The sequence below is a fragment of the Emys orbicularis genome, chromosome 1, assembly GCF_028017835.1.
Source record: "Emys orbicularis isolate rEmyOrb1 chromosome 1, rEmyOrb1.hap1, whole genome shotgun sequence".
In the NCBI taxonomy this organism is placed as follows: Eukaryota; Metazoa; Chordata; order Testudines; family Emydidae; genus Emys; species Emys orbicularis.
In genome coordinates, this window is record NC_088683.1 from 153900000 (window position 1) to 153972088 (window position 72089).

General features: G+C 46.3%; 1 protein-coding gene across 1 annotated transcript; it reads left to right on the plus strand.

Annotated features, from left to right (window-relative positions):
- The first annotated feature begins 29658 nt into the window (after nt 1–29658).
- On the plus strand, nt 29659–47398 carry LOC135895441 (leukocyte cysteine proteinase inhibitor 1-like). The gene is made up of 3 exons (XM_065423552.1): nt 29659–29730; nt 41280–41381; nt 47264–47398. Exons 1-3 carry the CDS (start codon nt 29659–29661, stop codon nt 47396–47398), a joined length of 309 nt encoding a protein of 102 aa, XP_065279624.1.
- The last annotated feature ends 24691 nt before the right edge of the window (nt 47399–72089 follow it).

Consider the following 72089-nt stretch of genomic DNA (forward strand, 5'->3'; position numbering starts at 1 on the left):
GAGCGTGGCAAGAACAGGGCTAATATTGCAGAAACACACATTCCTAAGAAGCACTAGGCACAGAACACTCCTGCAAACACATTCCAGAAGGGCAGTACCAGAACACCCTGACACCAAGAATGGTACAAGCACGCTCCCCGAAGATAACAGGGACATGCTGACCCCTCTTACCGATAAGGTCAGAATGATGGATAGAGATGTTTTAATCGAACCAACATGTACAAGGTGATGGGTGTAGCTAGCCACCTCAGAGGGGCAATACATAACTTGTTTGTATCGAGGTATAAAGAGGTATCTCAGAGGGGGTGTCATTGTCTAGCTGACGGGACAGTGGAAAGTCCCACCACTGACTGAGCTGGTCCATTGTCACGGACATACATGTGTTAGTGTACTTGTAACAATTAAGCCAAGCCATTCTCACTGTGCTTTGTCGGCAATAAACCTGACCAAGTTCCTTCACTGAAAACCAAGTCTGTGGATTTATTAGGAAGTTCAGTCGGATCCTGTGGTACAGGCTGACTGGCCAGAGCCAATGCAGCGAGCAAGAGAGAACACACATGCAGCCAACATCTTACCACAACCACTAAAATTAGAGGCTTTTCTTGTAACCACACAGTGGTTGCTCTGACTCCTCAGAGAAAATTGCCTTTACCAATTTCAGTTAGACAAATTGCATCCTGAAGGCATTTGGTCTCCACTCCACATAGAGGGCCTGACCCTGAACAGAATTGGCAGCATTTAGTATCTTGAAGAACTGGCCCCTAGTCTTTTATGGGCCAAGCAATTACTCGGGTGTCTTTACATACAGAGCTAGAGTGTCTATAATGGAGACATAAATCCAGCCATAAACCAATGTTTTCAATATACAGTAAAAGCTGTTTTATCTTTCAAGTTGGGGAAATGGGGGAGTGCCAGTAAGTGAAAAATGCTGGTTAACTAAGAGGGAGGGAGTTTAGGTGCGGGAGGGAGCTCGGGGCAGCGGGTTGGGGAATGGAAGGGGATTCGGGGTGCCGGATCCGGGGGGGCTCATCTCGGGCAGCTCCCCACAAACGGCGACCTGTCCGAGCTGCTCCTAGGTGGAAGCGCACTTAGGTAGAAGCTGCTCCTAGGTGGAACACTAATGACAGGTCACCAACACCACCCAGCATCTGCACACTAAATCCAACAACTGAAATTAGACCAGAGGTGACCTGTGTGTGTGTGTGTGTGGGGGGGGAGGTATGCTAGGTCACACGACCCCCAGATTTCTGCCAGGATGGGAGTAAGGCCTACCGTGGCTGAAGGGATGTGCCTGGGAAAGTAATTCTTGTAATTTTTTTAAATCCTTGAGGTTGCCAGTTATTTCATATCAAAACTACGAAAGAGGAAGAAGGCAAAGTAAACACCAGAAAAGAAGAAGCCTCTTCATATGTTAAGTGAATGTTTTCGAGGCATAAGATGCTCTTATGACAGATCACATGGCCAGGTTTTCGATCAGCCCAGGAGAGTTTATTGACCTGTTGATCAGGCAGTGTGTTATGATGTACCATAGATCTCAGCTGCAACTAAAGGAACAAACTATAAAGGAGCCTAAAGTATTTTTTCATTAGGGAAATAGAAGCTGCAGCATTTGCATGTGGGAATAGAGCCACAGAGCTTAAGGCCAGAAAAGAAAATCACATTGTCTCATCTGCCCTCCTGTATATGACAGGTAGTGTTCCATGTTTTCAGTTTTTACCGATTTTTGCTGATAAATTACCATTTTTTTCATTGATGGAGTTCAGTTTTTACTGATTTACACCTGCTTCTCAATCCACTCAGTATTTTTTTTAGTACTTATTTTTGTTAAACACTAACGCTTTACGTGATTGTTGTGTCCTACAGCTCTGGGATTGAAGCAGTTCCACAGTGTCAAACACAGAACACACAGACGCGGTGGAGGTTGGAAAATCAAACAATGTTAATATTGCGCAATGATTGGCTCTCGAGGAGATGCTGTCCGCCTATTTATTTGCTTCCGTTTAATGTGGCGCTTATTTGAAACAATCAATCCTCCACAGATAAAGCTATGTAATGCCCTCTATCCACCCGGTTACCTCCTTTGTGCCAATCTCTTTACAAGTTTGGATGGACAGGCCTGGGTTCTTCTGGATCCCCACACAGCCAGGCCTGCCCTTTCTGTGGCTGGCTCCAGACTACCCCCAAAATGGCTTCTCCTCCCTCTAGGGCTCCCAGGGAAGGGCATCTCATTCCCTGTTGGTCAGACTTGCTCTTCTTCCCAGGCTTTCCCTTGTCAATCATTTCACTCTGCCCCTCCTCTGAGCAGGCACACCTGCAATCCTTCCCCAGACTAAGAGGGGCCCCTGTTGTTTTACATAGTGGCTCTCTTAGAATCATAGAATATTAGGCTTGGAAGAGACCTCAGGAGGTCATCTAGTCCAATCCCCTGCTCAAAGCAGGACCAACACCAACTAAATCATCCCAGCCAAGGCTTTGTCAAGCTGGGCCTTAAAAACCTCTAAGGATGGAGATTCCACCACCTCCCTAGGTAACCCATTCCAGTGCTTCACGACCCTCCTAGTGATATAGTGTTTCCTAATATCCAACCTAGATGTCCCCCACTGCAACTTGAGACCATTGCTCCTTGTTCTGTCATCTGCCACCACTGAGAATAGCCGAGCTCCGTCCTCTTTGGAACCCCCCTTCACGTAGTTGAAGGCTGCTATCATATCCCCCCTCACTATTCTCTTCTGCAGACTAAATAACCCAGGTTTCCTCAGCCTCTCCTCGTAAGTCATGTGCCCTAGCCCCCTAATCATTTTCGTTGCCCTCCGCTGGACTCTCTCCAATTTGTCCACATCCCTTCTGTAGTGGGGGAACCAAAACTGGATGCAGTACTCCAGGTGTGGCCTCACCAGTGCCGAATAGAGGAGAATAATCACTTTCCTTGATCTGCTGGCAATGCTCCTACTAATACAGCCCAATATGCTGTTGGCCTTCTTGGAAACAAGGGCCCACTGCTGACTCATATCCAGCTTCTTATCCACTGTAATCCCCAGGTCCTTTTCTGCAGAGCTGCTGCTTAGCCAGTCGGTCCCCAGCCTGTAGCCACGTATGGGATTCTTCCTTCCTTGCAAGACTCTGCACTTGTTCTTGTTGAACCTCATCAGATTTCTTTTGGCCCAATCCTCCAATTTGTGTTGGTCACTCTGGACCCTATCTCTACCCTCCAGCGTATCTACTTCTCCCCCCAGTGTATTGTCATCTGTGAACTTGCTGAGAGTGCAATTAATCCCATCATACAGATCATTGATATAGATGTTGAACAAAACCAGCCTGGGACCGACCCTTGGGGCACTCCACTTGATACCGGCTCCCAACTAGATATTGAGCCGTTGATCACTACCCGTTGAGCCTGACAATCTAGCCAGCTTTCTATCCACCTTATAGTCCATTCATCCAATCCATACTTTTTAAACTTGCTGGCAAGAATACTGTGGGAGACCATATTAAAAGCTTTGCTAAAGTCAAGATATATCACATCCACCGCTTTCCCCATATCCACAGAGCCAGTTATCTCATCATAGAAGGCAATCAGGCTGGTCAGGCATGACTTGCCCTTGGTGAATACATGAATCCATGTTGACTGTTCCTGATCACCTTCCTCTCCTCCAAGTGGTTCAAAATGGATTCTTTGGGGACCTGCTCCATTATTTTGCCGGGGACTGAAGTGAGGCTGTAGTTCTCTGGATTCTCTTTCTTCCCTTTTTAAAACATGGGCACTATATTTACCTTTTTCCAATTGTCCAGGACTCCCCCCTCTTCTTTCCCTCTTGGTTGCTGAGCAGACTCTGAGTCTGCCCTTGCCTTCCCCTTCCTACCAGGGACAGGGTGCCTCTCCCTGAGCTGCCAGCACAGAGTCCCAGGAACCTAGGAGGGTTACAGATAGATAAGGTAAAAAGGAAACATGGGGTAATCTATGCCTGGTAACCAACGAGAAAATCAGTGCATATAATTTTTCAAGGAAAGTAAAGAAGGGAATGAAGAGGATGCAAGTACTGCAGCACTGCGGTCAGTGCTCACGCTAGCAGAATAAAGGAGCATGTTGAAAGCAAGAGACAAAAGAAGCTTAAAGAACAAAGTGAGCTTCGGGATAAACATTCAATATCAGGAGCTTTCACCAGGGCTTTAATGAAAGAGAGGACACAGCACCATTGTGTCAATGAATTTGTGCATGCTCTTTGTCGCGCCGGACAACCACTGTTAATTGCAGAAGGGTGTATTGGTGACTTTATTTGACAACACTGTCCAGCAGCAAAAACCCTTCCTAGTGCAGACAATCTCATTCGTAAGTATCTGAAAGAAAATGACGATGCTTTAGTATCTAAATTGATGGAACAAATTGATGGAAATGTGGTGTCTAGTCAGATATTTGACGAGTCTCCTGTTACTTTGGACCGTCCAATTCTTGGACTTTTTGTTTTTTGATTTCAAAGCGAATAAACCCGCATTATTTTGTGCTGAAGTGACATTCTTCCCCACTGCTGACAGCTTCCTTCATGGCTAACTTTGCACTGGGAGATTAAACTCAATCAGAAACTGGAGCTGCTATGTATTCCCTGTCCTGCTCATCTGATTCACATTGCATTGTTAAAGATGTGAAATCTTGCATCATTCGTTTCGGGGCCATTTTCAAGCATGCAAACAAGTTGAAGGCTTTGTTTTACACAGTGTGAGACGAGTGCAGAGCTGACTGCCAATTACCTACCCCAAGGTTGTAAACTTGGAATCACTGTGTGACACACAGAAAACTCTGGAGTTTTCTCCGACTACTGCCAACATGTTTGCAAATACAGATGTTTACCAGATCCTGACAACTAAAATCTCAGCTGAACTGAGAACAAAAGCTGCAGGAGAAACATATGTCAAGAAAACTCACTGTTTCTGGAAATCCTTCTGACCATGAAAAACGAGAAAACCAAAAAAGTGTTCAAAACCTTCAACACAATGCTCGGTGACAAATGGGAGATGACCGTGGGGGTATGAAAAAAAATCTGTATGAGGAGAGATTAAAAAGACTGGGACTTTTTGCGTTATATCGAGGTAGCGGTGTACATCAGACACAGAAAAGTGGGGCTACTGGACAATCGAAGTGGTAAAGGAGCGCTCAATGAAGACAATGTCGTTGCAGAAAAACTAAATGAATTATTTCCTTCAGTATTCACTGCGGAGGATGTTCATGGAGAATAGGTCCATCAATGGCTATTAGCCAAGATGGTCCGAGATACAACCCCATGCTCTGAGTATGTCTAGCCTTTTTTTGCCAGAAGCTGGGAGTGGACGACAGGGGATGGATCACTTGATGATTTCCTGTTCTATTAGTTTTCTCTGAAGCACCTGGCATTGGCCACTGTCAGAAGACAGGATACTGGGCTTGATGGGCTATTGATCCTGACCCCCAGTATGGCCGTTCTTATCTTCTTAGGTCCTTAGTATGGGGTTGGTGGGTAACTTTCTCTCAGTGTGTTTTTGCTGCCAGTGAAGATTGCGCTACTTTTCTTGTAATTTTTTTTTAATCCTTGAGGTTACCAGTTACTTCATATCAAAACTACAAAAGAGGAAGAAGGCAAAGTGAACACCAGACAAGAAGAACCCTCTTCATATGTTAAGTGAATGTTTTCGAGGCATAAGATGTCTTATGATAAATCACATGGCCAGGTTTTCGATCAGCCCAGGACCTCCCACTCTGATGGTTAGAAACCTCTTTCAAATTTCTAACCTGAAATTGTTCATGGCCAGTTTATACCCATTTGTTTTTGTGCCAACATTATCTTTTCGCTTAAATAGCTCTTCACCCTCCCTGGTGTTTACTCCCTAAGGTATTTATAGAGAGCAATCATATCGCCTCTCAGCTTTCTTTTTGCCCAGACTGAACAAACCAACCTGTTTCAGTCATGTCTCACAGGATAGGCACTTCATTTCCCTGATCATCACTGTAGCTCTTCTCCGCACCTGCTCCAGTTTAAATTCATCTTTCTTGAACACGGGTGAACAAAACTGTACATTATTCAAAATGAGGTCTTACCAGCGCCTTGTACTTGTTCCAAGAATAAGCTTGACCAATGTATGGAGGGAATGGTATGATGATCTTGCCTACTATGGCATATGGCCCTTCTGCAACTGAGACAGGACGCTAAATGGGAAGGTCTCTGAGTTACTACAGAGAATTCTTTCCCACGTGTCTGGCTGATTGATCTCACCTATATGCTCAGGGTCTAACTGATCACCATATTTGGGGTCAGGAAGGAATCTTCCCCCTGGTCAGATTGACAGACACCTTAGGGGTTTTTCACCTTCCTCCGCACCATGGGGCTTGGGTCACTTGCTGGTTTGAACTAGAATAAGTGGTAGATTCTCTATAATTAGAAATCTTTATATGAAGATTTGAGGACTTCAATAGCTCAGCCAGAGGTTACCGCCCTGTTGCAGGAGTGGGTGGGTGAGGTTCTGTGGCCTGCAATGTGCCGGAGATCAGACTAGATAATTATGATGGTCCCTTTTGGACTTGAAATCTCTGAGTTGGGCTGCATTCAGACTGGTGACCTACATGTGAAAGACCTGGTTCAGAAGGCTGTCAAACAAAGAATAGGAAAATGAGTAAGTAGGACCTATCTACACTACAGTGCTACAGCGGCATAGCTACAGCAGTGTAGCTGCAGTATTGTAGTGCAGACATGCCCTCAGACTTGTTTAGGTGATCTCAATGAAGGTCAGGAGGCGTTGCCTAAATCCCTGATCTGGAGGGAGAAAAATATGGGTAGCACCATGTGAAAAGTGAGAGCTAAAGCCTGAGACCTTAGCAGGGTGCCCTGAGCCAGCCACAAAGGGGTCACAGGTGTAGTTACCTTGGGAACTGTGACCTGGTGGCCGTGTGCATTGGATCTGTGAGAGTGAAGAGGAATTGCCAATACGTGCCGACGGCAGTTAAAGCAAGTATAGTAGGAGGAAAACATACAGAGAAAAAGTGTCTCCCAGAAGTGGTTAGAGGCAAAAAGACATCCTTTAAAAATTGGAAGTTAAATCCTACCGAGGAAAATGGAAAGAAACGTAAACTCTCACAAGTCAAGTGTAAAAGTATATTTAGGCAGGCCAAAAAAGAATTTGAAGAGCAACTAGCCAAAGACCGAAAAGTTAACAGCAAATGTTTTAAAAGTACACCTCTACCTCGATATAACGCTGTCCTTGGGAGCCAAAAAATCTTACTGCGTTATAGGTGAAACCGCGTTCTATTGAACTTGCTTTGATCCACCGGAGTGCGCAGCCCCGCCTCCCCGGAGCACTGCTTTACCGCGTTATATCCGAATTCGTGTTACATCGGGTCACGTTATATCGAGGTAGCGGTGTACATCAGAAGCAGAAAAGTGGGGCTACTGGACAATCGAAGTGGTAAAGGAGCGCTCAAGGAAGACAATGTCGTTGCAGAGAAACTAAATGAATTATTTCCTTCAGTATTCACTGCAGAGGATGTGAGGGAGATTCCCACACCTGAACCATTCTTTTTAGGTGGTAAATCTGAGGAACTGTCCCAGACTGAGGTATCCCTAGAGGAGATTTTGAAATAAACCGATAACAAATCTGGATGACTGGGCAACAAAATGGCAGATGAAATTCAATGTTGATAACATTGGAAAACATAATTCCAACTATATTTACAAAATGATGGATAGGGTCTAAATAAGCTGTTACCACTCAAGGAAGTGATCTTGGAGTCTTTGTGGATAGTTCTCTGAAAACATCTTCTCAATGTTAGGAACCATTAGAAAAGGGCTCGATAATAAGACAGAAAATATCATAATGACACTATATAAATCCATGGTACATCCACACCTCCAGTACCGTGTGCAGTTCTGGTCACCCCATCTCAAAAAAGATATATTAGAATTGGAGAAGGTACAGAGAGGGGCAGCAAAAATGATTAGGGGTATGGAACAATTTATGTATGAGGAGAGATTAAAAAGACTGTGACTTTTCATCTTGGGAAAGAGATGACTATAAAATCTTGGTGTGGAGAAAATGAATAGAGAAGTATTATTTACCCCTTCACAAGAACCAGGGGGTCACCCAATGAAATTAATAGTCAGCAAGTTTAAAACAAAGACAAGGAAGGCTTTCTTCACACAACACGCAGTCAATCTGTGGAACTTCTTGCCAGGGGATGTTGTGGAGGCCAGAACTATAACAGGGTTCAAAAAAGAACTAGATAAGTTCATGGAGAAAAGGTCCATCAATGGCTATTAGCCAAGATGGTCAGAGATACAACCCCATGCTCTGAGTATGTCTAGCCTTTTTTTGCCAGAAGCTGGGAGTGGACGACAGGGGATTGATCACTCGATGATTTCCTGTTCTATTCGTTTTCTCTGAAGCACCTGTCATTGGCCACTGTCAGAAGACAGGATACTGGGCTAGATGGGCTATTGATCCTGACCCCCAGTATGGCCGTTCTTATCTTCTTAGGTCCTTAGTATGGGGTTGGTGGGTAACTTTCTCTCAGTGTGTTTTTGCTGCCAGTGAAGATTGCACTACTTTTCTTGTAATTTTTTTTTAATCCTTGAGGTTACCAGTTACTTCATATCAAAACTACAAAAGAGGAAGAAGGCAAAGTGAACACCAGACAAGAAGAACCCTCTTCATATGTTAAGTGAATGTTTTCGAGGCATAAGATGTCTTATGATAAATCACATGGCCAGGTTTTCGATCAGCTAGGGTGACCAGATCGCAAGAGTGAAATATCAGGAAACATTGGGTGAGGGGGGGCAGAGGGGGCACTAGGAAGCTGTAAGAGGGGTTGTACGGCCCCTGCTGCAGCCCACACCACAAGCCACAGGGCAAGGACACCTATTGAATTCAATGAGAATTTTGCATGTGAATTGATGTACCTAGTTCTGAGATTATAAAGCCAGAAGGGATCCGGTGATCACCTGGTCTCACCGCCTGTATAGCACAGACATAGAACTTTCCCAAAATAATTCCTAGAGGATAGCTTTTAGAAAAAGCTTTTAGAAAAACACCATGACCCTTAGTATATTGTTAATCGTTAATTACTCTCACCATTGAAAAGGTATGCCTTATATCCAGTCTGAATTTGTCTAGCTGCAACTTCCAACCATTGGCTCATTCTCTACCTTTCTCTGCTAGACTGAAGTGCCCATTATTAACTATTTGTTCCCCATGTAGATACTTACAGTCTATAACCCAAGTCACTTCTTAACCTTCTTTTTGTTAAGCTAAATAGATTGAGGTCCTTGAAGGCACTATAAGGCATGTTTTATAATCCTTTAATCAGTCTTGTGACTGTCCTCTGAACACTCTCCAATTTATCAATAAAAAGCAACAGAGAGTCCTGTGGCACCTTTAAGACTAACAGATGTATTGGATCATAAGCTTTCGTGGGTGAATGCCCACTTCATCGGATGCATCACCCACGAAAGCTTATGCTCCAATACATCTGTTAGTCTTAAAGGTGCCACAGGACTTTCTGTTGCTTTTTACAGATCCAGACTAACACGGCTACCCCTCTGATACTTGCAATTTATCAATATCCTTCTTAAATTGTGTACACCAGAACTGGACACAGTATTCCAGCAGTGGTTGCACCAGTGCCAAATACAGTGATAAAATAACCTCTCTACTCCTGCTTGAGATTTCCTTATTTAGGCATCTGGTCACCCTATTTCTGTGTGCATTTCCCCAGGTTTTTTTTGTAAAAAATCAAAACTGAACTGCCCCAGAAATTCTGTCATGTGGAATCATCGTGAAACTCGCATGGCTCCAACCCTGGTGATGAACCTTTAGATCCACTGCACAGACTTCTGCCACTTGAGCTAATGGAGTAAGTGATGGCAGAGGCAGTAGGTTGTCATCCTATATGTAATAGATCAGCTCTATAGGTGGATGAGACACTTTTTTTGCCACTGGGTTTCACAGATATCTGCTGACAGAAGAGGAACTGTGAAACTCAGGAATCCTGGGTCTATTCCAGGCTCCTGAACGGAGTGGTCTCTAGTAGTCAAAGACCCTTCTTCCCCGTCCCCTCCAGTCTATGTCTATCCTATTGCTGTCTAACCCGCCCCAGCTCCTCATCTGATTTCAACTGCCCCCCATTACTGCTCTGGATTCCTTGTCCCAGTTTCCTGGTCCTGTCTCACTCTCCTCTCTCCCCGCCCCCATCCCTCAGATGGGATGTTTGTTCCAGACTGGCAAAATTATAAGGCTTCCCAACATTTCAACACTTCCCATTCTAAATTTTTGGTTGCTTAACTATAGGCTAGCTCTGCCTACAACAAAGCATATTCAGAACCTCTTATTAAAGGGATTATAAGTGTAGCAACCTCCATCATAGCTAGTCACCAAAGATTGAACCCGAGCCATCCAAACTTAAAAGCATGAGCTTCTACTACTTGAGTTCAAGATATAACTCCCTTAGCTGGTAGCTATACAGTTATCCTCTAAAAATCCACCAGAGGAGGGCACAAAACACATGTTGGACAGTGAATTACAAAAGTGCCAAATATTATTATTAGACCTGCAATACTTTTCACAATGAACATCAGCGGAGGATAAACTGGGAATTTAAGAATATTTGGAAAACAATTTTAGAATAACATTCAGTGCTGTGGTTTAAAAGAAAAAAACCCTGTTAAAACTCATAACTTAGCAACATTCAGTGTTTGAAAAAAAAACAACTTCTAGGAGCTATGGGATACAAGTTAAGAATGTTGAAACAGGAAGATGTTATGCTTAGTTACCACTTGGGCAAGGCGGCGTGCTATGCAATACTTGCAAGATTTCACTGTAATGTTTTACAATATATAGCAGCGCAATGCTGATTCCATTGATACTGTTGAGCAATTCATGCTGATTTTATTTCAGCCCACATCTTAATAGTTTTGAAGTCTGTAGATCCCAATTTTCAGCTCAGTTGGTCTGAACACGCAGAGCTTTAAAATTGCTATGCTCTAAACTGTATATTAACTAAAATTTTATAAACCTGCATGTCAGAGAACTGTGTGCCACTACTACTAGACAGTGGCACAAGGCAATTCAGTGTGAATCACAGAAATGTAGGACTGGAAGGGACATCAACAGGTCATCTAGTCAAACCCCTGCACTGAGGCAGGACTGAGTAATAACAACTAGACCATCCTTGACTGCTATTCCATAACCTCTCTAGGTAATTTGTCCAGTGCTTAACTACCTTTACAGTTAGGAAGTTTTCCCTAATGTCTAACCTAAATCTCCCTTGCTACAATTTAAGCCCATTGCTTCTTTTTCCTGCATGTCCTGAGTGGGATGGAGTGGGTCCAGGCAGTGGGATTGGGGGGAGGGAGGTCGAGGGAGTCGGTGGGTGTGTGGGGATGGACTGGGGGAAGCAGGGTGGAGGAACTGAGGGGGACAGGACTGGGACTGGGGGAGTCGGGGGGCCTGAGGGGGATGGGACAGGACTGGGATGGGGGGAGTAGGGTAGGGGCTGAGGGGAGCATGAATGGGACAGGGTAGAGAGAGCTGTGTAGAGTGGGGCGGGGCAGGGGAGACAATGGGGCTGGGCTGGGGAGGGTCGGGGGGTTGGGGAGAGGGACAGGGTCTGGAGGGGATGAGACAGAGGGGAGCAGGACTGGAATGGGGGGAAGTTGAGGGGGAGCGATAGGGGTGGGATGATGGGGGAGGCTGAAGAAGAGATTTGGGGTAGGGCAAGGCTGAGGGCAGTGGGTTGGGGGGAGCAGGGGGACTGTGGGGGAGGCTATTGGAATGGGGGCAGGGACTGAGGGCAGTGGGTTCAGGGTGGGAGGTACAGGGGGGACTGCGGGGGAGGCTGAGGGAACAGGGTCAGGGTGGGGGCTGAGGGCAGTGGGTCGGGTCTACACTGGCACCTCTCAGCATTGCTGTGCTGGGCGGCAGACCTGCACCAGCGCTACCCTGGCGACGGAAGAGTCCTCGGTGGAAATGCAGACTTAATGACACAGACCCTCCTCGTCACTTCAAACCTGGCGCTGCTCTGGTCAGTCGCTAGGCTCTTGTCACTTTCAAACCCATGCAGGGTATCTGGCTCTTTTTCAGTTCTCAGGTTAAGAAAAGCCTCTGCATTTTGTGAGGGCTTCAGCATTCACTTTCCTACTTGACAAACTGTCTGCCTGACACATTGCTCCCAGGGCATTCATCTTTATTCATTATCGGCAGGTCCATCAGATTATCGAGCAACACAGGAGGAAGCAACACAATGGTGTCATGGATTTTTCATTTTTCAAACCACTTTGGCCTCAACAGGGATAACAGCAAATCTGGACAGAGCAGATGGGTGTCAGGATGGGTTTGGGTATTTATTTATTTATTTATTTATTTATTTAAGTGAAAATGTTTGGGTCTGAGCAAAGGCTGGAAACTTCCCTTTGGAAACCTCTGCTGATCTTTAGCCCCAGGGGCTAACAACAGCCTGGAATCCGGGACAGATTTCCACATCCATGCAGGGTGAGATGATCGGGGGAGGGGAGGGACTGTGAGGGAGGCAGAGGGAACAGGGTCGGGGGGCTGAGGGCAGTGGATTGAGGGTGGGGGTACAGGGGGGACACTGCGGGGGAGGCTGAGGGAACAGGGTCAGGGTGGGGGCTGAGGGCAGTGGGTCTGAGGGGAGCCCCCCCAGAGGGACCTGCCAGGGGGCCAGGTGAGCCCAGCAGTGCTTACCTGGAGCGGCTCCCAGGAAGCATCCAGCAGGCAGGTCCCTCCCAGTCCCTCTGGCTCCTTCCTAGGGTCGGGTAGGGTCGGATCGAGGGGAGGGGGGTGGAGGGCAGGGGTGGGGGGGGCTCTCTGCCCGGCGCCCGCTGCCTGCTGCCGGAGTCTACAAGCCCCGCCCCGCTGTAGCACGCAGAGGAGCGAGACCTCCTCGCTGCCTCTCTGTGTGCCCGGGGCAGGGGCAGGGCTGCGCTCTGCAGGCTCCTGCCGGCCGTGCAGGGGGACCAGTGGGCTAGCACCGCCGCGCCGGGAGCTCAGCTGCATGAATGAAAATTAATTAATTACCTGCCCTGTGGGCGGGTGGTGTATGTGTGCATTCGGTGCAAGGAACTCCTGGCCCTCAGAGACCGTGTACGGGCTTTGGAGGCCAGGATGGCGGAACAGGAGGAGCTAAGGGAGGCAGAGAAGAATGTTGATGAGGCTTTCCGGAACACTGTAGAATTGTCCCACCTCCGGTCAGACAGCCCCTGTGCTGTTGAGGAGGATGAAAGGCCCAGGGAAGCAGAGCAGTCAACGGGAGCAGACGGAAACCTTCCCATAGTTGGAACCCTCCTTCCAGATGGTGTTAGGGTATCCTCTCGCACTGAGGTTACCTCTCCGGGGGAGGGAACTCCAGTCACTAGGAAAAGGCAGGTGTTAGTAATGGGAGATTTGATCATTAGAAACATAGATAACTGGGTTTGTGATGACCGGGAGAACCGTATGGTGACTTGCCTGCCTGGTGCGAAGGTTGCGGATCTCTTGAGGCATCTGGATAAACTTATGTGTAGTGCTGGGGAGGAGCCGATGGTCGTGGTACATGTAGGTACCAATGACATAGGGAAGGGTAGGAGAGACGTCCTGGAGGCCAAATTTAGGCTGCTAGGGAAGAGACTGAAATCCAGGACCTCTATGGTGGCATTGAGGGAGGGAGGCATAGCTCAGTGGTTTGAGCATTGGCCTGCTAAACCCACGGTTGTAAGTTCAATCCTTGAGGGGGCCATTTAGGGAACTGGGGTAAAAATCTGTCTAGGGGTTGGTCCTGCTTTCAGCAGGGGGTTGGACTAGATGCCCTCCTGAGGTCCCTTCCAACCCTGGTATTCTATGATTCTCAGAAATGCTTCCCAGTTCCACATGCAGGGCCAAGTAAGCAGGCAGAGCTTCAGAGTCTCAATGCATGGATGAGATGATGGTGTAAAGTGGAGGGGTTTAGAGTCATTAGAAACTGGGGAAACTTTTGGGATGGGGGGAGCCTATACAGGAGAGATGGGCTCCACCTAAACCAAAGTGGAACCAGATTGCTGGCACTTAACATTAAAAAGGTTGCAGAGCAGTTTTTAAACTAGGAGATGGGGGAAAGCAGACTGCTGCAGAGGAGCATGTGGATCAGACAGAGACTTCTCTTAGAGGAGAGTCTATTGATAGAGATTCTCCAGGTTATAATCAGGAGCAGAGGATGGAAGAGGATAATGTAAGGGCCAGATCATACGAGAAACATTCACATAAAGAATCGGACACATCAGAAAAGGGCAGACAAATAAACAGTGACAAGTTTTTAAAATGCTTGTACACAAATGCTAGAAGTCTAAATAATAAGATGGGTGAACTAGAGTGCCTCGTGATAAAGGAGGATATTGATATAATAGGTGTCACAGAAACCTGGTGGACTGAGGACAATCAATGGGACACAGTCATTCCAGAGTACAAAATATATCGGAAGGACAGAACAGGTCGCGCAGGGTGGGGAGTGGCACTATATGTAAAAGAAAATGTAGAATCAAATGAAGTAAAAATCTTAAGTGAATCCACATGTTCCATAGAATCTCTATGGATAGTAATTTCATGCTCTAATAAGAATGTAACATTAGGGATCTATTATTGACCACCTGACCAGGACAGTGATAGTGATGATGAAATGCTAAGGGAAATTAGAGAGGCTATCAAAATTAAGAACTCAATAATAGTGGGGGATTTCAATTATCCTCATATTGACTGGGAACATGTCACCTAAGCACGAAATGCAGAGACAAAATTTCTCAATACTTTAAATGACTGCTTCTTGGAACAGCTGGTACGGGAACCCACAAGGGGAGAGGCAACTCTAGATTTAGTCCTGAGTGGAGCGCAGGAGCTGGTCCAAGAGGTAACTATAACAGGACCGCTTGGAAATAGTGACCATAATATAATAACATTTAACATCCCTGTGGTGGGAAGAACATCTCAACAGCCCAACACTGTGGCATTTAATTTAAAAAAGGGGAACTATGCAAAAATGAGGGGGTTAGTTAAACAGAAATTAAAAGGTACAGTGACTAAAGTGAAATCCCTGCAAGCTGCATGGGCGCTTTTTAAAGACACCAACTTAAACGAATACCCCAAATTAAGAAACACAGTAAAAGAACTAAAAAAGAGCCACTGTGGCTTAACAACCATGTAAAAGAAGCAGTGAGAGATAAAAAGACTTCCTTTAAAAAGTGGACGTCAAATCCTAGTGAGGTAAATAGAAAGGAGCATAAACACTGCCAAATAAAGTGTAAAAATGTAATAAGAAAAGCCAAAGAGGAGTTTGAAGAACGGCTAGCCAAAAACTCCAAAGGTAATAACAAAATGTTTTTTAAGTACATCACAAGCAGGAAGCCTACTAAACAACCAATGATCCTCGATCATCAAGACACAAAAGGAGCGCTTAAACACGATAAAGTCATTGCAGAGAAACTAAATGGATTCTTTGCTTCAGTCTTCACGGCTGAGGATGTTAGGGAGATTCCCAAACCTGAGCCGGCTTTTGTAGGTGACAAATCTGAGGAACTGTCACAGATTGAAGTGTCACTAGAGGAGGTTTTGTAATTAATTGATAAACTTAACATTAACAAGTCACCGGGACCAGATGGCATTCACCCAAGAGTTCTGAAAGAACTCAAATGTGAAGTTGTGGAACTATTAACTATGATTTGTAACCTGTCCTTTAAATCGGCTTCTGTACCCAATGACTGGAAGATAGCTAATGTTTACATTTAAAAAGGGCTCTAGAGGTGATCCCGGCAATTACAGACCGGTAAGTTTAACATCAGTACCAGGCAAATTAGTCGAAACAATAGTAAAGAATAAAATTGTCAGACACATAGAAGAACATAAATTGATGGGCAAAAGTCAACATGGTTTCTGTAAAGGGAAATCGTGTCTTACTAATCTATTAGAGTTCTTTGAAGGGGTCAACAAACATCTGGACAAGGGGGATCCCGTGGACATAGTGTACTTAGATTTCCAGAAAGCCTTTGACAAGGTCCCTCACCAAAGGCTCTGACGTAAATTAAGTTGTCATGGGATAAAAGGGAAGGTCCTTTCATGGACTGAGAACTGGTTAAAAGACAGGGAACAAAGGGTAGGAATTAATGGTAAATTCTCAGAATGGAGAGAGGTAACTAGTGGTGTTCCCCAAGGGTCAGTCCTAGGACCAATCCGATTCAACTTTTTAATAAATGATCTGGAGAAAGGGGTAAAAAGTGAGGTGGCAAAGTTTGCAGATGATACTAAACTGCTCAAGATAGTTAAGACCAAAGCAGACTGTGAAGAACTTCAAAAAGATCTCACAAAACTAAGTGATTGGGCAACAAAATGGCAAATGAAATTTATGTGGATAAATGTAAAGTAATGCACATTGGAAAAAATAACCCCAACTATACATACAATATGATGGGGGCTAATTTAGCTACAATGAATCAGGAAAAAGATCTTGGAGTCATCGTGAATAGTTCTCTGAAAACGTCCATACAGTGTGCAGAAGTGGTCAAAAAAGCAAACAGGATGTTAGGAATCATTAAAAAGGGGATAGAGAATAAGAAGGAGAATATATTATTGCCCTTATATAAATCGATGGTACGCCCACATCTCGAATACGGCGTACAGATGTGGTCTCCTCATCTCAAAAAAGATATACTGGCACTAGAAAAGGTTCAGAGAAGGGCAACTAAAATGATTAGGGGTTTGGAACAGGTCCCATATGAGGAGAGATTAAAGCGACTAGGACTTTTCAGCTTGGAAAAGAGGAGACTAAGGGGGGATATGATAGAAGTATATAAAATCATGAGTGATGTGGAGAAAGTAGAGAAGGAAAAGTTATTTACTTATTCCCATAATACAAGAACTAGGGGTCACCAAATGAAATTAATAGGCAGCAGGTTTAAAACAAATAAAATGAAGTTCTTCACACAGTGCACAATCAACTTGTGGAACTCCTTACCTGAGGAGGTTGTGAAGACTAGGACTATAACAGCGTTTAAAAGAGAACTGGATAAATTCATGGAGGTTAAGTCCATTAATGGCTATTAGCCAGGATTGGTAAGGAATGGTGTCCCTAGCCTCTGTTTCATGACTGATGTGCCTAGTGGTTAGAACACTAACACATCAATGAACTGGTTCAGTCTCCAGCTATGAGTTTGTCAGTTCTTAGCTAAAGCCTGCAGCTTTGTCTTTGTTTTATTTCCTTCATGCAGCTGCCAAGTCCATAGGAATGCCTTATATTGTGATGTTCCTTTATGGCCAAGCTGATTTCGGTAGTTCTGCTGGTAGACATCACAAGGAAACTGGCAAATCATTTGGTGGATAATTTGATAGAAAAGCTAACCAGGATGGAATGGAATTAGTGTGACAGTGTATGGAATATGTGAGACACTTTATATTATTATTAATACCAATAGTATAAAATTGCAATGAATCGTGCCAGATATGCTGTGTTAGGTGTTAGTGAAAATGTTATTTGCCAAGTATGATAAACTTGTTTATATGTTTGTATCACCTTTGGATTATGAGCTATAGATATGTAGGTATATCTGTATTTCCAAATTTGTGCTGTGTTTCTGTGTGACACCCCCAGACAGTTTGACATCAGCACTGCCTAGCCCAGGGGTGGGCAAACGAGGGTCACATCTAGATATAGAAATTGTATGGCGGGCCATGAATGCTCATGAAATTGGGGTTGGGATGTGGGAGGGGAGGAGGGCTCTGGCTGGAGTGCGGGCTCTGGAGTGTAGCTGGGGATGAAAGGTTTGGGGTGCAGGAGGGTGCTCTGGGCTGGGACCGAGGGCTTCTGTTATGGAGGGCAGGAGGGGGGCTGGGGCAGGGGGCTGGGGCGTGGGGGGGTGGCTCAAAGGTGCAGGCTCTGGACGGTGCTTACCTCAAGCGGCTTCCAGAAGCAGTGGCATGTCCCCCCTCTGGCTTCTAGGCAGAGGCGTGGCCAGGCGCCTCTGCTGCATGCTGCCCTGTCTGCAGGCACTGCCCCACAGCTCCCATTGGCCGCGGTTCCGGGCCAATGGGAGCTGCGGGGGCGGCGCTTGGGGCAGGGGCAACGTGCGGAGCAGAGCCCTCTGACTGCCCCTACATGTAGGAGCCGGAGGGGGAACATACCTCTGCTTCCGGGAGTCGCGCAGAGCGGCCCCCAACCCTGCTCCCCGGCTGGAGCACCAGAGCGGGGCAAGCTCCAGACCCCACTCCCCAGCGGGAGCTCAAGGGCTGGATTAAAATGGTGGGTGGGCCGGATCCGGCCCACGGGCCATAGTTTGCCCACTCCTGCTCTAGAAACTGGAGATCTCACACTGTCTTTAGATTGTGGTGATCAATGTTTGCTCACAATCTGTTTGGTTGATTCCTTCTGTTTCATCTATGATGACATTCCTTTCAATCTGTCTTTGGGTGCCACAGTGTCTTGGCAGTGATAATGGGGCAGCTAGTTCCAATGTCAGTTCTAGCACTTCTGAGGCCCCCTATGTGACACCATAAATCATAGAAATGTAGAGTTTGTAGGGACCTCCAGAGATCGTCTAATCCAGGAAGAAGAGATTGATAGGAAAAGAAAGGGCAGACCGAGGCCAGCAGATCCCCGAATAAGGCTCCTAGTTAGAGCTGTGTGAAGGGTCTGGGAGGGAAGGGAACACCCCAGAGGAAGCTGCCAATCAGGGAGAGCATGAAGGAGACTGGGAGGGTGAGGTCTGGGAGGAAGTTCTGGCACGGTCTTCGGGGACAAAGAGCAGGACACAAGACTATAAAGCACTGCACACGATGAGCTGCGCTTTCCCAAATTCACGAATCTATGGTGTGTGGAGCAATGAAGTGCAAGCATGGGCAGAGCTCTACCTCTGCACCTCCCCGTGAGGGTGCCCCCGATCCATGGGACCTCAAGATGGCAAGGTCTGCAGCTCATCAGATCTAATGCCAGATGGGTCTCAGGGGACACAGCAATGCAAGCTTGTTGTTGGGACAGTTCAGAAGCCATTCAGTTTTCTGGGCAACATAACAGAAGCCACTTCCATCACCATGCCAGCCCACACAAAAGCCAGGCACTGCTCTGCCAATAAAATCTCCATTGTTCAGCTTCATTGCTTCTCTGAGAACAGGGGGCAGCAAACAGGGGTGTATGGGAGGGAGAGCCCTACTGAAGAAGGAGCCAGCACTAATGTTTGGGGTGAGTGGCCAGCTTGTTTGTCTGTTTGGCTTTTCTTTTAGCTTGTGGAAAGTTCACAGTGTGGTCAGTTGGGGATTGTGGCAGAAGGCAGCTTGGGTGAAAGTGATCATGAAATGAGAGAGGGAATGGTCGGAGGGGAAGCAGCAGAATAAAGACAATGGATTTCAAGAAGGCAGACTTCAGCAAACTCAGAGAACTGGTAGGTAAGATCCCGTGGGAAGCAAGTCTAAGCCCTGGTCTACACTACGAGTTTAGGTCGAATTTAGCAGCGTTAGATCGATTTAACCCTGCACCCGTCCACATGACGAAGCCATTTTTGTCGACTTAAAGGGGTCTTAACATCGATTTCTGTACTCCTTCCCGACAAGGGGATTAGCGCTGAAATTGACATCGCCGGGTCGAATTTGGGGGCAGTGTTGACGCAATTCGACGGTATTGGCCTCCGGGAGCTGTCCCAGAGTGCTCCATTGTGACCGCTCTGGACGGCACTCTCAACTCAGATGCACTGGCCAGGTAGACAGGAAAAGCCCCGCGAACTTTTGAATTTTATTTCCTGTTTGGCCAGCGTGGTGAGCTGATCAGCACAGGTGACCAAGCAGAGCTCATCAGCAGAGTCCCAGAATTGCATGGAGTCCCAGACCACGGAGTCCCAGAATCGCAAAAGAGCTCCAGCATGGACCGAACGGGAGGTACTGGATCTGATCGCTGTATGGGGAGACGAATCCGTGCTATCAGAACTCCATTCCAAAAGACGAAATGCCAAAATATTTGAAAAAATCTCCAAGGGCATGAAGGACAGAGGCTATAACAGGGACTTGCAGCAGTGCCATGTGAAACTTAAGGAGCTCAGGCAAGCCTACCAAAAAACCAAAGAGGCAAACGGCCGCTCCGGGTCAGACCCCCAGACATGCCGCTTCTATCATGAGCTGCATGCAATTCTAGGGGTGCCCCTACAACTACCCCACCCCCTGTACGTGGACTCCTGCAAGGGAGTCTCACGCAACAGGGATGAGGATTTTGGGGACAAGGAAGAGGAGGTTGCACAGCAGGCAAGCAGAGAAACCGTTCTCCCCAACAGCCAGGAACTATTTATCACCCTGGAGACATTACCCTCCCAACCCGGGCTCCCGGACCTTGAAGGCGGAGAAGGCCCCTCTGGTGAGTGTACCTTTGTAAATACAATACATGGTTTAAAAGCAAGCGTGTTTAATGATTAATTTGTCCTGAAGACTTGGCATGTATTCGTGGCCAGTAAAGCTACTGGAATGCAGTCAAGCAACATCCGTTCTTTATCTCTCTGTGTTATCCTCAGGAGAGTGATATCATTCATGGTCACCTGGTTAAAATAGGGTAATTTTATTAAGGGGACATTTAGAGGTGGCCGTTCCTGCTGGGCTGTGTGGAGGATTAGTTGGGGATTTGGTCCTGCTTTGAGCAGGGGGTTGGACTAGATGCCCTTCTGAGATCCCTTCCAACATTCTATGATTCTATTCTATGAAACTGATTATTTTGGTTTTTCTTCAAAAAACTAAAAACTAAAAAACGTAACATCAATATGGGTTGAACAAACCACTTTGTTCGATCTGAAACAAAAGAAACCAGTGTTTTGTTTCATCTTTTCTGTGTCTTTTTAAAAATATGGTTATAGTTGAAACAAATCATTGTTTCAAAATGTTTTGAAATGAAAAGTCAAAACAATTCATTTCACAAATGTCAGAATGAACCATTTTGACTTCTTTCAAACATTTTTCCTCATTTTATATTTGGATGAAACTATTCATCAGATTTTACCCAAGTTAATGAATAGTTCCAGCTCCCCCAAAACTGCATTTTTTGAAGAAGTTCTATTGAACTGGAACATTGCACTCGGCTTTACTTACAGATTTATGAATTTGGAGCAGTTGTAGAAACTCTGCTCCCCTGACCGAAAATAGATAAAATAAATAATAGATACCAATCCTAGAGAAGTGTACATCACAGGGATATACACCTTCCCTTCCCTTCTTCGCTGGACCCAAATAATGAGCCATTTATGACTGTTTGTCTCCAACCTCAACCCGCAGCCCCTCCAGTCTGGCTTCCACCCTCTCCACTCCACCGAAACAGCTCTCACTAAGGGTACGTCTACACTGCAACGTAGGAACTGGAGCTAGGGGTGCCGGGAGTGCTGCAGCACCCCCTGGCTTGAAGTGGTTTCCATTATATACAGGGCTTACAGTTTGGTTCAATGACTCTCAGCACCCCCACTTATAAAATTTGTTCCAGCTCCCCTGCACTGCAACTGGGGGCTGTGATTGTGGTATGTGTAAACAGACCGCAGCTCGCTTTGAGCTAGCTAGATCAAAGCTAATGCAAGTAACAACAGCAGTGAGGTCTCAGCGGGACAGGCCAGCTCTGCCCACCCAGGGCCCTAGATACATATGATCAGGCTGGTCCCGTCTGGCCTTAAAGTCTCCAAGTCAGGCTGGATACAGACTGGTGACCTACATGTGAAAACCCTGGTTCAAGAGACTGTCAAACAAAGACCTGAAAAGTATCAGAGGGGTAGCTGTGTTAGTCTGGATCTGTAAAAAGCAACAGAGAGTCCTGTGGCACCTTTAAGACTAACAGATGTATTGGAGCATAAGCTTTCGTGGGTGAATACCCACTTCGTCAGACGCATGTCTGTGGTGATAGCCTTGTCTGTTATGATATCCTTTCTCTGTAATAGTTTTGTTCTGAATAAATAACACTCTGCTGTATGAAGGCTGGCTGGTCACTGGTTAACTCTGTCACTGCCTTGCAGACAGCAGGTTGGTAGGTGCTGGACTAAACTCTGGCCTGATCTACACTTAAATTTTTTTTTTCATAGATTCATAGATTCTAGGACTGGAAGGGACCTCGAGAGGTCATCGAGTCCAGTCCCCTGCCCTCATGGCAGGACCAAATACTGTCTAGACCATCCCTGATAGACATTTATCTAACCTACTCTTAAATATCTCCAGAGATGGAGATTCCACAACCTCCCTAGGCAATTTATTCCAGTGGTTAACCACCTTTACAGTTAGAAACTTTTTCCTAGTGTCCAACCTAAACCTCCCTTGCTGCAGGTTAAGCCCATTGCTTCGTGTTCTATCCTTAGAGGGTAAGGTGAACAAGTTTTCTCCCTCCTCCTTATGACACCCTTCTAGATACCTGAAAACTGCTATCATGTCCCCTCTCGGTCTTCTCTTTTCGAAACTAAACAAACCCAATTCTTTCAGCCTTCCTTCATAGGTCATGTTCTCAAGACCTTTAATCATTCTTGTTGCTCTTCTCTGGACCCTCTCCAATTTCTCCACATCTTTCTTGAAATGCAGTGCCCAGAACTGGACACAATACTCCAGTTGAGGCCTAACCAGTGCAGAGTAGAGCGGAAGAATGACTTCTCGTGTCTTGCTCACAACACACCTGTTAATACATCCCAGAATCATGTTTGCTTTTTTTGCAACAGCATCACACTGTTGACTCATATTTAGCTTGTGGTCCACTATAACCCCTAGATCCCTTTCTGCCGTACTCCTTCCTAGACAGTCTCTTCCCATTCTGTATGCGTGAAACTGATTTTTCCTTCCTAAGTGGAGCACTTTGCATGTGTCTTTGTTAAACTTCATCCTGTTTACCTCAGACCATTTCTCCAATTTGTCCAGATCATTTTGAATTATGACCCTGTCCTCCAAAGCAGTTGCAATCCCTCCCAGTTTGGTATCATCTGCAAACTTAATAAGTGTACTTTCTATGCCAATATCTAAGTCGTTAATGAAGATATTGAACAGAGCCGGTCCCAAAACAGACCCCTGCGGAACCCCACTTGGTATGCCTTTCCAGCAGGATTGGGAACCATTAACAACAACTCTCTGAGTACTGTTATCCAGCCAGTTATGCACCCACCTTATAGTAGCCCCATCTAAATTGTATTTAGGTCAATCTAGCTTCATCGCTCAGGCCTGTGAAATATGTCGTGCCCTATGTGACATAGTTAGGTTGACCTGACCCCCAGGGTAGATGCAGCTAGTTCGACGAAAGGATTCTTCCATCCACCCAGCTACCGCCTCTTGGAGAGGTAGATTACCTACATGGACGGAAAGCCCCTTCCATCAGTGTAGGGTGTATTTACACGAAAGCGCTACAGCTGTATAGCTACAGCAGTGTATCTGCAGCACCACAGTTGTGCCATTGTACTGCTGTAGTGTAAACATGCTTCAGACCTGCTCAGGTGATCCCAATGAAGGGCAGGAGGAGTTGCCTAAATCCCTGATCTGGACTGCAAAGAACGTGGGTTCCGCCATGAGAAAGGTGACAGCCTGAGACCTAAGTGGAGTGCCCTCCAGCCAGCCACGAAGGAGTCATTGGTGTAGTTACCTCGGGAACTGTGACCAGGTGACACTGTGTGTGGGATCTGGGACAGTGAAGAGGAATTGCCAATATATGCCAACGGCAGTAAAAGCAAGTATAGTGGGAGGAAAAAGCACAAAGAAAAAGTGCTTCCCAGCCTGTTCAGGAAAGGAAAAAGGAAGGATAAACAGGAGAGATGAATATGGAGCAGCTGAAGAAAATTCAGCTGGCTGAGATATGCACAGTGAGAAAAGTAAGCTGTCAAGGGCTGACAAAGGCACAGCTAACTGAATGGCTGTAGTCTGAGAACCAGAAAAGAAAGGAGGGTCCAGGATCGCAAGGTCCCTGGCAGAGATTCCAGCAGCGAGGGGAAATTGTGGAGATGACTCCCTAAAGGGAAGCGGGGTGAGAACAAAAGAGGCAACAATCATGCTCCATCTAGACTGTGTCAGAGACTGAGACTGGGGCAGCTGTGCCTAGAGGTTAGGACTGGGGTTGTGCCTAGTGGTTAGAGCACGGTGTTGCGCTGTCTGGAGTGCCTCACGATCTTGCTGCCTCCCTCAGGGCAGACTGTCAAAAACAGGGCAGACACCCCACACTGCTGCTATGTTCTAAAATTAGATTTCACCAAGCCAGTAACAAATGTGAACTGCTGGATCCCTAAAACAGTCTCACCCTGGAGTTACAAACAGTCCCCCTAGACTCGCCACTCTATCTTGCTACCCAGACAAGCTGGGCTTAGTGATAAACAGTCACTGAGACCAAAAACATCACAAGATATTCAAGTTGCTTTCTGTCCCAAGAGACGAGTCCCTGGCCCCAGATCAATGTGTATCTTAAATCTCACACCACAGCCAATGCCTGTAGCCAATCCCGTAATAAATTAATTTAAAGGATTATTAAGAGGAAAAAGGAATGAGAGAATTATTTACAGGTTAAAGCAAACAAACATATATACAGATGAGTTGCACTCTAAATCCTAAGAGTGACAGAGTTGTAGTGATCTGTTGATTCAAAGTGTCTTTCCAGCAGGGCCGGCTCTACTGTTTTTGCCGCCCCAAGCAGTGCGCCAAATTGCCGCCACGGACGGCGGGGACAGTCCGTGTGCCTTTAGGGCGGAACACGCGTTTCCGTGGCGGCAGCAATTCGGCGGTAACTTCTGTCTTCAGCCGGAAGACAGAAGCCGCCAAATTGCCCCTGCGGGCAGCTGAACATAGAAGCTGCCGCCGAATTGCCACTGGAAATGTGCATGCCGCCCTAACTGCACACAGACTGCCCCCGCCGTCCGCGGCGGCAATTCGACCCGCTGCTTGGAGCGGCAAAAACACACGGACTGCCGCCCCTTGCAGATTGCCACCCCAAGCACCTGCTTGGAATGCTGGTGCCTGGAGCCAGCCCTGCTTTCCAGGCAGACCCGGGGTAACCCCTTGGGCTCTCTGGCTTCAGTTTGGTGTCTCTGGCCCTGTGAGAGTTCAAACAGCAAAGGGATGGAAAGTTTTCCCTGTGTCTTTGTTTTATTTCCTTCATGCAGCTGCCAAGTCCATAGGACGAGCTTCCTTGTGTAAGCAGAGTCAGGATGAGCTCTACCCTGACATCTGGTGGTGAATTATGGCGAGTGTGGAAAAGAACTCCAGGGGCTAAGCTTGTTTGCATAGGCACACCCACTCGCCTGGCATGAAACAACAGCAACTGAAAGTGGTTACTTTGGCTGGTGTGGGATCCCCAGTTTCTCTGTTATTGGGGCAGGAAGAATAAAGTTTTGTTACCCTGATTCTGTGAATCAAGGCCAGTGGAACTGTTGTATGACAGAAGGACTGAGTGAGTCCTTCACCATTACCTAAGTAGCACTTGCTTGACAAGGGGCATGGGTTACAAAACCCAGTGAATTGAGAGAGGATGTGGATAGATATTTGATGGGATGGGCCCCCTCTGAGGGTTTGAAACACCAATTGCACCACCTCCTCTCTCCACTGTTGAATGTCAGAGCTAACTTTGATTCCATTAGGAGTCTAGTTACAGGCTGCTGAGCTGAATTCACTTTGGGCCAATGGTGCACCAGCACTGGGACTCCCCTACTATACTATGAGCTGAAATCACTAAGAGCTGAAATCATAAAAAAACTAAAGTTATTAAGAGCTGAGATCACTGAGTGCTGTGTTAACTAGTGGGGGAGCCTGAAGCTATATTGCTCAGCAGCTGGCGGAGCAATTTGTGGGGACAACTGGAGGAGCAGTGAGCGGCGCGGCGCCTTGCGGGGCCGGTTGGAGTGGCCCAAGGAACGGCGAGCGGAGCTGTTTGTGGGGACGGCTGGAATGGCTCACAGGTCGGTGAGCGGAGCGGAGTGGAACGGAGCAGCTTGTAGAGCGGAGCAGTTCGTGGGATGGCAGGAAAGTGGACTGGCTCGTGGTGAAGGCTGCGGCGGAACCCCCACAGGGAAACAGACGGCTGGCCAGCCTCGGATCACGTAAGGTGCCCCATAACACCCTGCGGGCCCCCCCCCTTTTACTCTGGGGCTGCACTGACCAGGGACAGAGACTTTGGGTGGTTGCTGGACCCAAGAGACTTTGGGGGTGTTGGACTTTGGGGACTCTGGGTGATTTTTGGGTTGCTGGATTCAAGAACCAAAGGGAAAGGACACAGCCCAATTTGCTGGGGTGGGTTTTGCTCATGGTTTGCGTTATGAATCCTGTTTGTGGTGTTTTTCCAATTTTATGCTGCTGTCGTTTACCTCATGTTATAAAACATTTTCTGCTACACTCAGACTCCGTGCTTGCGAGAGGGGAAGTATTGCCTCTTAGAGGTACCCAGGGGGTGGTATGTAATTGTCCCAGGTCACTGGGCGGGGTCTTGAGCCGGTTTTGCATTGCGTTATTGAAACGGAACCCCTAGATACAGAACCCGGCCCTTGTTGCTGCCAACTTAGATGGGCAGAAGGGTTACACTTGCATGTAGCAGTTCCAAGGTGCGATAGGGCCATTCGCCAACGCCTTGTATTGCGATGTTCCTTTATGGCCCAGCTGATTTTGGTAGTTCTGCTGGATGGGCCTGGTGGAGACACTCTTCCCATCTGAGTTTACAAGTTTACATGGGGTGTATTAGCTAATTTTACATAGTTAGATTTCTTTTAAGTTAAGCTGTGTGTATGTGCACTTGGTATAAAATAACACTGAACAACAATTGAACGTGTGTGTGAATGGATGACTTATCTATAAAATACGTACTGAGGTGGAGTGGCCTCCCTCCAAGGCTGACAGGGAGGAACCACTCCCCACCCTCTTGTGGGTGGAGTGAGGGTGGGACCGCCCCTTGTGCTGGAAGCAGACGGATGGAACAGGAAATATAAGAGGCAGAACCTCCAGCTGAGTTGAGCCAGAGCCAGGAAAGGAGCCGGATGCCTCTGCTTTGCTGCTGACCCCTGCACCAGGGACTGAGCTGTACCAGCCTCTGCCCGTGGAGCAGTACACTGAGGAAGGGGAGCTGCTAAGATTGCCGTTGGCTGAGTACCCCGAGGAGCTGCTGGGACTGCTGGGTGCCGTGTACCCAAAGGAGACTGAGGACCCAGGAGCAACGAAACCCTACGAACAGGTAGGGGTAGAAAGTAGCTCAGGGAAACCAGACATTAGTCCAGTTGTGTTGGTGAAACCCAGTCAGCATCTTTCCGCAGGATCCCCACTGACTCAGTGGCAGGATTCCCTGCCACTAACAGGGCCCTGGGCTGGGGCCTGGTGGAGTAGGGTAGGCAAGGGTCCCCCCTACCCCCTGCTGCCAACCCTACCTCTAGGCCTGTGTTTGTCTGCTGTCTGCCCAAGCCAGAGAACTGGGCCATTTTATAGGGCTTATTCCTTCACCCTCCCAGTTCCCTGGTCCTTCTCACGTGAACAGAGAGCAACAAAAATACCCAAAGTCCAAAGGTGCAAACAATTCAATGTTTATTGGGGTGAACTTCCAGTAAGCTTAAATCCAAGTTCCTTTTTCCTTATTTTTGAATCCCAACTTACTTCCTGTTTGCCCCTAATTTATATAGTAATATTCTCAGCTATACCTTAACCGATCATTTTACTGAAATCTATCTAACCAGTCCTAATGTATTGTAACATAATTCTCTAACGAATTATATCCCATTACCCTAATTAACTTACACCTAGCAAAATTAATTATACAACAGACAGAAACAATTAGAGAACCAGACAGATTAACAATAGAAAAGTGGGGGCCATAAAGATAAAACATACAGAAATGAGGGTTTCACAACCACAACTATTGAGAAGTGATTTCTTGCCAGACAGGATGCTATCAAACTAAGTTTTCTTTAACCATCTTTCTCTGGTGGTGATAGGCACTATCAGGACAGGATCATCTTCCGTACAGCCCAATACCACCTTATTTAAATGTGACTAGTTTAAGAATGTGAAGATGTGACTGTACGCTTCCCAGCTTATGGCTGCCCCTGCTGCTTAGCCAAAGGCCTTAGCCTAAGAACCAGGCCTCAGAATATCCTAGCGAGAGAAGGCGGACTGTGATTTTGATTCTTGTTTTATATCTCTATAACTAGCTAAGTGATAAAAATACACCTAAATTTTTAAAGTATAGGCCTTTACAGACAGGCCTGCATATCTATATCCTAACAGGCCATAGACTGCTACTGCTACTGCTCTGCCCTGTCCAGAGGGCTTGAGCCTGACTGTGTTTGCTGTCTGTCCCAGTCAGGCAGCTCGGCTAAAGACTGTCAATTGCCCTGCCCCACCCCAAAGGGCCAGGGCCCTAGACTCTTTGCTGACACTTACCATGCTAATCCCCCGTCCTTTGGCCTCAGCTGCTAGGTGGAGCAGCGAGGCGGCGTGGCCTCCCTCCGTGGCTGAGAGGGAGGAACCTCTCTAAGCCACTACTAATAATATACAGCTATTTTGAATGTGTGTTTCCAATGGTTTATCTATCAAAAAGGACACAAGTTGGCTCGAATGCATGCTGAATTGTTTGGGAAATAGGGCGGAATAGGGGGTGGGCAGGTGTTGTGTTTATGTGTTGGATGTTTTGCTAAAATATTCTTTTAAATTTTTCTGTCCTTCAAAAACTTTACTAAAATTAAGAGGCCTCTGATACAGTTTAAGCCAATAGGTGCTAATTTCCAATAAATATAAAAGGCTGTGAAGAAATACAGTACTTTGAGTAAATGGAATAAGGGAAATTGTTCTAAAGATTAGGCATGTCTTTCACAGGAGTCTATCTACCAGTTAGACAAATGCTAAAGGAATTATGCAGAAAAAGAACACTTTATTCCTGGCCCAAAACTGAAAACATAGGTTTTGTAAAAAGTTTGAGAGAGAAATTTCCCTGCATGCTCCTTTTGAAGGGTGGGTCATATTTCTGCAAATCAAATCTACAACACAGGGGGGGGAAAAGGGTGGGGGAAGGTAAGGAGGCAGCATATACCAGCATTCTTATCTCTGTCCTTTAAAGAGATGGAAAATCTTTCCGCTTTATAATGAAAAATAGAGAAATAAAATCATTACAATTAAAGGCCTTTGCCTATCTAAGAATACAGAGAAAACCACATTTTAAGTTAAACAGGAATTGCTGCAATGAAAACGAGGGAGAACTTGTGGTAGTTTTAAGGCAAACGTTGGGATATACTTGGGTGTAGCTCGGTGTTTACAATCACCTCCCTAAGCACGAGAACAGTCACATGTGTTTAAACTGGTGGTAAATCCAGAAATTACCATCTCAGGCTGAACCAATTTCCATAACTATGGGAGTTGGGTGTTATTTTTTTTTTCTGCTTTTCCCATGTCCACAGAGCACTTTACACATAGTGATATTTAAAATGCTCTTTCCCTTACTATTAACAAGACTAAAATTTTGCTTTTGTTTTGTGTTGTTCCTTTCTTCCCTTCTCTCCCCTCTTCAAACCTGTGTGTGTGTGTGTGTGTGTGTGTGTATATATATATATATATATATATATATATATATATATATATATATATATATATATATGTGTGTGTGTGTAAACTTCACATATACAAATCACCTATGTGACTACATAATAACAGATCTTTGACTATTCTCTGATTACATTTGCTCTAGATCTTCCTTGTCAGAGTTTCCCCAACATGTCATCAGAAGGTCTTGGAGGATGGTCGGAGACCTTGCCTTGCCTACATATCCAAGAAATTGCTAACAAGGTGAGTGGCATGCATTGAAAGCTGGACAACAGAAACAAATATAACAAAAGTGTACGTTGTTAAATCAAATTCTAGAGAGATTAGGGAATGAAGTTACAATTTACTTTAAAATCTAACATCCAGCACTGAAAATGGAAACCCTCTTGATTGATTAGAAGCATGTAGTATGCGGCATGGAAAAATTGCTTCGAAAGTGACTGCACTAACTCAAGTCCATAAAATTCTTAGATTTGTGTCTGCCAAGGCCAGAAGGGACCATCTAGTCTGACCTCCTGTATAACACAGGCATAGAACTTTTCATTCTTTTAATCCATTTGATGTGGCTGTTAGGGGGCTTATTCCTTCACCCTCTCACTTCCCTGGTCCTTCTCGCATGAACAGAGTGCAACAATACCCGAAGTCCAAAGGCGGAAACAATTCAATGTTTATTGGGGTGAACTTCCAGCAAGCATGATTCTGGTTTCCTTCTTCAGTGTCCCCCTTCCCAGCTCTGACACCACAGAGCCTTGCCTGTGTCCCTGTTCCCATTCCCCCCTTTTAGCAAAACATGATCCCAATTCCCCCACCCCCAGTCCCTGTTCACATTCCCCCCCCCTTACTTCCTGATTGACTGCAGACTATATAGTAAAACTTGAGTTCTGCTTAGCTATACCTTAACCAATCATTTTACTAAAATTTTACTAACCAATCCTAACATACTGTAACATGGTTATTTAACCAATTATATTCCACCACCTTAATTGGTTTACACCCAACAAAATTAATTATACAGCAGACAGAAACAATCACAGAACCAGACAGAGACCATGCAAATAAACATACAAAACAATACAGAAGTGAGGATTTCACAACTACATCTATACAGACATAAGGGTTTTCCAGCTGTGTCTATTGATAAGTGAGTTCTTACCAGACAGAAAACTATCAACCTAAGTTTCCTTTTACATCTTCTAGGCTCTTTCCTTTCTCTGGAGGTGATAGGAATATCAGGACAGGATTGTATTCCTAACAGCCCAATAGCACCTTATTTCCATGTGACTAGTTTGGAATGTGAGGATGTGACCATACATTTCCCAGTTTATGGCTGCCTCTGCTGCTTAGCCGAAGGCCTTACTTAGCCTAAGAACAGAGCCTCAGACTGTCCCTTATACATACAGAGAGTGATTTTGATTTTCTCTTTTATACCTCTATAACTAGCTAAGTGATAAGAGTACACCTAAATTCTTAAAGTATAGGCCTTTACAGACAGGCCTGAATATCTATATCCTAATAGTGGCCATGGTAATTTTGTATCATTCTAGTTTTTTAATCGAAATGTCATGTGGTACCAAGTATAATGCCATACAAAAGTCTAGGTCTATTACATCAATGCTATTACCTTTATCAACCAAATTTATAATCTCATCAAAAAGGGATATCAAGTTAGTCTGACAGGATCTATTTTCCATAAAGCCACGTTGATTGGCATTAAGTATATTATCCTCTTTTAATTCTTTATTAATCAAGTCCCATATAAGCTGTTCCAATATCTTGCCTGAAATCGACGTCAGACTGGCAGGCTTATAGTGGTCTGGGTTATCACATTTATCCTTTTGAAATACTGGGACATTCGTTTTCTTCCAGTCTTCTGACCTTCTGCTTTCCAGTCTTTTGGGAGCTCTAGAGACATTCACAGCTGTGGTGCAGATAGCAATATATGAATGACAAGGTCTTCACTGCCTAATAAACTACCAGTGCAGTTCCACCGGCAGTAGCAGTGGTAGAAGCACCTGTGTAGACAGAGTTTTAGGTGTCTTTGCAAGTGTGTCATCAAACCCTGATCTGTACAGAATTGGCTGACAGGGTAGTAAAAATATCAGTGTCCTGCCTACACTGATTCTTGTGTACTTGGGCTAGTGGAGCTGCACTGGCAGTGAATCAGAGGTCCCATTTGCTAATGCAGAGCAGCCCAGGGAGTCAGGCTTTTGTTCCTGGCTCCAGGGCTTGCTCTAGGGTCCCATTACCAGGGGAAGAGGAGAGGAGTGGGTATGTCAGGGCCCCTAGATGTCACTATTTTTAAAAAAAATAACCCTCTATGAGTCCAGGGGCTAGTTGGATCTCTGAAAAATCTTGGATTTTAAACATTCAAGAAGGTAAAAATTGGCTACTTTGTCAGTATTTTCCTGTGATTTATAAGTTTGGCCTTTCTGATAAGATTTAGGGCCACTTGAAGGGTGTTTGGGCTGGGGGGTGGACATGGGACAAATACCCTGGGCCTGCCTGTCTCGGCCATGGACTTGCTGCGTGACCCTAGGCAAATCATTTCACCTCTTTGTGCTTCAATTTCCTCAGCTGTAAAATTGGAGGCGAATAATACTTCTCTTCCTCACATGGGAGCTGTGCGATTTAATTAATTCATATTTGTAAGGCATATTGAGATTCTTCCTTGAAAGGCACTATAGAACTTCAAAGTATTATGGCTGTTGTGTGCACACACTGTGGAAACATAACAGATGGTCTCTGTCCAAAAAATCTTAGAATCCGAGTGTGGTGGCTCTGAGCCCACCCTTCTTCATGCATCTCTTTATACGAAGGGAAACTGGCTGCCAACAGCCAAATGTCATTGATGATTGGTTAAAATACATTAGTTGACTTTATTTACTACATGTTTTTAAAGAAATGGTCAAAGTTCATTCATTAGCTCACTGGCAATCACAATGGATTAGTGGTTGGTGCACTGGGAGGGGTAGTAATGAGACGGATGTGATTCCTGTGTCAGCCACAGACTCGCCGTGTGGCCTGACTTTGGGGAAGTCACTTCAGCACTCTCTGCCTCAGTTTCCCCATCTATAATGCTGTCATTACATTGGATTTCATTGTCGTATCCAAATGCTCCTAAAAGAGGCTCCAAAGCAGACAATTCAAATCACAGCAAATGGAAATGATGCTTTGCCAAAAGCTCTTCTAAGAGGAAAGGATTTTAACCCTGATTTCCTCACTAAGTACAAGGCACTTTTCATCTGGCAATCTGAAAGCGCAAATCCCAAGCAGAGATGGGCACCTCTCTCCGGCCTGTCAGTCAGGTGCCTAAGTACCTTTGTAGATCTGGGCCCTGTGCCCTGCCCCTCTTCTCTCCATTTTACTTCTGGCTAGCAGCGAGCAGCGGCCCCCAGGAGCCGGCCAACAGGGAGGCTAACAGGGGAGTTTAAGTGGGAGTGAGTCTCATTGGAGGAGAAGGTATCTGTACTTGCGTCTGTCTTCGTAGTGCTTGTATGTGTAGAGACCTGTAGGGGCAGTGTGCTGAGCCCCGAGCCCTGATTAGGGGGCGGAGCTTGCTTGATTAGGGGGCCTATAAAAGAGGCCTCCCAGCCGAGCAGCGGCCCCCAGGAGCCGGCCAACAGGGAGGCTAACGGGAGTTTAAGTGGGAGTTTACAGGGGGAGGTGGAAGGGGAGGCAGGGGGTGTGGTGGCCGGTGTGCGTTGTTCCCACAGAGGCTGAAGGCAGACACCATAGCAGCCATGAGCCAAGCAGCAGGGGACACAATGCAGATGAAAGCATGTAGCAGCTGCGGTATGTATATAGTCCTAGCAGGTGCACCTGATCAGAGGTATGTCTGTATGAAATGCCGTCTAATTGCCCTGTTAGAGGAAAAGGTTCGGGGGTTGGAGATGCAGGTAGAAACCCTGGTGGAGTTTAGAAGGGGGTTTGAGCAGCTAATGGAGCAAAGGCAAGGGGTGGCTGAAGGGGCATGCTCGGGGGTGCAGATGGAAGCGGGGGCTATGGTCTCTGAGGGGGGAATGTCGGGGGGAGAACAAGAGCAGTGGAAGCATGTGACCGTGAGAAGCAGGTCAAGGAAAAGGAGGGCTAGTGAGGGGGAAATAGAACTCAGGAACAGGTTTGGGTGTTTGGCTAACGAGGAGGGGATGCAGCAGGTGGTAACTGATGGTGGGAGGCAGAGGAAGAAAAGAAGGGCGGCTAGTCCAATAGACAGCGGGGAGGAGTTGATGGAAGTAGCATCAACACTCTGCCCCAGGAGGATACAGGATGGCAATAGGGGGACTATAAGGGAAAATAGAGACAGACAGGAGTTACGGCCGCAGGGAACAGGGGATAGATTGGTAGATTGCGCTGCCCCCAGGCAAAGGCAGGTTTATGTGATTGGGGACTCCTTACTGAGGAGGTTAGACAGGCCTGTGACCAGGGCGGACCCGGAAAACAGAAGGGTGTGCTGTCTGCCGGGCGCTAAGATACGGGATGTGGACCTGCGGTTGAAAAGGATTCTAAAAGGAGCAGGTAAGAACCCCTTGATTGTCCTACACGTAGGAACGAATGACACGGCTAGGTTCTCGCTAGAGAGAATCAAGGGAGATTATGCCAGGCTGGGGAAGACGCTTAAGGAAGTCGAGGCTCAGATTATCTTCAGTGGGATTCTGCCTGTTCCTAGAGAAGGACAGCAAAGGGCAGACAGGATTGTGAGGATAAATAGCTGGCTAAGGGAGTGGTGCTATAAGGAGGGCTTTGGGATGTATGGCCACTGGGAGGCTTTCGGGGACAGACAGCTGTTCTCGCGGGATGGACTTCACCTGAGTAGGGAAGGAAATAGACTTCTGGGAGGGAGGCTGGCTCATCTCATCAAAAGGGCTTTAAACTAGGAACTTGGGGGAGACGGTTGGGAGATGTCCAGTTGATCTCCACGCCAGATTCCAACACTGAAAAAGAGGGCGAGGAGATAAGCACAGATATAGGCAAGGGTAGGGAATTGGACATAAGAAGGAGGGGGCGGATGGACACTACGGGGTCCGTACCAAAGTGCATAACTAATGGGAGAAGGGATAGACAGCAAACGGTAAGATGTTTATACACAAATGCGAGAAGCCTAGGTAACAAAATGGAGGAATTGGAGGTCCTGGTCCAAGACATGAAACCTGATATCGTAGGAATAACAGAAACGTGGTGGAATGGTAGTCATGACTGGAGTGCAGGTATGGAAGGGTATGTGCTGTTTAGGAATGACCGGAAAAAAGGTAAAGGTGGGGGTGTGGCGTTGTATGTCAATAATGAGGTAAACTGTAAAGAAATAATAAGTGATGGAATGGATAAGACGGAGTCTGTCTGGGCAATAATTACACTGGGTAAAAGAACTACTAGAGCCTCCCCTGAGATACTGCTTGGGGTGTGCTATAGACCGCCGGGATCTAGCCTGGATGCGGACAGAGAACTATTTAATGTTTTTAAGGAAGTAAAAACTAATAAGAGCTGTGTGATCATGGGGGACTTTAACTTCCCAGACATAGATTGGGGAACAAATGCTAGCAACAATAATAGGGCTCAGATGTTTCTTGATATGCTAGCAGATGAATTCCTTCATCAAGTAGTAGCTGAACCGACGAGGGGGGATGCCATTTTAGATTTGGTGCTGGTGAGTAGTGAGGACCTCGTTGAGGAAATGGTTGTAGGGGACAACCTTGGCTCGAGTGACCATGAGCTAATTCGGTTTAAACTAAATGGAAGGATTAACAGAAATAAAACTGTGACTAAGGTTTACGATTTCAAAAAAGCCAACTTCAATAAATTAAGGCAACTACTTAGGGAAGTGGATTGGGCTAACATACTTAGAGAGCTAAAGGCAGATGAGGCCTGGGATTATTTCAAGCTGAAGTTGCACGAGCTGTCCGAGGCCTGTATCCCGAGAAAGGGGAAACGGTCAGTAGGCAGGAGAATTAGACCCAGCTGGATGAGCGGGCGTCTCAAAGGGGCGATTAAGAAAAAACAGAAAGCGTACAAAGAATGGAAGAGAGGAGAGATCGGCAAAGAAACCTACCTTATTGAGGTCAGAGCATGTAGGGATGCGGTGAGAAAGGCCAAAAGCCGTGTAGAGTTGGACCTCGCGAGGGGAATTAAATCCAATAGTAAGAGGTTTTATAGCCATATAAATAGGAAGAAAACAAAGAAAGAGGAAGTGGGGCCACTGAAGCTTGCAGATGGAGTGGAGATTAAGGACAATCTAAGCATGGCACAATATCTAAATGAATATTTTGCATCAGTCTTTAACAAGGCTAATGAAGGGCTTAGGAATAGAGGGAGCGGGACAGAGGGGAATAAAGGAGGGGCGATTGACATTAAAGTATCAGAGGTGGAAGCCAAACTTGACCAGCTAAATGGGACTAAATCGGGCGGACCGGATGATCTTCATCCTAGAATATTGAAGGAGCTCGCACGAGAAATTGCGAGCCCCTTGGCGATAATTTTTAATAAATCTGTAAACTCGGGGGTGGTACCGATGGACTGGAAAATAGCTAATGTGGTTCCTATTTTCAAGAAGGGGATAAAAAGTGACCCGGGTAACTACAGGCCTGTTAGTTTAACTTCTGTAGTAGGCAAGGTCCTGGAAAAAATTTTGAAGGAAAAAGTAGTTAAGGACCTTGAGGTGAATGGCAATTGGGACAAATTACAACATGGGTTTACGAAAGGAAGATCGTGCCAAACCAACTTGATCTCCTTCTTTGAGAAAGTAACAGACCTTCTAGATAAAGGAAATGCGGTGGATCTAATTTACCTAGATTTTAGTAAAGCGTTTGATACTGTGCCGCACGAGGAATTATTGGTTAAATTAGAAAAGATGGGGATCGATATGAAAATCCAGAGGTGGATAAAGAACTGGTTAAAGGGGAGACTGCAGCGGGTAGTACTGAAAGGGGAACTGTCGGGTTGGAGGGAGGTCACCAGTGGGGTTCCTCAAGGTTCGGTTTTGGGTCCGATTTTATTTAATCTATTCGTTACTGACCTCGGAACCGAATGCAGGAGTGGGCTGATAAAGTTTGCGGATGACACAAAGTTGGGAGGTATTGCCAATTCGGAGAAGGATCGGGATATTCTGCAGGGAGACTTGGATGACCTTGTAAATTGGAGTAACAATAATAGGATGAGATTTAATAGTGAGAAGTGTAAGGTGATGCATTTAGGGATGACTAACAAGAATTTTAGTTATAAGTTAGGGACGCATAGGTTGGAAGTGACGGAGGAGGAGAAGGACCTCGGAGTCCTGGTTGATCGCAGGATGACTATGAGTCGGCAATGTGACGTGGCTGTGAAAAAAGCTAATGCGATCTTGGGATGCGTTAGGCGAGGTATTTCTAGTAGGGACAGGGAGGTGCTGCTTCCGTTATACAAGGCGCTGGTGAGACCTCATTTGGAGTACTGTGTGCAGTTCTGGTCTCCTATGTTTAAAAAGGATGAACTCAAACTGGAACGGGTACAGAGAAGGGCCACTAGGATGATCCGAGGAATGGAAAACCTCTCCTATGAAAGGAGACTCGAGGAGCTCGGTTTGTTTAGCCTAACCAAAAGAAGGCTGAGGGGGGATATGATTGCTCTCTTTAAATATATCAAAGGGATTAATACAAAGGAGGGAGAGGAATTATTTCAGCTTAGTAGTAATGTGGACACGAGAACGAATGGATATAAACTGGCCGTGGGGAAGTTTAGGCTTGAAATTAGACGAAGGTTTCTGACCGTCAGAGGGGTGAAATTTTGGAACAGCCTTCCGAGGGAAACGGTGGGGGCGAAGGACCTCTCTGGCTTCAAGATTAGGCTTGATAAGTTTATGGAGGGAATGGTTTGATGGGATAACGTGATTTTGGTCAATTAGGCATTAACGTGCCATCGCGGGTAGAATGAGGGTCCGGCTGTAGAATCTTGCCTGTATGCTCGGGGTTCTGCTGATCGCCATATTTGGGGTCGGGAAGGAATTTTCCTCCAGGGTTGATTGGCAGAGGCCCTGGAGGTTTTTCGCCTTCCTCCGCAGCATAGGGCAGGGGTCGCAGGCTGGAAGATTCTGTTGTGGGTGGGTCAGCTTTTGTGGCCTGCATCATGCGGGAGGTCAGACTAGATGACCATATTGGTCCCTTCTGACCTTAAAGTCTATGAGTCTATGAGTCTATGAGATGGCTCCCCACTCTGCCTACTGGCTTCCGGGAATCCCTTTCTTAGGCAATTAAGTGTCCCCATACAATACAGGGGGAACCTGGGTGCCTAATTGAGGGGTAAGAATTCCAGGGTGCCTAAGATCCCTGGTGAAATCTAGCCCCAGCAGCTCTAGTCCTATCAATTTTGGGGAGGTTTTCTTGTACCATTGTTGACCCCTGAGCATTACCTTCATTTCTGCCCTAATCCTAGCTGAGTCCAGAAACAACAACAAACAATACATTTGATCAGGAATGTATTACTTATTAAATCTCCTTGTCCTACATCTGTTAGGCATGAGCCAAGGCTTCAAACTGTCCATTTGGGGACTAGGCAGCTGGCAGCTTGACCTCCCTCGAAGAGATGGGCCCTCTCAATAAATAACTGATGGGTAAATAGTGCTTGGAGGTTGGGAAGTTCATGAATGGCAGGGGTGGGGGACGGCAGTTTATTTGTCTGAGACAAGGACAGCTGGCGCTGAGGGAACACTTAATTCAACACTTCCAAAGAAGTGGAAAGTCTGGGTGTGGTGTGGTGAATCTGCTGAGAGCAGCAGAAAGGAAAGGTTCCATGGGAACTGGGAGAATAGTTAGTCAAGAGTGGGTGTATTGGGAATGTGGGAGAAGCGCAGTGATTGCAGCATTTGGGGTGAGAGTGGCAGCATGTGAAGCACTGGAACAGCTGCTCCAGAGTTGACACTCAAGCAGAAGATGCTGCATCAGTGTGGAAGAGCAATGCAGAGGGACCCCCAATGAGTCATACCACAGAACTGAACTCTGACCAATTACCTCTACTGCATGAATGGATTAAGATATTAAAATAGTGAGACCTGAGGACCCCAACCTTCTTTTGAACTGTCCCCCAAAGGTTAAACTGAGAACTACTCTGAGCTGTTTAGTGAGCCTAGGGAATTTGTCCTTTTCTGTCAGCCTTAGTAAATTAGTATTTCATTTGTGCTGTGTGTCAGAGGTTTTTGGGACCCACTAGCTCTTGTAGTCCATGTGCCTCACAGCTGAAGTTTCTTTAATGCTTTCCTCTGAGATGCAGTACATCTGTATCTGAGAAGGGATGATGTACCATAGCACTCCAATGACCCCATCATGTGAGTGTAATCACAATAGTCTTAGGGGAAATTTTAAAAAGTCACTTGATTGTGACAGATATGACACTAACCTGCAATATCCTGAACAAACCGTATTGAATTAAATTAGTATTATAGGAGTTCATTGAATTAAAAATGCAAAAAATTATGTATGATTGAGGGATTGTATGTAATTCCATGGGGGAGGGGAACCACAGCCCTCTAGGAACTAAGAATAGTGTGGGGAGGTGAGGCAAATTTATTCAGATTATAACACCTCCAGAGAGGGTATCACCACCTGGAGAGATACTTGCATTTACTGGTTCAAAGGATTTTTAGATAAATAGTTTAAACTGACTTGAGGCCTTTTTTCTGATACAGTAAATAGACAGGACCTTCTGTCCAATTCTTGTGGAAAGGTTGGAAGGACTTAACCTACCAGATCCCTAGGTTGGAGCTGGGGTGACCTCTGGTAAATTGTCTAGCATGTGTGTAGGTTTTTATTGTGTTAATGTTTCCTGTGTAATGCTTTTACCTTAAGAAAGTAAATGCAGTGCTTGCTTAGAAAGAGCTGTGTGATAACCGGTCACTGCTGGCACTCCATGTTCAGAGCCTGTGAAGAGAAAGCAGCACAGACACTGTCCTGTTTAGGCAGTCTGGCTTGCTGGAGATATCACCGTGTAGATTAGGAAGCTGTGCAGCCTGAACTCCCTGGTCAGGAGGGAGAGAGACATGAACCTTTGCCCAAGACAGGTGATGGCTGAAAAGCTGGGGGCCTCCCCTTGGTGGACACAAGGGGGGACTGCAGGTGCAGTTGCCCTGAACTGTGACAGTGGGTACTTAGCCTTTGAAAAGGTCATTGATAATGTCACTGTCAATTCACTGATGAGCCCCAAACTTCCCTTCCCTTCAGATGTATGTTATCATAGGAAACACTCCTTGTTCTACATCATATTTTTGAAGTACTGGCATTGAATAAATTTTAAAAATCCACAGTGTTTAAAGTTGTTCCCCTGCATAAACACATGTACCCAAACCTGCCTCCAGCATGAGGGAGTCTTGCCTTTGCCAGCTGGGTGTTAACTCCCTAACACAACCAGCCTGTCAGCCACTCAGGCACTCTCCTCTGGGCTGTACCAGCTCTGCCTTTGCCCTGCAGATTGAACATAGGTGCACCCCAGCCTCGGAGTCCCTTTGAAGTGTCCCTCTGTGGTATCCAGCCCCTGATCCCTGGACACCACAGAAATCCCAGTTCCTCCATTACCAAAGGAACAGTGGACCCCAGGTTTACCAGATCACCGTTCCTGTAGCACACCCAACACTTCAGTTCATTTAAAGTAAAACAAAAGAAAATTTATTTAAGAAAGAGCAGATTAAATGGAAACAAGAGTGAGTGATGGAAACAAATGGTTCCATATTAACCGCAAACTAGGGCCTATACTTAAGTTACCTTTCCTATCTAATAGTGTAGATTCTTAGCCCACAGTTCAGTCTTTTGCTGCATTTGCTAGCCCCAAGGAGCCAGGACCCAATCTTTCATGAAGCACCCCTGCTCATCAAGGTGCCTCCTTAGTCAATGTATACAGAGCGTCTTTCTCCACCGTGATATACCAAATCAGTCTTTTGTCTTTATTCACCAAACAGGGCGATCCACTCAATGTCCTATCATTCCCTTTCACATTCAAGTGGTTGCGATGCTTAGTTTGTCTTCGATGGTTTTTCCATTGATTTTTCTGTGTTGGTGCCAAGGCAGACAATGAGTAATGGAATACATAATCGGCTAGCACAGAATGGGCAACAACTCCTTCCTGCTTGACCTGTCCGTCACCGAGACATATTATTCCCTAGTCACTCACTTTCCCTCCAAGACCATAAAGGCAAAATTTTCAATACAGTTACATTATTCCTTAAATATCACCCGTACACACATCTCACAATGATTATGGGTATTGAGAAGTTACAAGTTTTCAACAGAGACCTCACATGCTGCCCGTCATAAGTGCATACCATGAAAGCAGTGTGTTAGGTGTAGTGAGTTTGTCAGGAGTTGCTTGTAGAGAACAGCGAACCCTTTGCCAGTTGGCAGCAATGGGCCTCTGTATCACAGTGACCAAGTGTCATGTGATGGCAAACTGGAGGTGGTGCCTCCTTTAAGAGGGAGCTGGGCCAGACAGACTCTGAGGTCAGCGGATGGATGGGGGTTTTGGGGGAGATGTTTGCAGAAAGCAGGAGCTTCAGGCGAGAGGTATTTCAGGAAAGGCCAGGCAGCAATCCTAGTTTTCACAGGGCTGTGAAGCCTGGCTGCAAGGAACTGTGGAGCCTAGGGAATAAGGCTGGAAGATCTGAGTTGAGTTGAATTGTTTGTTAATAAGCAAGGCCCAAAGAAGGGAAATGTTATGTGCTGCATGTCAGCCTATGTGCATTCTTTGAGAAGCTGAGAAGAAGAAACTGACGCAGTAGACAAATGATGAGAAGGGGGTGTACTGACCCCATTACACCACCTAACCCTCTTTCTTTTTTTCTACAGGTGAAGCCACAGCTGGAAGAGAAAGACAAGAAGCCATATCCAGTCTTTGTAGCCATACAATATAGAACTCAGTTGGTTGCTGGAACAAACTACTTAATTAAGGTCAGTACTCAACAAAATCCCCCACTTCTTCCATCATTCCTTAAGTGTTCTAGTTGAAGAATAACGTAAATATAATTTTGAGTGCCTTGAAGCATGATCCTCAAATAGTGAGCAAACATTGCAGGAAAAGATCCCAATATGACTTTTAATCAAGGTAGGGACTATCTCTCGTCTCCTTGTGCAGTGCCCAGCCAGCACCTGTTGGGTGCTATTTTGCTACAAAAATAGAAAAGATAAACAACTTGTTTTATGAATCTCATTTAAATCTTATCTTAGTATGTATAAAGCATGAGTCACACTCTTTCAGCTGTATATTGTAAAATTTTGGGATTGCCAAGTGAGCGATCTCCATTCAAGCAGCAAAGAGTCCTGTGGCACCTTATAGACTAACAGACGTATTGGAGCATGAGCTTTCGTGGGTGAATACCCACTTCGTCAGATGCATGTAGTGGAAATCTGCCTCTGGAAATTTCCACTACATGCATCTGACGAAGTGGGTATTCACCCACAAATGCTCATGCTCCAATACATCTGTTAGTCTATAAGGTGCCACAGGACTCTTTGCTGCTTTTACAGATCCAGACTAACACGGCAACCCCTCTGATACTTGATCTCCATTCAAGACTCTCCAACTGCTTTCTCAACTCTCATCCTCAGAGCTGGCCTTAGCTTTTGTTTGGGCAGGCTGGAAAAACAATGGCTTTTCCTTCCTGCCATCTCCGTGCCCTGAGAAGAAATAGAATCCTCTTCACCATAATCAGCCCAGTACCACAGGGCCGGCCTGGGGATTTGGGGGAGTGTTACTGAGAGGATTCTGTGGGTACACACCTCAAACTCTGAGCAATATTAAATACAGTATGTGTGTGGATTTGGGAGGAGTAGATCTTTAGGTCCCCACAACCTTCTGCTGCAGAAGTACAGTCCAGCCCCGTGTTCCTTTCAGTCCTAGTGATCTGCTTACATTTTCCAAGGCTCTTTCTTAAGGGAAAGGGCTAGAAACTCTTTTTTTAATGGTAGCGGAAATTTCCTCCCTTCCCTAATGTTTCCTCAAAACAGGCGGTCCTGTGGTCATAGGCTGCCTAGGGCCCAAAAGCCCGGTCTGCTCTTTATCTCGGAGAAATGGTGGGTCTTTTTAGCTCTGTTATTGTGAGAAGCCTTGTCGAAGGAGTTGGGTTTTCATTGTGCTCTGCACACTCCCGGCCCAGGTCTCATTCTGATCTCCTGTGGCAATGAGTTCAGTCATTTAGGACCATCTGTTAGGAACGTTCTGCCTCCTGCACCTGACATTTTCCCAATGGATTGCCAGTGAGAGCAGCTGTCTGAGGGACATGGATAGAGAGGTTTTCTAAGGTAGGTGGGCATTGCAGCTCCTAACTTCTAGATGCTTAGTCACGCACTGGAATTAACAAACCCTGAATTAGGTGTTCAGACTCCCTACACAATGGATGGGGAAAGTTTGGAGCCTAAGAACAGGATCCACAAAAGCATGCACACTGAATGAGGAGATGCTTAAGCTAGCCAATTGGAAATACTGAGGAGAACGGTGTCTGTCCTGAGTGCTTCCCCTCAAAGGAACTTGGGTATCTAACTCCAGTCTGGAGTTAGGCACTGTGATGGGATCCCCCGAGTACAACCTGGAACTGGGGTACCACTGTGCCCTCTTAACTCTCTAGCCTGGGCTGTGTCTCACAATGCTTTGGTACTGACAAGCAGCAAACCTCTCCAGGCACTGTTATCACTTAGCACAACAGCACATGGAACCCCACATCCAGCTAAATTGCACGAATGCTCCCTGAGCCACTCACGAATCACACAGAGAAAGGCACCAGCAAATCTCCCAGCCCGCAACCCGGAGCTATACCGTCTTGTCCTGGTCAGAAACCTGATCAGTGTAAGTTTATTATCCAGTCTGCCTCTCCCTTGATGTGGAGAGGACACACACTGGCCTTTGTAAACTGAGCTGAGATTTCCCAAGCACTTCAACCAAAACACACAGATTTATTAACTACAGAAAGATAGATTTTAAGTGATAATAAGTGGTAGGCATAAAAGGTCAGAGATAGTTACCAAAGAAAATAAAAGGTAATCACACAGTCTAAATCTTTTATTAGACTAGGCAGTATTTGAACCAAGCAGTTTTCTCACCCCACTAGATGTTAAGTTCTTAATACACAGGCTTCCCCTTTAAACCTGGGACCAGTCTCCACAGTTCAAGGCTTTGTCTTCCCAGTGTTCTTGTTGCTTCCAGCATAGGTGGAGGAGGAGAAAGGCCAAAGCATGATGCCACTATCCCCTATTTTATCTCCTCAGTCTGTGTGCCTGGAAGACACTAGCCCAGGCATGCCTGATGGGCCTTGCTGAGTCACAGGGTTGAGCAAACCCCCTGTTGTGGTCTTGTGCAACTGAGTCAAAGTTGAGCAGTCCCCAATGTGCGGTGCTTGTGCAACTGTCATTGAATTGTAAATCCCTTGTAAACTATTCCCCTGCTGGTCAATGGTGGGTGATGATCGTTCTATGCCTGCCCGGATGTTGGTAACCTCCTTTGTTGTGGTCCCTGGAGAACTAGCATTGGGTGACTTCCAAACTCATAACATATTTCTTGAACAACCATACAGCAAAATCTTATAATCTCATACATACTAGTGATATACATATTTTAACAGAACAATGGGTTTCAGCAGACCATGACCTTTCATATGATATCCTACATAGCATACTTTGTATGAAATATATCATAATTATATGACAGAGATAAATATGGGTGTTCCAGGGTGCTACTTTGAGGTACAGAGTGACACAGGCACCTGTCTCTGCTTGGGAGTCACAGCCTAGAAAAGGCAGAAGTGTTCAATAAATATTTGTGTTCTGTATTTGGGGGGAAAGACAGATATAATCTCTACCTATGGTGATGATAACACTCTTTCTATTCCACTAATATCTCTGGAGGATGATAAACAGAAGCTACTTAAGTTAGACATTTTCAAATTAGCAGTATCAAATAATGTGCATCCAAGAGTTTTAAAAGCACGGGCTGAGGAGTTCACTGGACTGTTAATGTTGATTTTCAATAAGTCTTAGAGCACTGGGAAAGTTTCAGAAGACTGGAAGAAAGCTTAAGTGCCAATTTTTAAAATGGATAAATGGGATGACCTGGGTAATTATAGACCTGTCAGCCTGACGTTGATCCTAGGATGGGGGATTGGTCCTGCTTTGAGCAGGGGGTTGGACTAGATGACCTCCTGCAGTCCCTTCCAACCCTGATATTATATGATTCTATGATGCTATGCATAAACAGGCAAATCTCAAGTAGGAGTAGAGAGGCTATTTTGTCTCTATACTTGTCACTGTGGTGCGACCACTGTTGGAATACTGTGTCAAGTTCTGGTGCCCAGAATTCAAGAAGGATGTTGATAAATTGGAGAGGGTTGAGAGAAGAGTCACAAGAATGATTAAAGGGTTAGAAAACATGCCTCATAGTGAGACTCAGAGCTCAATTTATTTAGCTTAGCAAAGAGTAAGTTAAGGGTCATCTTCATTACTTTCTGTAAGTACCTCAATGGGGAAAACATTTAATAATGGGCTCTTCAGTCTAGCACAGAAAGGCATAACATGATCCAATGGCTGAGAGTTGAATCTAGACAAATTGAGACTGGAAATGAGAAGTACATTTTTAATGGTGAGAGTAATTAACCATTGGAACAATTTACCAAGGGTCATGGTGGATTTCTCCAGAGCTGAACATTTTTAGATCAAGATGGGATGTTTTGCTAAAAGATCTACTCTAGGAATTATTTTGGGGGGGGGGGGTTCTATGGCCTGTGTTTTATAGGAGGTCAGACCAGATAATCATAATTGTCCCTTTTGGCCTTAGAATCTATTAATCTATGAAAAAGCCTTCTCCTGGCATCAGGTGCCTGAGTTATTTCTTGCAAGACAAGGGGTGGCGAAGTCTGACTTCCCACAAAACAACCAGAGGGGAAAGGAGGAACAGACTGACTTCCTTACAACCTTTATGCCAGTGGTTAGGGTACGTGTTTGGGAGGTAGAAGACTCTGGTTCAATTCCCCTCCTTTGCCTGGTGGGGAGAAGGGAGTTGAAGATGGTCTCACACATGTCAGGCGTGTGCCCTAGTTACTGAACTACAGAGTCACTCGCTCTCTGTTTGGGCCAGTGCATGTTTAATTAGTTACATAGTGGAACAGCTTCAATGGGAGACTCAGAGAGCACCTCTGCCTCAGATTATCCTATAGCCCAGTGGTTAGAACATTCCTCTGACAGGTAGAAGACCCACGAACAACTCCCTTTGTCTTGTCACGCAGAAGGGGGAATTGAATGGGGTCTCACATGGCCCAGGTGACACCACTGGGCTAAAGGTCATGAGGGAGGTTGTTCTCCTCCATATTTTGTGGCGTCAGGTGTGCTCTGAGCACATCTACTGGATCAGGCCCTGCAGGTAAGCTAGGTAAGACAAAGCCCAGTATGAGAATCCCGCTGGGGTTTAGGTGTGAGTTAAGTGTCTAGGCACCTGCTTGAGACACTAGTGCACATGCCCTAGTGGCAGAAACTTAGGCAACTAGAGGATTTTTACAGCAAAAATTTAGGTGCTGAGGGAATATAGGCACCTCCAGAGTTACGTGGCAGCTGAGTGGGGGTTTTGTGAATACCAGTGGTGCTTAAATGTTGGGTGGTTCCATAAAAGAGACTGTAAAAAACAGGATTTTTTTTCAACAGGAGCCAACTTGCAGGGGATGGGATTTGAATTTGTGTTTCTTACCTCCCAGCTGAGTACCCTGAGCAGCAGGCAATGGAGTCAATCAATTTGTTTCTGGCCCACTGATTATATCTACCCAGTGGAACAGCTTCAATAAGCAAGACAGAGAAACCTCCTCTTGAATACCTCATAGCCCACTGGTTAGAGCACTCTCCTGCGAAGCAGAAGACCCCAAATCAACTCACTTCTGCACATCAAACAAGGATGATATTGAACCCAGGTCTTCCATATCCCACCTGAGTACCCCCAACCACTTGGACTAAAAGTTATAAGGTGGGACAGAACCATCTCCTCCTCTGGCCATTTTGTAAATCTATCTCCCCCACCCCCAAATCAATTTGGAAACACTGAAACAGTTTGTCAGCATTTCAAAAAAAAATATTTTTTGATTTGAGAGACAGTAGATTTGAAACTGTATTTTTTGGTGAATAAAATATTTGTCTGAAAAATCTTCACCCAGCCCCTATGGGGGTGTGGGCTTACTTCACCCCAGCATTCAGCTTTCTTTGCCTCCTGCTGCAGTATCTTTGTATACAGCTCTGGCCTTCCTAGGGAAAAAAGGGTTAATTCTTTCACTGCCAGTCTAGGCATGAGATCTGAGTGAAGTCAATGAGACTTTGCCTTAGAAAAACTGATTGAAAACTTTTGGGTTTAACTATCAGATTTTTTGTAAAGAAAACTCTTATTTACTTCATTCAGATCCCCAAGGTTATGTGAAAAAGCAGAAGATGAAGGGGTTGAGTGGGACGGATAATTTTGGGGTATGAAGAATTTGACCTAAATTCAGCCCAAGTGCAACTCCTGGAGAAACCAGGAAGTGACACGTTCTTATGGCAGGGTTGAATTTGGCCTTGGGAGTGCAGGGATAACATTTCTATTTCTGCTGATCATCAGGAACACCCTAATTTGGACACAAAAGCCTGTTTCTTCTCACACACATGATATGAAATGGGACAGTCTCTACAGACCAGGTTTAGGGTATTGAACGGTACCGTGTGTGATTTAATTTTTATGTTGTAGCTATTCATAGGTTCAGCACTGCATCTCCCCAAAACATCCTTTCATTAGAATCTGCTTAGTCCATGGCTGTCCCATTCTCCTTGTCTTTCAGGTCTCTGTCAGCAACAGCAATGATGAGTGTGTACACTTGAGGGTGTTCCAAAGCCTTCCTCATCAGAAAGAGGAGCCCAGTCTTATCCGCTATGAGACTGGCAAAACCAGAGATGATCCATTGGAGCCATTTTGAATGAGATGCTTGGGATGGGCTCTTCTGTTGCTCTTTCTACAGACTCCCAACTGATGCTGCCTTTGCCAATACATGAATGAAAATAAAATGAATCTGATTTTGAAAACTAACTTTGTGTTTCTGTGTTGCATGTAACAGAAGACCTGTCTTGATTCCAGCAGTAAGTAACTGCTGCTAACTTACAACAGGCCTCCAAGGAAATGTGCTGGATGGGCAGCATGTGAGGTCTCTGTTGAAAACTTGTAACTTCTCAATACCCATAATCATTGTGAGATGTGTGTACGGGTGATATTTAAGGAATAATGTAACTGTATTGAAAATTTTGCCTTTCTGGTCTTGGAGGGAAAGTGAGTGACTAGGGAATAATATATCTCGGTGACGGACAGTTCAAGCAGGAAGGAGTTGTTGCCCATTCTGTGCTAGCCGATTATGTATTCCATTACTCATGGTCCGCCTTGGCACCAACACAGAAAAATCAATGGAAAAACCATCGAAGACAAACTAAGCATCGCAACCACTTGAATGTGAAAGGGAATGATAGGACATTGAGTGGATCGCCCTGTTTGGTGAATAAAGACAAAAGACTGATTTGGTATATCACAGGGTGGCCAAACTTACTGACCCTCCAAGCCGCATACAACAATCTTCAACCCCACAGGAGGTGCCTACCAGGGCCCAGTGTTTCAGCCCCGCTCTGGCTGAAGCCCCGAGATCCCCCTCTCCCTGCTACAAGGCAGAGGTCCCGAGCTCCCCCCGCCCAGTCTGGTATGTGGAGAATGGGGGGGGCACCATGGGGGGCTCTGTGAGCTGCACTTTAACAGTAAAAGAGCCACATGTGACTCATAAGCCACAGTTTGGCCACCCCTGCATTACATCCACTGCAGTCTCTGTACCGCCCACGGGATAGTCCCTGAAATCCAACCACCAGATAATGATCAAATCAGTAGACAAAGGGGGCACTATTGTAGTCCCTAATCATGATAACTGTCAATGAGATCAATAGACAAGTCTCTGACACCACCTACTATAAAGAACTAAAAAAAGACCCCACACCATAATTCACATGGGAACTTAAAGAAACTATCAAATCTTTTCCCAAATAACTTTTAACAAATAATGGGGGGAGAGGGGTGCAGGGACACACAGGGACGGGGCAGATGTGTCTGACTGAATGGGAGAGGCTCAGGGTCTGCATGGGGGAAGGCTCCCCAACTACGTAACGCCCCCCCCCAAATAAACTATTCCATACTTCTCCCAACCACACCTAAGGAGGTAGTTCACTCCGAGGCTCCCTCCCTCTCTCTCAGCTCATCCATTACCCCTGACTGCCCCAAGCCTTTTCACTGCTTCTGAGGGGTGTGGGAAATACGCTTCTGTAGTTTAAATGAAGTACTTAAAGTTCTGTGTTGATATGCTTAGTAAGGATTCTATTTGTCAAAAAAATATTTCCTGAATCTTTTTATTTGTCTGTATTGTTACAGACATACTCGCTGACAGGTATTTTGAAATAAACTACCAAAATAATTGAAACTGGCATGATTATATTGTGATATTTTGACAAATAATATATGAAGACTTTTAAAATACTGTGTGCAGAATTTTTAATTTTCTGGCACAGAATACTCTCAGGAGTATAATAGACAAAGCCACCATATCACCTCTAGCCGAACACTTTTCACAAAGCGATCACTCCATATCTGATCTTTCAAAACTCATTCTCAAAGGAAACCTGCACAACACCTTCGAATGATGAGCCTGGGAATTTAAATTTATAATGCTGCTAGAAGCTAAAGACCGTGAATTTAATAGGGATATTAATTTCATGGCTTGTTACAACAATTTGGAACAGCACCTCCTTCTAACTCTTAATGGCCTACTTCAAACTCCTTTTACATAACAGTCTAACCTTTATTGCCCACTTCATTTAAAGTGGCCTCCTAAGACATGCATTACCTTTATGCTTAATAATAATGGTCCCAACTTGTACTTAGATTAGACACTCTGATTTTTTTCTTTCCCTTGACTCATTAGCTCGAAAGCTTGTACCATCCATCAACAGAAATTGGTCCAGTAAAAGATATGACTTCATCCACTTGGTCTCTCTCATATCTTGGGGCAACATGGCTACAACAAGGCTGTAAACATAAATTAAATTAAAAGTTGACAATGTCTCTTTTAACATACAAGCTCAAAATGCCCAAATACAATTGTGGGAATTGTTGCTATAGTGTAAATTTCCCATTTGCGGGATGGAAAAATTCTCTCAGTCAGTGCAGTAAACACATTCTTTTGTGTCCCCAAGCAAACACACTTGCAGCTTATGTGAATGTGCAAATTGATGCTCAGAGTGACGTCAATATACGAGTATATAAACTGCACTGAGGTATTTATGATCTCCCTCATGCTTCCAGGGATACTAGCGCCACCTACACATTCAAACATGCTGTCTTATATCCTAAGCAGTTGTCTATTTCAAGACCGCGAGCCCTAGATCTGGAATCCACATCTTGGTTTGTAGCTAAAGAATGACACATAACGTACTGTGCTGGGCTCAGAATCATAGAATCACAGAATATCAGGGTTGAAAGGGACCTCAGGAGGTCATCTAGTCCAACCCCCTGCTCAAAGCAGGACCAATCCCCAACTAAATCATCCCAGCCAAGGCTTTGTCAAGCCTGACCTTAAAAATCTCTAAGGAAGGAGATTTCACCACCTCCCTGGGTAACCCATTCCAGTGCTTCACCAGCCTCCTAGTGGAAAAGTTTTTCCTAATATCCAACCTAAACCTCCCCCACTGTAACTTGAGACCATTACTCTGCTACCACTGAGAACAGTCTAGATCCATCCTCTTTGGAACCCACTTTCAGGTAGCTGAAAGTAGCTATCAAATTCCCCCTCATTCTTCTCTTTTGCAGACTTAACAATCCTAGTTCCCTCAGCCTCTCCTCATAAGTCATGTGCTTCAGCCCCCTAATAATTTTTATTGCCCTCCACTGGAATCTTTCCAATTTTTCCACATCCTTCTTGTAGTGTGGGGCCCAAAACTGGACACAGTACTCCAGATGAGGCCTCACCAATGTCGAATAGAGGGGAACGATCACGTCCCTCGATGTGCTGGCAATGCTCCTACTTGTACAGCCCCAAATGCCATTAGCCTTCTGGGCACACAGTTGACTCATATTTAGCTTCTCGTCCATTGTAACCCCTAGGTCCTTTTCTGCAGAACTGCTGCCTAGCCATTCAGTCCCTAGTCTGTAGCAGTGCATGGGATTCTTCCGTCCTAAGTGCAGGACTCTGCACTTGTCCTTGTTGAACCTCATCAGATTTCTTTTGGCCCAATCCTCTAATTTCTCTAGGTCCCTGTACCCTCCAGCATATCAAGCACTCCTCCCAGTTTAGTGTCATGTGCAAACTTGCTGAGGGTGCAATCCACGCCATCCTCCAGATCATTAATGAAGATATTGAACAAAACCGGCCCCAGGACCGACCCTTGGGGCACTCCGCTTGAAACTGGCTGCCAACTGGACATGGAGCCATTGATCACTACCTGTTGAGCCTGACGATCTAGCCAGCTTTCTATACACCTTATAGTCCATTCATCCAGCCCATATTTCTTTAACGTGCTGGCAAGAATACTGTGAAAGACCGTATCAAAAGCTTTGCTAAAGTCAAGGAATAACACATCCACTGCTTTCCCCTCATCCACAGAGCCAGTTATCTCGTCATAGAAGGCAATTAGGTTAGTCAGGCATGACTTGCCCTTGGTGAATCCATGCTGACTGTTCCTGATCACTTTCCTCTCCTCTAAGTGCTTCAGAATTGATTCCTTTGGGACCTGCTCCATGATTTTTCCAGGGACAGAGGTGAGGCTGACTGGTCTGTAGTTCCCTGGATCCTCCTTCTTCCCTTTTTAAAAGATGGGCACTACATTAGCCTTTTTCCAATCATCCAGGACCTCCCCAAATCACCAGGAGTTTTCAAAGATAATGTTTGGGAGACTGTGTGCTGACCAGGTGTGTGCTGAGCCTAGCGGCCTGCTAGGCATGGCTGAGAGCTTCTTAACGAGGCTTTGATCCCTAAGCCCTTTAGCACCCATCAACCCTTAACCAGGGGGCAAGGCTACTCAGGAAGACCAGGACATTAAAAAGCCCACTCCTAATTGACCAGAGGAGCTAGCGACCAGGAGCAGCTAACAGGGGAGTTTTACAAGAGAGTTGTGAGGGGAATGTGTGTGTGTGGGGGAGGCGGGGGGGGAAGTGCTAGATACATTTAACATTCTTTAAACTTAAAGCCAAACACCACCTTTTAAATACAAAACAACAACAAAGGAAGGAGCTTCAGGAATAAAAAGAGAATGCAGGCAGAAGTCCAGCAACAGAGTGGGGGCTATCCAATTTATTGCACCCAATGCAGCATGTACGATTACCTGCCCTATGGGCAGGTAGCATATGTGTACATTCGGTGCAAGGAGCTCCTGGCTCTCAGAGACCGTGTACGGGCTTTGGAGACCAGAGTGCCTGAACTGGAGGAGTTAAGGGAGATGGAGAGGTACATAGATGAGACTTTCTGGGACACTGTAGAACAGTCCCACCCCTGGTCTGACAGCCTCTGTGCTGTTGAGGAGGATGAAAGTCTCAGGGAAGGAGAACATCCAACTGGAGCAGAGGAAAATGATCCCATAGTTGGGACCCTCCTTCCAGATGATGATGTGACTTGCCTGCCTGGTGTGAAGGTTGCGGATCTCTCAAGACATCTAGATAGACTTTTGTGTAGTGCTGGGAGGAGCCCGTGCTGATATGTAGGAGAGAGGTCCTGGAGGCCTCTTCCTAATAACTGGAATTCCCTCCCCTGCAGAGGTATCCTCAGTGCGAGAGGATACCACAACATCATCTGGAAGGAGGGTCCCAACTATGGGATCATTTTCCTCTGCTCCAGTTGGATGTTCTCCTTCCCTGAGACTTTCATCCTCCTCAACAGCACAGAGGCTGTCAGACCAGGGGTGGGACTGTTCTACAGTGTCCCAGAAAGTCTCATCTATGTACCTCTCCATCTCCCTTAACTCCTCCAGTTCAGGCACTCTGGTCGCCAAAGCCTGTACATGGTCTCTGAGCGCCAGGAGCTCCATGCACCAAATGCACACATACGCCATATGCCTGTACATGCTGCATTGGGTGCAATAAACTGGATAGCCCCCACTCTGTTGCTTGAATTCTGCCTGCATTGTCGTTTTACTCCTGCAGCTTGTTCCATTCTTGAAGTTTTGTTTTTATCAGGGTGTGTTTTTGGCCTTAAGTTTAAAGAATGTGAAGTATATCTAGCTCCCTCCCCAGTCACATTCCCCTCAGAATTCTCTCGCAAAACTCCCCTGTTAGCTGCTCCTGGTCGATAGCTCCTCTGGTCACTTAGGAGTGGGCTTTTTAAAGCCCTGGTCTTCCTGAGTAGCCCTGCCCCCTAGTTAAGGGTTGATGGGTACTAAAGGGCTTAGGGATTAAATCCTCATTAAGAAGTTCTCAGCCTTGCTTAGCACGCCGCTAGGCTCAGCACACACACAGTCAGCAAACAGTCCCCCAAACAAACAGATCACACGGTATATTTCAGTTAAGCAGGAAGCACGCCACAAACACAAACAAACACACTATAGACAACAAACTTAGCCCAAGGGTCACATAATTGCTTCTCCTTCACCTGGAGAACTCCCTTGCCAAACACCTCTGTTAGCTGCTCCTGTTCGCTAGCTCCTCTGGTTGCTGAGGAATGGTCTTTTTAAAGCCCTGGTCTTCCTGAGTAAGTTGATTAACTACAAAAAGATAGATTTTAAGTGACTACAAGTAATGAGGCATAAAAATCAGAATTGGTTATAAAAATATAAAAGTAAAACGCAACTAATGCCTAACTTAACAAGAGGAGTGAATTCAAAGCAAAGTTTCTCTCACCTCATGTACCAACTGGCTGAATTCTTTTCAGTCAGGATCCCTCCCCCAGTCCAGTGCTGCTTCCTTTGTTCTTCAAGTGTTGTTGATGCCATGGGTAGAGAGAAAGGGAGAGATGACCTGGGACATCTGCACTCCCTTCTTATAGTTCTTTCTCTCCTTTGAGAATTAGCTCCAGCTGAGGTTCAGGAGATAGAAAGCCTGTGTGGATGGGAACCCCATGCTGTTTCTTTCTCAAGATGTAGATTTTTTTGCCATTCCCTCTTTCCTGCCAAAGAATGGCCATTTAACCAGGTGATGGTCCATTTGAGGTTGTTGACACATGGCTGAGGTGTTGGCTAGCCTTTTGTCTCTCAGGAACTGGTTTGTGATTGCTCTCCAGACTTGGAACATGTCTTAGTAATATCATACAGTAGTATTTTATATCTTTACATACAATGTTGCCACACACACATTATCAGGACAATAATGATCAGCAAATTATGGGTTTTTAAATGATACCTCAAAAGGCATACTTTGTACGAAATTTATATTAGTCCTGTAAAAGAGGTGAACATAGGGTCACAATCTCATTTACGTCCAGTGCTGGTTCACATAGAGGATAACAACCTGCTACAACTAGTGGTCATGCCATTAGCTCTAGAAGCAGTAGAGAAAAGCAGTACAGAAGGGATGAAAATCTGGTATAGGCAGAAGGCTACAATCAGAGTGCTGGGTAGGTGATAAGAATAGTGTAACTACACCAAAATCAAATGAAAATTAAGAAATTTGTACTAGCTGGACAAAACTACAGGTGGGTATTTACAAAATCTCACCTACTGTATCCCAGCGTGAAAACCAGAGAAAGAGTTCCAAAAGAAAAGCTGTGTTAGTAAGTGTGATGGAAAGTTTAATCTGTATTATAATGTATGATCACTAGGTGGCACTGTGTGACACATACTGGAGCACATCTTTATCCTTGTAGTAAAACAGGATGTGGACTGTCTCCAATTATGAAACTGTAGTTGGTTGCTTCTTGCTGGGATCCATTTGGCCTCTGTCTGTGACTACACTGACAGTAAGAACACCCTGAAAGCACTGTGTCCCTTTCTGTCCTCATGAATGGACACAGCAAATGTGGGGAGAAGAGGAAATGCAGGAATGAAATTCTTGCATGTGTCAAAAGTACTGAGCACCCCTAGAGATCACATTCATTGCTGATCAATAATGTTTTGTTAAGATGTTATTTAGTAAAAGTGCTAGTGCCGGAAAATTATTCTATTACCTGCCAGGAATAATAAAGCCCCATTTGTGTTGGGAGGTTCAGTCTTTTGTTATTGTAAAACAAACACCGGAGTGCTGGTGTTACCTTCACTACAGTCTCACATTAGAAGTTTAAATGGTGACAAAGAAAGTTCCAGTGTGATTAGGTCAACAGGAAACAGCTGTCCCAGACTACTGGCCATGTTACAGAAAACTGTAGTGGTTTTAGCTATATAGAAAATGGAAGTGGCCTTTGTGTTGAATTTAGTCTGTCCTTAAAGGGAGCTGAAAAAAGTGTGTGTGTGTCGGGGGGGTGGGGAGGGGTGGGGGGAGGGTCGGCAGGCCTGGCGACAGCAATTCCGGGCCCCAGGGCAGAACAGTCAATGGGCCCCCAGCCCACGCGGACATTTGGACAGTGCTGCACCTGCACTGCCTGGTGCCCAGCGAGCTTCCGGTTGTGCTGCTGGGCACGCTCTTCCAGCACGACCAGGGCCTCCACATGCTTGCCCGGCTACCTTTGCCACCGCCGGTACCACCCCGCGTGAGCCCAGGAGCCCTGTCAGAGGCAACTAGTGGGAGGGACACAAAGGGGGGCACCAGCTAAGGGGGGGAACATGTGACAACCCCATGTGACCCCTCCCCACCCCGCTCCCATCCCAGGCCCCTGCGCTCTCCCTGTCACCTCTTCCCGATCCCATGTTACCTGGGCGGGGGGCTCTGTCCTCCTGCTGCGCCAGCCCGGCTCCCCCTGCCTGTTCGTCTGCTCTTCTGGCAGCCAGGCTCCGGAGCCACCCCCGGATACTGCCCGGTGCAGCACAGCAGCTGCCTGGGAGAGCGCCTGGTGGCGGCAGCAGCAGGCCACCCCTCCAGGCTCAGCTTCTGGTGACAGTGGCTGAGCGAGCCGGAGCCCCGCCGCCCTCCCTGGCATGCTCAGAGTCGGTTCCTGTCCCCAGAAGCTGAGGCTGGGCAAGGCAGGGAGCGGCGACAGCGGCGGGGGGCTCCGGCTCGCTTGGCCACTGACCCTGGGCAGCATGGTTGGAAGAGGAGAGGCTCTGGCCCTGCCTCTTCCTCCCCCCAGCCGGGGCTGGTTGGTGGGTTGAGTGCTCCAAGCAGGAGTCTGGGGAAGGCGGGTGGCTGACCCTTCTCCCGACGTCACCTCTGAGCCCTGCAGCCCGCTGGGTGATTTAAAAGGGCCCGGGACCCTGGGAAATTGTCCCCTTTTACCCACCCAGTCGGCGGGCCTAGGGGTCAGTCATAACCCTGAGCCGAAGTAAATTTTCATGCACTTCATACTAACAATTCACAGTTTCTTCTATACATATATTACATACACATGTTCAGTTTTTAGCCCATGTAGTTTTTATTCTTATTATTGTGTTTAAATGAGGCAACAGGCCTCACACAAACTATTAAGTGAGTGCATCCTGTGTGTTTAGGGGATAAGTCTGAGACGGTGCATTGAGACTCAGTGGGGTTGGAGGTGCAGTGAGAGTCAGTGGGGTTGGGGGTGTGTGATAAATGAAGGGAGGGGGGGTAGCTCCCTTTTATGGACTCCCAGCCAGCCAGTCAGCTATAAAACCCCTGTTAGTAGCTGTTCTCTACTTGCTTTACCTGTAAAGGGTTAACAAGCCCCCAGGTAAAAGGAAAGGAGTGGGCACCTGACCAAAAGAGCCAATGGGAGGGCTAAAACTTTTTAAAATGGGGGAAAAAACCTTCCCTTTGTCTGTGTGTTGTGGTTCTTTGAAGAGGGAGAGCAGAGACACAGAGCAGCAATGCTGTAAGCAGCTTTAAAACCAGGTATGAAAAAGCATCAATTCATACCTCAAATCTACTGATCTGAAACCGAGATATGTAAGTAAATCAGAAATGTCTAGAAAGATGTGATTAGGGTTATTTCTTTCATTTTGTAAGGCTTGTGGACTCCTCTGTGCTAACCCCAGATGCTTTTGTTTTGCTTGTAACCTTTAAGCTGTCTTGATGCTTAATTTTTGTAATTGTTTCTTTTAAAATCTAGCAAAAAGCCTAAATTCCAAATGTATTCCCTTTCTTTTTGGGTTTAATAAAATTGACCTTTTTAGAGAACAGGATTGGATTTTCGTGTCCCTAAAAGGTTTGTGCATATGTTGTTTAATTAGCTGGTGGCAACAGCTGATTTCCTTTATTTTTTTCTCAGCTCTTCCCAGGAAGGGAAGGGCTTGAGGGTATCCCACAGGAAGGAATTCCCAAGTGTTCCTTCCTGGGCTCTCAAGAGGGGTGGGGTTTTTTTTGTTTTTTTTTGTTTTTTTTGCAGTTGGGTGGTGGCAGCATCCAAGGTCAGAGAAAAACTGTGACCTTGAGAGTTTAATACCAGCCTGGAGTGGCCAGTATTAATGTTTAAAATCCTTGTGGGCCCCCACCTTCTGCACTCGAAGTGCCAGAGTGGGGAATCAGCCCTGATATGGTGGCAGAGCAGTGGGATCATTTTGAACCAGAAGCACAGACCTCAGGATTTTAAAAGGACACATTTTTCCTTTTAGCTGCTTGAAAGCCAGGGAGGTTTTTTTTCTTTCTTTTCTTTTCTTTTCTTTGCTGTCTGAGGGGGAACAGGCATGCAAAGGGTTTGGCCTGCAAAGCCAGGGAGTCCAACAAGCAGTTTATTTTTTTCCTCTAGCTTCCTGGCAACGTAAAAGCTAGGCTAGAGTAGGGCACTTTACTTTCGGTGCCTGACCTGTGCATGAGGTTGAGGTCAGGCACCGAAAACTTAGAAAAACCAGTCTTCCCAAAGTGGCGCGCCCCGGAGAAGACAGACCCAGAAAAAGCCCAGACATCCAGCTCCATGATGGAAATGAAGGGAGCAGATGGGGGAATGGGGACTTCCCAGGAGGGAAGGATCAGCACTCCCCCATCCGAGATCCTGGTGACAGGATGGAGGGATGTCCTTAGCTCATGCCGAGTTCTAACTGAGGCAGAAAGGAATTTTGTCCTAGAGATGAAGCGTTTGGAAGCGGAGGACAAGTGCTTGGAAGCGGAGGTGAAGCACTGGGAGGCGGAAGGGGAGGAAAGGAGAAGGGCGAAGCACTTTGAAACAAAGCGTTTGGAGTTGGAAGCAGAAAGAGAGGCAAAGCGCTTAGAAGCTGAGACAGAGCTGAAGCGCTTAGAGCTGGAAAGGGCTAAGCTGGATCCACCAGGTAACCCTAAGAGTCCTTCTCCAGGCACCGCTCCTCATTCCAAGAAATTCCCCACATACAAGGTAGACTATGATACAGAGGCCTTCTTAGAAAATTTTGAAAGGGCCTGCCTTGGGTACAACACCCCTACAGATCAGTATATGGTGGAGCTGAGGGCACAACTCAGTGGGCCCTTAGCAGAGGTGGCAGCTGAAATGCCTAAAGAACACATGAATGAATACGAACTTTTTAAACAAAAGGCCAGAATTAAAATGGGGCTAACACCTGAGTTTGCCATGAGTTTTCAAAGATAATGGCCAATGGCTCTGCAATCAAATCCACCAACTCCTTTAGCACCCTCGGATGCAGCGCATCCGGCCCCATGGACTTGTGCTCGTCCAGCTTTTCTAAATAGTCCTGAACCACTTCTTTATCCACAGAAGGCTGGTCATCTCCTCCCCATACTGTGCTGCCCAGTGCAGCAGTCTGGGAGCTGACCTTGTTCGTGAAGACAGAGGCAAAAAAAGCTTTATTACATTAGCTTTTTCCACATCCTCCTCTCCCCCGTTAGGTGAGCTGCAGGTGGGTGGGGTTTGAGAGAGATACTAGTGTTGCCATCGCTCAGGGAGGCACTGCTGTGTTAGGGCCCTAGGCCCAGATCCTCAAAGGTATTTAGGAAGCCAGTGGGAGTTAGGGGCCTGGATACCGTCGAGGATCTGGGCACTAGACACAAAGTTGGTTGGATTTTTTGCTAATGTGGTCTTGACTCTTTCCTTTGGATACTATTGATATTAAACCGGTCTCAGAATTGTGGGATGGGGAAGAAATGAACCCATGCCGGCAAAGAGAAGCATGGTCCAGTGAGCAGCTGCCACAGCTATAACCAAGAAAGGCCAACATGGAGCAGGCCAGTTCACAGCTACCACCACTCTCCATCCCTATCCCAGAAGAGCAGGGTGAGGGTTGTTCCTACTGTCTGGAATACACTTATCAGTGAGGTGCGAGTCCTCAGGTTGTGCACACAGGGTTTCTGGTCGGGTCTGCATCACTGAAAAGCAGCATGTCACCATGTCGCACTCTCTCCTAGGACATGAACCGACACCTCCCTTTGCCCCCAGCACAACAGAATCTGATCTGTGCCACCATCATCTTCACAGTCAATATCTATCTCCACTTCATCATCATCCATCATCACCCTGCAAGCTTGCCTTCAACTATCTCCCATAGGCCAGCACCCTGCTCTATGCCCTTCCCATGGCTTGTAACAACAATAATCAGCATAGCATTCTGCTGACAGTCTCCCTCCCCCTGCACCATCTATGCCTGTCCCTCCCCACTCCACTGATGGAGCCAGGATGCCAAGGGATCTCACCCCAGGCCCAATTCTGCTGATGAGGCGGCCCTTGACCAGAACCCCAGCATGGGTTTACGCTCCTTGTCAACCAGAACAAGGCCATGGTGTGGGGAAATACTGGGTTGAAATGGGAGCATGCAAGAGGCCTCACAAGTGTGCTGGGACACATTGATCGAATAGCAAGGCCCATCCTGCAATTACATTAAAAGTAGGGTGGACCTGGCCATCTCAGCCTTGGCTGTAAGATTAGAATGGAATAGCAGATGCAGGACCTCCTCAGGATCTGATGACACCTTCATGGACTGTTCTAGCAAGTGGAGTTTGAGCCTTGTAGCTTGCAACTTACTCAATTTGCCTGTCACTTTTGCTAGGTAGCACATCTGCTAGATACGTGTACCTCTGCCCACCCAATGGCCCAGGTAAGGGATCTTTGCTGCCCTCATCCTACACTTTGACACCTTGAGTGTAAGGCCTGCTTCCCTGAGGTTTCTCAATACCTTCCCCACCTGGGCTTTGTGCTCCTCCCTGGTGTCGCTAAATATAGTGATATCATTAACGTAGCTCATAGCAAAGTCCTTGAGCCCATGTAATGCCTGATTAACCAGCCTCTGGAATGTGGCTCTTGCATTAATTAATTAGAAGGCTAGTACTTTCAATTAAAAAAGTACAAAATCAGTAATGGATGGAGACTTCTTCTGTGACTCTCTATCCAAGGAAATTTACCAGAATCCCCTGGTTAAATCCATAGTAGCTGTATGAGGAAGAGAGCCTGAGACATAAGCCCTTGTATCAGAGGCCTGGTATGAAGCAGGATCTGCTCACAGAATTTGGCAAAAACAGGGCTGATATTGCAGAAATACACATTCCTAAGCGCTTAGAAGCTGAGACAGAGCTGAAGCGCTTAGAGCTGGAAAGGGCTAAGCTGGATCCACCAGGTAACCCTAAGAGTCCTTCTCCAGGCACAGCTCCTCCCTCCAAGAAATTCCCCACATACAAGGTAGGCTATGATACAGAGGCCTTCTTAGAAATTTTTGAAACACACCTACAGATCAGTATATGGTGGAGCTGAGGCCACAACTCAGTGGGCCCTTAGCAGAGGTGGCAGCTGAAATGCCTAAAGAACACATGAATGAATACGAACTTTTTAAACAAAAGGCCAGAATTAAAATGGGGCTAACACCGGAGTATGCCCATTGGCAGTTCAGAGCCCTAAAGTGGAAACCAGACGTGGCATTTTCCCGTCACACCTATCATATTGTAAAAAATTGGGATGCCTGGATATCAGGAGCAAATGTTAAATCTCTGGAAGATCTGTCTCTCCTAATACAAATGGAGCAGTTCTTAGAGGGTGTTCCTGAGGAAATAGAAGTCCAAAACTATAATTGAGGTGGGAGAGATCAGAACCAAATGGGTGGAGGTGGTGAAGAAGAAAGCTAGTAGTAGTTGGTGGGGATACCAGAAGGGCAACCTGAGATGACACCCCACCATCAAGGTCAGCCCAAAGCCCCACCTCGCAAGGAGGAGCCCTCCACACAGCCAGAGAGACCCCAGATGCCCTCTTGTCCCACTACCGCACTCTCCAACCACCCACCTCACCCCAGCCCACAGTCAACTGGTCAATGCTTTCAATGTAATGAGCTGGGGCATGTGAAAGCTAACTGCCCCAAGAGCACCAGCTGACTGCAACTCATCACCCTGGAGTCCCACCCAGAGCCTTCATCCCAGATGGCTCGCAAATACCCCCAGAGCGAAGGGAAACTGTGAGTGTGGGAGGGAGGTGGAGATACGCTGGAGCACAGGTGTCAGCTATCCACCAATCCCTGGTGGACCCCAAATTCATGGACCCAGAGGCCCAGGTGACGGTGCAACCCTTTAAGGCCAAGTCTTAACTTGCCTAAAGCCAGGTTACCTGTCTAGTACAAGGGCTGGTCAGGAATATGGACTTTTGCAGTCTGTGACAATTATCCCATTACCATGCTGCTGGGAGAAGACTTAGCCAACCATGTGAAGCTAACACAAAGGGTGAGGATGGTAACCCGCAGCCAGGCTAAACAGGCCTCCACACCTAACTCCTTTCCTGAGCCTCCTACAGGGACTGTAAGGGTGCAGACTCACCCCTGCCGCACCTCCTGCTGGTCATCTGGGGAATCAGCTCAATCCAGCCTCCGGAGCGCCCTCTGCAGGCCGGTGATCCGCCTTGTCCCTACTGGCTCCCGTGTCCCTCCCAGGACCCTGGTGCCCCTTGCTCTGGGTGCTGCCCCCTGGCAGTACCCACACGCTAGGTCTCCCCTCCCAGGGGAACCCCTATCCACTAACCCCACCTCGCCTCAGGGTAAGGCTACTGCCAGTCACCATCTAGCCCCACTCCCTGGGGCAGACTACAGTATCAGCCTACTCATCACTGGCAAGGGTGGGTTTGGACCTGCTGCCTTGGCCTAGCCCTGGGCTGCCCTCTGCAACCCCCAGTACCTGTTGGCCTTATGCTAGACTGCAGCCTGGGGCTTTCCAGGCTGGAGCTCTCCAGCTCCTCAGCCTTTCCCCAGCCCTGCTCCACTCAGGTACCCTGCCCCTAGATCCCTGCAGCCAGGCCCTTCTCTCTCTGAGTGCAGAGAGAGACTGATGAGCTCCTGGCTCCCAGCCTCTTATATTCAGGCCAGCTGTGGCCTGATTGGGGTGTGGCCCAGCTGCAGCTGCTTCCCCAATCAGCCCAGCTTTTAGAGTTGCAGCCCTCTGCAGGGCTGCTTTTAACCCCTGCTATTTTAGGAGTGGGGTAGTCACCCCGCTACAGGGACGCAGCCAGAGGTGGTGAAACCAGACCTCAAACCAGAGTCTATGGCAGCAGTTGTAGATCCAGTTCCTGGGACCTAGACAGAACCAGCCCAAGGATTGAAACTGATGGAGCAGTCAGCACCAGAGCCTGTACTTGCAACCCCACCAGAGTCAGGGGAGCCTGCACCAAAGGGTGCCACAGAGCCTGCACCTGCAGCAGCAGCTACACCAGCGCAAGAAACTCAACCAGAGCCTGAAATACAACCCAGTGCACCAGTGGAAAGCGGTTCACAGTTGACGGAGACACCCCCATCACCTGCATCGCTTCCAGTGGGACCAAGCCCAAGTTCACAACCCAACGAGGAACTAATGTCTCCAGCATCATGGGAGCAGTTCCAGGCAGGGCAGGAAGCAGATGAAAGCCTCAAGGAAGTTTGGATGGCGTCATGGTGCGACCCACCACCTCTCAGCTCTTCCAATACGTCCAGGTTTGTTGTAGAAGGAGGAGTCTTATACAAGGAAACCCTTTCTGGTGGGCACAAGGAGGACTGGCATCCTCAGAGGCAGTTGGGGTGAACAGGACCAAAGACCGTTTGGGGAAGTCATTCCACTGGGAGGGAATGGGCAAGGACGTTTCTACCTATGTCCGGTCTTGTGAGGTGTGCCAGAGGGTGGGAAAGCCCCAAGACCAGGTCAAGGCCCCTCTCCAGCCACTCTCCATAATTGAGGTTCCATTTCAGCATGTAGCTGTGGATATTCTGGGTCCTTTCCCTAAGAAGACACCCAGAGGAAAGCTGTACATACTGACCTTCATGGATTTTGCCACCCGATGGCCGGAAGCAGTAGCTCTAAACAACACCAGGGCTAAAAGCATGAGCCAGGCATTGGCAGACATTTATGCCAGGGTAGGTTGGCCCTTCGACATCCTTATGGATTCGGGAACTAACTTCCTGGCAGGGACCATGAAATCTCTTTGGGAAGCTCATGGGGTGAACCACTTGGTTGCCACCCCTTACCACCATCAAACAAATGGCCTAGTGGAAAAGTTTAATGGAACTTTGTGGGCCATAATATGTAAATTTGTGAATGAGCACTTTAATGATTGGGACCTAGTGTTGCAGCAGTTGCTCTTTGCCTACAGGGCTGTATCACATCCCAGTTTGGGATTTTCACCCTTTAAACTCGTTTATGGCCACGAAGTTAAGGGGCCATTACAGTTGGTGAAGCAGCAAAGGGAGGGGGTTACATCTTCTCCAGGAACTAACATTTTGGACTTTGTAACCAACCTGCAAAACACCCTCAAGAGCTCTCCAGCCCTTGCTCAAGAAAACCTACGGAATGCTCAACAAGAGCAAAAGCCCTGATATGATAAATATGCCAGAGAGCATTCCTTCAGAATAGGTGACCAAGTCATGGTCCGGAAAGAGCTCCAGGCCAATAAGATGGAAGGGTCGTGGGAGGGGCCATTTATGGTCTGAGAGCGCCTGGGAGCTGTTAATTACCTCATAGTGTTCCCAGACCCTACCCTAAAACCTAAGGTATACCATGTTAATTCTCTAAAGCCCTTTTATTCCCGAGAAATCAAGGTTCTCCAGTTTACAGCCCAGGAGAGAGATGATGCTGAGTGGTCTGAAGGAGTCTACTATGAAGGGAAAAAGCAACGGTGGCGTAGAAGAGGTGAGCCTTTCCATCACCCTTGGGCATAAGCAGTGACGGCAAATCCAGGAGCTGTGCACCAGCTTTGCACGAATGTTTTCAGCCACCCCAGGACAGACAGAACGGGCATACCACTCCATTGACACAGGTGATGCTCGCCCAATTAGAGCCCAACCCTACCGAATGGCTCTGCAAGTCAAAACCGCAATAGAAAGGGAGATCAAGGACATGTTACAGATGGGTGTAATCCGCCCCTCTGAGAGTACATGGGCCTCTCCAGTGGTTCTAGTTCCCAAACCAGATGGGGAAATACGCTTTTGTGTGGACTACTGTAAGCTAAATGCCTTAACTCACCCAGAAAACTATCCAATGCCACGCACAGATGAGCTATTGAAGAAACTGGGACGTGTCCAGTTCATCTCCACCTTAGATTTAACTAAGGGGTACTGGCAAGTGCCGCTAGATGACCCAGCCAAGGAAAGGTCAGCCTTCATCACCCATGTAGGGCTGTATGAATTTAATATGCTCTCTTTTGGACTGTGAAATGCGCCCGCCACCTTCCAGAGACTGGTAGATAACCTTCTGGCTGGATTTGGAGAATTTGCAGTCACGTACCTTGACAATGTGGCTATATTCTCAGGTTCATGGGCAGAACACCTGGAACACCTCCAAGCTGTCTTCCAGTGCATTCGGGAGGCAGGATTAACTGTGAAGGCCAAAAAATGTCAAATAGACCTAAACAGGGTAACGTACCTTGGACACCAGGTGGGTCAAGGAACTATCAACCCCCTACAGGCTAAAGTAAATGCTATACAAAATTGGCCTGTCCCTAAGTCAAAGAAACCGGTCCAATCCTTCTTGGGCTTGGCCAGGTATTACCGATGATTTGTACCACACAACAGCCAAATTGCCACCCCACTGATAGACCTGACCAGGAAAAGACAGCCAAATGCAGTTCACTGGACTGAGAAGTGTCAGAAAGCCTTTAACCAGCTTAAGGCGGCCCTTACGTCTGACCCTGTACTAAGGGCCCTGGATTTCGACCAACCATTTGTCGTAACCACACGTGCGTCCGAGAGTGGTGTAGGAGCAGTTTTAATGCAGGAAGGACCAGATCAACAATTCCATTCTGTTGTGTTTCTCAGCAAAAAACTTTCTGAGAGGGAAAGCCACTGGTCAGTCTCAGAAAAAGAATGTTACACCATTGTGTATACTCCGGAGAAGCTATGCCCATACATTTGGGGACGGCGTTTCCACCTGCAGACTGACCATGCTGCACTGAAGTGGCTTCACACAGTCAAAGAGACTAACAAAAAACGTCTTCGGTGGAGTTTAGCTGTTCAAGACTTTGATTTTGAAATACAACACATTTCAGGAGCCTCTAACAAAGTGGCTGATGCACTCTCCCGGGAAGGTTTCCCAGAATCAGCCGGGTAAAAATGTCCCTGTCTTCTAAGTTATTGTAGTGCTTGAAATGTGAAAAATACTGTTTAGTTCTTGATGTAATTATTAGTAAAATTAGAGGTGCATGTATCTTATTAACTCTGTTTCCTAAACCTCCAGGAAGAAATCCCAGCTGGTGTGGACCCGACCTAAACCTGGCTAGCCAGCACCGTCTGTTATTTGGGGGAGGGGCACCTTCTGCACTCGAAGTGCCAGAGTGGGGAATCAGCCCTGACAGGGTGTCTGGGGATGGGGTGCAGTGAGAGTCAGTGGGGTTGGGGTGTCTGGGGATGGGGGTTGCAGTAAGATTCAGTCATCTTTAAAATTCAGAAAAAAAATCATAAACTTGACACCCTACTGTTTATGCTTACATCTTGTCCTGTGCCCCTCCTAATATCTACAGCAGTGGGATTTGTTTCTTCTGGATCGTAGGTGCTGTGAAGGAGCATGGATGGACTCCTGCGGATCTCAGGCAGTATAGGTGGTAGTGGGGTGTTATTATATTGGGGCTCCGACTTGTTTCAAACCTAACCTTTTAACTAAATTGATTTGACAATATTGGTTTAATAATTTTAGTTAATATTTTTGTAACACAAAATTAGTTTTTGATATGCATTTTATTGAAATTTAAAAAAATAAATAAATTTTAATAAACCCTATTTGATTTAATCTAGGGATTGTTGCCTGCTGTTTCAATGTTGAGTTTATTCAGTAAGTTGCTTTTTTTCCTCTAGCAGTATTTTCAGTGAATGGCAGATTTCTTCTCTGGTGTCTGCCTTTTGATTTTTAAAAATAATGATAATTTTGTCTTTAACTGCAGACAATTTCTCACTAGCCATTACAAGAGAATCTTTACGTCAAATGGTTACACAGACTGTGTATGGATGGCCACACAACTTACTTAGTCTTGGAAGAATTTGATTTTAATTTGTTTATAATTCTGACAGATAATATCAATGTATATTTTAACTATTTTTTTTAGATTTTTATCAATTTAAATTTTCACAGATATGTGACATGATGAGTGAGTCAGGCAATTATTTAATGACCATAGACATTGAGATTCAAAAAATTAAAATTTTATAAACTATTATGCAAATGATCAACTTCACATGTCAAAGGATACACAGTAAAAATCAAATCAACAAATTGTACTTGTTGTCACTATTCATTCATTAGTCCATTTGTAATAAGTCTAATTCAAAAGTCTAAACCACTCAATTTTGACTTTAAGTTCTCAAGCCGCATTTTTCTTATTTTGTCTAGCTGTATATTTCTATTATCAATGGAAATATTTTTATAGCGGTTGTGTGTGTACGGTGAAATCAATGTTTACCGACATTAACCAATAAAAATCTAATCCTTCCAAGTATAAACATACAGTTTGAGAGAAAAAAAAAGGATCAAAGTTTTTCTTTGATTATACAAAAATTATGGCATGGCCGTAGCAATGAAAAAAAAAATCCTGTAATTTGTTTGACCATTGTGAAGTATTACAATTTCCTACAAAAGTAATATATAAAAAGTAATGTACAGTTTAATTCCTGAACAAACTGACAGTTGCCAACTCACATGTTTTTACTGTACTTTTAAAAGAAACTCAGGTACAAACATATGCATACATTGTGGCAAATTGCCGGCACTATTATGATGGGTCCCGCGCTTTCTCCTCTTGTGGGGGTTCAGGGCACCGTTTCTCACCCCTGAACTGGGGTATCAACTGTCCCACTAGTGTCCCAGAAAAGGGGGAATGGAGAGGGAGGGTCCGGGGCCCGCCCTCTACTCCGGGTCCCAGCCCAGTGGCCCTAGGGATAGTGGTAAACCACTTGAACTAGCAATTCCTTCCCCTGGGCTACTTCCCTCTCCGGTCCTTCAGCTTGGGGGCTTTCTGCCCTCTCTCTGCTTGGGCAAGGTTTCTCCCAACCCCTTGTGCCTGTGGAGTCCCTCTGCTCTGTATAAGCCGGCTTTCCCTTTACCTAGCGTCTTGGTCTTCTGGCCCGCCACAGCACTTTTCCAAACTCTCCTTTGCTTCCCTCCAAACTGCTCTCCTTCAAACTGCTCTCTGTTCCAACACCAAAACCACTCTGCTTCAACTCCTCCAACTGTCTGATCGAAGCAGGGGTTTTTTATCAGGTGACTGGCTTCAGGTGCTCTAATTGGCTTAATTTGCTTCAGGTGCTCTAATTAATCTGTAGTAGCCTCTCTTCCCTCTACAGGGAATAAGGCTCTCATCATCCTGGGGCTTACATATCTCCCATCTATCACTCTCCTGCTGCCCTCTGGCCATGCTATATCACATATCCTCCCCCCTCGCTCAACACCATGGGGTTGGGCTACTTGGGACGAGAAGCAGTGTTGTCGTGACAGGCCATCAGCGTTGCCGTGTTGGCTTCTGGCCCTATGCTGTACCCGGAAATGGAAGGGTTGCAAGGATAGGAATCATCTAGTCACTCTTGCATTCTTCTCCTTGTTTCTGTGCATCCACTGGAGCGGGGTGTGGTCTGTCACAAGGGTAAACCGCCGCCCCAGTAGGTAGTAGCGGAGAGTCTCCATGGCCCATTTTACCGCCAGACATTCCTTTTCAACAACGGCGTACTTTTGTTCCCTGGGGAGGAGTTTCCGGCTGAGGTACAGGATCGGGTGTTCCTCCTCCCCTCCCATCTGCAAAAGGACGGCTCCTAGCCCTACCTCCAAGGCATCTGTTTGTAGGACGAATTCCTTCTCGAAGTCTGGGGCTATGAGCACTGGATGACAGCAAAGGGCTGTCCTTAAATCTGCGAATGCTCCTTCCGCCGCATCAGTCCACTTTACTATCTTGGGCCCCCAAGCTTTTATCAGGTCCATCAACGGCCCTGCTCTTGTGGCAAAATGAGGGATGAATCTCCGATAGTACCCTACTTTCCCTAGAAATGCTCTGACCTGCTTTTTGCGGACCGGTCAAGGCCAACCCCGTATTGCCTCCACTTTGTTCCATTGGGGTTTCCCAAGCCTCTCCCTACTACATACCTGAGGTATCTGGCCTCAGCTAGTCCTATCACGCACTTGGGAGGGTTGGCAGTGAGGCCGGCCTTCTGAAGGGCGTCTAGCACCGCTTCTACTTTTCCTAGGTGTGTTTCCCAGTCAGGGCTATGGATGACTATGTCGTCTAAATAGGCGGCGGCATACTTGGCATGGGGTCGCAGCAATTTGTCCATAAGTCGTTGGAATGTTGCAGGGGCCCCATGGAGTCCGAAAGGGAGGACAGTGTATTGGAACAGGCCATCAGGTGTAGAGAAGGCAGTCTTCTCCTTGGCATCCTTGGCCAGGGGAATTTGCCAATATCCTTTGGTCAGGTCCAGGGTGGTTAGGTATCGGGCCTTGCCTAACTGATCAACTAGCTCGTCGATGCGTGGTATCAGATAGGCATCGAATTGGGATACTTCATTCAACTTCCAGAAGTCGTTGCAAAACCTCAGGGTGCCGTCAGGCTTGGGGACTAGAATGATAGGGCTGGACCACTGGCTGTGGGATTCTTCAATAACCCCGAGTTCCAGCATCTTCTTCACTTCCGTCCTAATTTCTTCGCTTTTAGCTTCTGTTATTCGGTATGGTTTTATCGTCACTCTTTTACTCCGGGACTGGTGACGATATGATGTTGGACCAGTGTCGTACGGCCCGGCTGTGTACAGAACACGTCTTGGTTCCGTTGGATCATATCAATGACCTCTGTTCATTGTTCTGGGGTTAATTCGGGGGATATCCTCACCTGCCCCTGTGGGTCGTCTGTCTAGGGTGGAGCTCCCTGAATGACCAGGCACGTCTCTCGGTCATGCCAGGGCTTCAGTAAGTTGACGTGGTAGATCTGCTCTGGCCTTCGGCGATCTGGTTGTCTGACCTTATAATCCACCTTCCCAATGGCTTCCACTATCTCATACGGCCCATGCCAGCTGGCCAGGAGTTTGCTTTCTGCTGTCAGTACTAGCACCATCATCCGTTCTCACGGCTGAAATCTCTGTATTTTCGCCCGGCAGTTGGAATATGTCCGCTGGGCCTCTTGTGCTTTTTCCAAATGTTTTTGTACTATGGGGGTCACTCGAGCTATTCGCTCTCTCATCTGTGTCATGTGCTCAATGACATTCTTTCCTGGGTGGGTTGTTCTTCCCAATCCTCCTTGGCGATATCTACTATTCCACGTGGGTGTATAGTATATAGTCCGTATAGTAGCTCAAAGGGAGAGAAACCAGCGGACGCCTGGGGAACTTCCTGTATTGCAAACATTAGGTATGGTAGAAAGGTATCCCAGTCTTTTCCATCCTGTGCTACCACCTTCCAGATCATACTTTTAAGGATACGGTTAAACCGCTCAACCAGGCCATCTGTTTGTGGATGGTAGACTGAGGTCCGTAGGGCCTGGATGCGGAGCAGGGTACATAAGTCCTTCATTAATTTTGACATGAAGGGGGTTCCTTGGTCAGTCAGGATCTCCTTAGGGATGCCCACTCTGGCAAAAACCTGGAGTAATTCTTTTGCTATTGCCTTGGATGTGGGGTTTCTTAAAGGAATGGCTTCTGGGTAACGTGTGGCGTAGTCAAGGATGACTAGTACATTTTGGTGGCCCCATGCCAATCTTTCGAGAGGATAGCCATGGATCTAGTGGGCCCGCTAGAAAGGGACTTCAATAATAGGAAAAGGTACTAATGGGGTCCGCAAGTGAGGACCCCGTTGTCAACACACCCGTTCTATGACGATTCCCCATTTACAATTACATTTTGAGACCTAACAATTTGCCAGTTTTTAATCCATTTAATGTGTGCCACATTTTATAGTATTTTATATTTTTATCAAAATGTCATGCAGTACCAAGTCAAATGCCTTAGAGAAGTCTAAATATATTATGTCGCCACTATTACCTTTATCAGCTAAACTTGTACTCTTATGAAAAAAAGTTTGACAGGATCTATTTTCCATAAACACATATTGCTTTGCATTAATTATATAGACCACCTTTAATTCTTTATTAATCGAGTCCTGTATCGGCCTCTCCATTATCTAGCCTAGGATCAATGTCAGACTGACAGGCCTGTAATTACCTGGGTCATCCCATTTACCCTTTCTAAAAATTGACACAACATTAGCTTTCTTCCAGTCTTCTTGAACATCCTCAGTGCTCCAAGAGTTACTGAAAATCAACATGGCTGAAGCTGCCCGGCAGAATAGTGAAGCTGACTGTTGAAGAGAAAATTTGCCATACTGGTGTGATGCTGGCAGACCAGGTTATGTGAGAGTGTATTCAGGTCAATTCACTTGTGTATTAATGTAGCTCATAGAGATTAGTGTTTTGGGTGGTTAAACTTTATAAAACTATTTTTAACTTTTAACTGGTTAAAAGATAGGAAACAAGGGGTTGGGATAAATGGTCAGTTTTCAGAATGGAGAGAGGTAAATAGTGGTGTCCTCCAGGGGTCTGTACTGGGACCATTCTCTTCAACATATCCATAAATGAGCTTGAAAAACGGGTAAACAGTGAGGTGTTGATAAAAAACTACTCAAGATAGTTAAGTCCAAAGCAGACTGAGAAGAGTTACATTGGGGTTCTCAGAAAACTGGGTGACTGGGCAACAAAATGGCAGATGAAATTCAATGTTGATAAATGCAAAGTAATGCACATTGGAAAACATAATCCCAACTCTACATATAAAATTATGGGGTCTAAATTAGCTGTTACCACTCAAGAAAGATCTTGGTGTTATTGTGGATAGTTCTCTGAAAACATCCACTCAGCGTGCAGCAGTTAAAGTGAACAATGTTGGGAATCATTAAGGAAGGGATAGATAATAAGACAGAAAATATCATATTGCCTCTATATAAATCCATGAGATGCCCACATGTTGAAAACTGTGTGCAGATCTGATCGCCCCATCTCAAAAAAAGATATATTGGACTTGGAAAAGGTTCAGAAAAGGGCAACAAAAATGTTTAGGGGTATGGAATGGCTTCCATATGAGGAGAGATTAATAGGATTGGGATTTTTCAGCTTGGAAAAGAGATGACTAAGGGGGGATATGATAGAGATCTAATAAATCATGACTGGTGTGGAGAAAGTAAATACGGAACTGTTATTTACTCCTTCTCATAATACAAGAACTAGGAGGTCACCAAATGAAATTAATAGGTAGCAGGTTTAAAAGGAAGTATTTTTTCACACAATGCACAGTCAATCTGTGGAACTCTTTGCCAGAAGATGTTGTGAAGGCCAAGACTATAACAGGGTTCAAAAAAGAACTAGATAAATTCATGGAGGGTAGGTCCATCAATGGCTATTAGCCAGGATGTGCAGGAATGGTGTCCCTAGGCTCTGTTTGCCAGAATCTGGGAATGGGCGACAGGGCATGGATCACTTGATGATTACCTGATCTGTTCATTCCCTCCGGGCACCTGGCATTGGCCATTGTTGGAAGACAGGATACTTGGCTAGATGGACCTTTGGTCTGACCCAGTATGGCTGTTCTTATATTCTTCTGTAACTAATGGGTTATTACATGCATTGTTTTTGCTTATCTGTGTCCCATCATAATGTGATAGCAAACATTTATATTGTAAATACCCCTGTAACTAAGTAACTCATCAGACATCAAAGAAGTATTGTGGCATACTAATGAAGGACTTCATCAAAAAAGATGCTAATTACAAAGCAAATGGTCGTTGTGGTGATGACCTGAGTCAGGGGTGCTGGAACAGGAGGGACCAAGGGGCCATGTCGTCCCCCCCCCCCGACTTTTAAAAGTGGGAGGGCCAGGCCTGCTCACTTTTTAATATGTCTGTAGTTTGGGGGCCAGGGAGCTTGCCCCCCCAAACTGCAAGCCTCGGGCAGGCGCAGAGCGGTACAGGCAGGGGCTGCGCTTTGCAGCAGGAGAGCTGATCAGTTCCTCCGCCACAAAGCACCCCTGCCCACGATGCCAGCCTCTTCACAGTGCCAGTCCCTCTCAGTGGCCCCACCCCTGCTCCTCCTCTTCCCTCTGAGGCCCCACCCCCTGGCCAGGCTGGAAGCTGGAGCCAGGCCACCACCCAGGGAGCCTGGGCTACTGTGGGGAGCCCAGAACCCTCCACCTGCCCTGGGTGATGTGCCCCAGAGGGCAGGGACATGGGCTGGGTGCTGCTCTTGGGTGTTTCAG

Bases quoted from the DNA above. Each gene is read 5' to 3' on its own strand.
- LOC135895441 (XM_065423552.1), top strand. From the start codon at position 29,659: ATGTCATCAGAAGGTCTTGGAGGATGGTCGGAGACCTTGCCTTGCCTA. The intron at 29,731-41,279 runs GTGAGTGGCATG...TTTTTTCTACAG, and splicing joins TCCAAGAAATTGCTAACAAG to GTGAAGCCACAGCTGGAAGA. The intron at 41,382-47,263 runs GTCAGTACTCAA...CTTGTCTTTCAG, and splicing joins GAACAAACTACTTAATTAAG to GTCTCTGTCAGCAACAGCAA.